Source organism: Protopterus annectens, chromosome 10.part0 (assembly GCF_019279795.1).
Source record: "Protopterus annectens isolate FY-2018-M chromosome 10.part0, PAN1.0, whole genome shotgun sequence".
NCBI classification, from domain to species: domain Eukaryota; kingdom Metazoa; phylum Chordata; order Ceratodontiformes; family Protopteridae; genus Protopterus; species Protopterus annectens.
Genome location: NC_056744.1, coordinates 514,387,223 through 514,459,311, shown reverse-complemented (window position 1 = coordinate 514,459,311; position 72,089 = coordinate 514,387,223).

The following is a 72,089-nucleotide window of genomic DNA, read 5'->3' as shown; positions in this document are numbered from 1 at the left end:
TAATGGTACAAAATATACCGAAACTACAGACAGCCAACATCCTGGCAGACAGATTCAGCACAAACCTCTCCCCCACTTCACCCACAAAGGAACAAATGCCTATCCCAACTGAATGCAACCTCCCTGACATCACAGATGCACAGGTGAAAGCTGCCCTCCCCAAAGCAAGAAACACAGCAGATATGGGACCGGACGGTGTCCCAGGCTGTGTCTTACACAAGCTCCAAGAAGAACTGAATCCTCACATTAAGTCACTGTTCAAACTTAGCCTTACTACAGGATATGTACCCGAATAATGGCGTACAGCTACAGTGGTTCCACTCCACAAAGTTAGTGCCACAACAGACCCTGGGAACTATCACCCCATAAGCCTGACTAGTCTAGTCTGTACAGCTATGGAGCGTATTATCATGGAACTCAAAAACAAAGACATTGGGAGCCTCCAGACACTGGACCCTACCCAATTCGGCTTTGATAAGGGCAGATCTTGCCTCTTAAACCTAGTTGATTTCTTTGAAACAGTTACCAAAGCTATGGATGAGGGCAAGGTAGTCCACACAGCCTACCTGGACCTCGCAAAAATGTTCAACACAATACCCCACTCGGAAATCATAAATAAGCTTAACAGCTTAAATATCAACCCCTATATCACAAGATGGGTTGCAAACTGACTCAGGGATAGAACCCACATGATCAGAATCTCAGGTGCCATGTCCGAATACAAACCAGTTACAAGTGGCATCCCACAGGGCTCAGTTCTGGGACCTCTCTTGTTTGGTATATACTTCTCTAAGGTTCAGGCTAACACGGGGGGATTATGCCTGACAAGGTTCACAGATGACTGCAAACTGGGGGCCAAAATCGACTCTCCAGCTGACACAAGCATCCTCCAGAAGGATCTCACAGAGATGGATGTTTGGTGCCAGAGCCACAAGCTCGAGGTACATGCTAAAAAGTGCATAGTCATCCCCTTTGTGAAAAACAAGGTGAACACAAATTACCACATAGGTGGTAATCCATTAAGTACAGAAGTAGTAATTTGAGATTTGGGGACCAATGTAGATAGTAATCTCTCCTTTGATAATCACATTGCCAAAGTGGTTACAAAGACCTTCTATATATGCCATCTTATCACGAAAGGGTTCGCATCTACATCAAGAGAGGTCATTGTGCCCCTATACTCATCAGTCATCAGCCCCATACTTGAATACAATGGCCCTTTTGGGGTGTACCTTACCCAACACCTGCAGCACCTGGAGATACCCAAAAGTACCTCTCCAAGAGGATCATGGGCTACAAACAGAATTCATATGCAGCTCAACTAAGGAAACTCCAGCTCTACTCAGTTGCTTACCACCTACTCAGAGGCAATCTATGCCTGACATACAAAGCCATGTCAAAGCCAGAATTAATGGACATGCTCCACCTCAAAAATCCAAGTCCCTTAGAGATACACGCTCCAGGGACTTAAACCTCAGCACAAGAATAAAAAGGACATGCTGGAGGAACAGATTCATTTCCCAGAGGCTCCCCTCACTCTGGAATAGAATCCCAATTCATATTTGACATAGCCCCTCGCTGACCCTCTTCAAGCCAAATCTGGACACATGGATGGGAAATCGCAAATTCACCCTGGGATCTCTTCTGTGTCCCTGCTAGACACAGGCACAGCAAACTAATCTTAAAGGGTACCTTCTGTGACCTAATTTACAGAGGTACAGTAGACTAATCTAGTAGGGAGACGGATGCCAAATATACTCTGGCTAGGCTTATAAATGCTCTAGGGCAGATAGCCTAGTATCTACCTATGAACCTATAAGTTCCGCACCAAGCAGATGTAGGGACTCACACAGATGACCTGCACAGTTCAGATGAAGTAACTCCAGCTCTACTCAGTCACTTACGACCTACTCAGATATGATGTGTGCCTGTTGTTTGCAGTAATACCCCACCCAGAATTAATGGACATGCTTCATCCACCTCAGGATATCCAACTCCCTTGTAGCTACACACTCCAGGGATTTATACCTCAGCACAGATGTTAATAGGACATGCTGGAGGGACACATTCTTATCCCAGGGCCTCCACTCACTCCAGATTGTGATCAGTTTCACATAGGCAGAGCTACCCACTAACCACCTACAGGGGACATCTTGACGGCTGTATGGGTTATCGTATGTTTACCCATGGGATATCTTCTGTGTCCCTGCTAGACAGAGGCACACTAGCCCAAACATATATGGGCTATCATATCTGACCTACTATTCACTGGCACAGTGTAGTACTCTGACAGGGCTGCAAAAGCCAAACACACTCTGGATAGGCTTGTACATACCCTAGGGCAGATAGCCTACTATTGACCTCTGAACCTATGCTTCTGCTCGGGATGCACAATATTTATTGCTGATACTGTTTGCAGGTCTTTATCGTCTTTGCTTTCCCAGTTTCTATGAACAACCTAGGTATCTGTGGAACATGTTTGATCATCACAGGGTTCCACTATATTATACGTGTCTGTTGTCATGTAACTGTGTGCACAGGGTGGATTGCTGGATAGTGAGAGGTTCCCGGGTTAACACATGCAACTGCCAGATATGTGTGGTCCACTGCTGTAGTTAGACATGGCCTAAGTGTGTGAGCATGCCCAGTTCAGGCTTTCCATGTTTTGTTGCCTGACATATGTCTCATTTATTCAAGTGTGTGAGCATGCCCAGTGTGACCTTTCAGTATGTTGTGATCTGAAGTCCACTACATTTGCGGATGTGTGTGAACATGACCAATATTAACATTTATACTGTGTGTGTTGTAAGTCAAGTTCTGTTCTTACTGCAGGACTCACCTTTGTGTCATAACTCAACAGGGATTATGCTGTGCCTGCGGGGTTTCCATGAGATACTTTGCATAGACTTATCAACATTCCTTCATAGTGGCTGAACAGTGCAATGCTGTCATGGTTTAGTGGTTCAGTACTTTAACTATGGTGCACAGTATCCTGGGTTTGAGGCCCATCACTACTTTGTATTTCCATACTGAGCAGACCAGACTGCTTAAGGGCCAGTTAAGCAAATATGAGCATGTTGGCTTTTGTTCTGCTATGGCCTACTTAGACCAGGCTTGTCCGACATTGCTGTATATTCACCAACTTTGCTGGACATTGCCCAATATTGCTCAACACTGACCACAGTTGTACTAGTTGGTGTGTGTAAACTGTTTGCATATACGACATGGTGGTAAATGTTGTTTAGCACTACCTTAAATTGCTTGACACATGGCAATCTTGCCTCAGGTGGAGCTGCAGGGCTGCTTATGTCGGATGCACATACTACACTCCCTGTACATGTTTGAAGCAGGTAGTGTCAACTTAGGCATCCCTTTTACTATATGTGCGGGTCTGAGAGAGGTATCATTTCCAGGGTTCCTACTGAGCCAGTGCATGTGCTATGCGTTGCCTCTTTGCCAAGGCCAAAGCATAGTGGACACGCTTCCTTCTGCCTACTGGGGCAGGCTCAGGTTGTTCCTCCTCCAAGTCACGCTCTGGCTGTGATGACCTTTGCAATGGTGGGGGGCTGTTTGGGTCAGGCCTATGCTGGTCCTGCTTCAGCTGTTTTCACAGGATCATATTATGTAGCATAGCACATACCATGACAATTTGGGTACATGTAGTTGGTGTGTACTGCAAGACTCCACCAGATGTGTCCAGGCACCGGATCCGTGACTTGAGCAGCCCAAACACACGCTCGATTACATTTCGTGTTTGTGCGTGTGCCTCATTATGGCGTTCCTGTTCAGGTGTGTGTGCATTTCTGATGGGTGTCATCAGCCACAGCTCCAGTGCATAGCCAGCATCCCCCACTAGGTGACCATGTGGGATGTCTCCATTGGCAAATGTCAGGTACAGCTGCGTCAGATGCCAGATATGGGAATCATGGTAGCTTCCAGGGCAGCCAGCACACACATTCAGTATTATGCCCTGGGCATCACACATGACCTGGCAGTTGATGGAGGGGAAGCTCTTGCAGTTGAAGTAGACCCTACCCCGCTCACCGGCTGGTACTTTGATGCATACGTGCATGCAGTCTATTGCACCCACTAGCTCAGGGTAATCCGCTATTTGCTGGAAGAGACGCATATTGCTGGCCAATACCTCACGGGAATTGGGGAAATATACATGATCACCGACATGTGCTGACATGGCATCCAGAAACTGGTGCAGTACCCTGGATGCTGATGCCTGTGATATCCCCATCATATCACCAGTTGGTCTCTGGAAGGTACCTGTTGCTAGTATTCGTAGGCCAACACATACCTTGGTTTCCACTGGAATGGGTTCCCCTCTGTTGGTTCTGTGTGTGAGGCGTGGCCTGCACAGCTCAACAATTTGCTGCATGAGGTCTCTGTCCACTCTATAGCACTCCACTATCTCCAGCTCATGTAGACCCTGGTAGGTTACCCTGGGCCTGTACACTCTTCTCCGTCTCCTCACTGGGGGTTGGTTGGCAGCATTCCCATTGTCACCACCCTCAGCATGTTGCATATGTTGGTTTATAACAGCAATGGCAGCCCCTAACATTTTTTTGTCTCAGTTAAGCCTTTTCAGTATTCACTTCTCTTAGCTTACTGCAGTGCTGCAGTGTCTCTGAGCAATACATGGTGAAAAGTTGTTTGCAGAGTTTTAAGTGCTGGGCTGGTTTACTGCCTGTGTAATTGCCTGATTCTGATTATTTCCACCTGCTAGCTCTGCTGACTCTCCCTGGTTAACTTCCTACTGTTTGTTGTGCTTCCTTTTCTCTTTCCATTTCCTCAGGGGGGCAGCGCCGTGCACACTAGCGCAGACACGCGTACACGTGATAATAAGCATGCACACAGGCTTAGATGGAGATACACTAGCTAATTCCTGCTTAAACGCATGCACACCAGTGCAAACGCACTCACAATACTGTAAACTGCCTTATACATGCTTACTCCAGCTTAAGCATGCGCACTCACCCTTACACGCACGCTCACTGTCTTACTCGGGTTTACAGGCGCGCACACGCGCGCATACACGGTGCAAGCATTTTTACAAGAAACTTTAGTGATACCCACAGTGTGCACCTTCTATTTCTTGACTTTAGCTAGGATACCTGATGACACACCTCTTCCAGTGATGAGTAACTGACAGCTAACACATGCCACTCTGCTCCGATGAGCTTATCTTCTTTCATACATACCCCCTCCTGATGTCACCTATATCCTACTCTGTTACTCCCCTTATCCTAGTCTTACACTCCACTGACTGTGCTCATTTGCTATGTAGACTTGGGATTCACTATCCTTACATTTGCATAGGATTGCCTACTAATGCTTGGTTACATCTCTTAGACTGGGTTCCCTACTTTGTAACCCCTACTCGGTAGCCATGTTGTCTTCAGCCTGCCATTGCCTTGCATTGTACATTACAAATACCCATAAAATCCACATTTGTGGGTTTTAATTTTTATTTTTTTGTTTTTTTGGAGTGCAGCCCATTTGCGCAGAGCTGCGCTATGCTTAAACATGGAAAATTGGACAAAAAAAAATAAATTCATTTTTTTCATTTTGCACCAGGAAACATTGCCAATGGCTGTATATTTGGCCATTGGCATGCTTCTTCTACTGGATGCAACCTTTATTTGGAGCTGTCACGGCTCCGTTTTGCTATTTGCAGTATGGTACTCAGTTGTCAACTGAGTACATTTCTACAGATAACACTACTCTTACTCGGACAGGTTTGGGTTTCCTGAATCGCAAATCTACCTCATTTGCATGCCTTTCAGCTGCAATTGATGTAATTTGCATGTCCCGGCCCTGTCCATGTAAGAGCCATTTTAGGAGCTCTCTTGCACACTCCTACAGGCTGTTCCTGGATCGCACGTCAGACATGACGGCTGCATGGAGTCTTACTCTACTCTTAGACTCCGTGCAAGCCATCGTGAATCCGGCCCTTAGTGTAGAAAGTCTAATATAGGTTATGTCACAGCATTATAGAATGAGTCACCCAGATTAAGGAGAAACATGTGACACAGGAGACATCTAAAGAAAAAAATTGATCATGTGAAAGAAAGAGATTTATTATGATGCAATATGTATGGAAAGGAAAAATCAAAACTTAACAATACAAAAAAGCAGCACCAAATATATTTAAAGAGAAATACAGGTAAAGGCATCCAAATATGGAAAATTTCACAATACAAAAAAATAAGAAAACAAAGGGGAATAGTAGGACGGATGATTAGTAATTGAGAAGTTGAAGAAATCGAAACTGAAGTTATGGATTTCTTGTGAACTGAATGATTTAGTATATAAAATCCATCTCAGGTAACATCACAGCATGATGGAAAAATGAATCCTCAAATTAAGGAGAAACAGAATGAATGGGAAGCATCCAAACACTTTCCATGTGAAGATGCTGTGGACCCTTCAGCAGAAAGCTAGTACAAAAGTTCAATTGGAGTTGCACAGCATGGAAAGGAGCAGGAAACAGTGACAACTCTGATGCAGTCAATGTTGTGGAGTGATAGGTGAGTGAGTTCCATACGAAAGGACAACAGATGACACAGGATGAAACTGAAGCAAATATGTTACAGGAAGATGTTCTGGAACATTCTATAGAATCCTAAGAGGAAAAGAGAGCAAAGAATGTGCCCTTAGTTTAGAAGAAAATGAATTAAGGGTAGAGTTGCTTGATTTAATAGTGATTGATAAATATAGTAAGATCGATGAAAGAAATAGATTACATAAAGTAAATAAGACACAAAATGTTAGAAGTCTGATAAAACAGATAAACCCAGTAATCAAGACTATTAACAGCAATACATGTAATATAACAGAAGTAAATAAGATATATTACTTTCCAGCTACATTAATTACAGACAAAGTGTTACCACAAAAATGTCGAGCAGTAAAGGAAAGGAAGGGAAGAAGTAAAATGCCACCATGGAAACAGTGAGCAGAGAAAACTTTAATGTAATTAAGACAAGAAGTTTCACTGTTAGAAGAACACAGAAGAGGGAGCAGGTCAAAAATCCAAATCAGGTAACATCGAAATACTTAGAAAAATAGTTGTGATAAAAGTAAATCACAGCATCTCAACAGACCAGGCTCTGTCACACACTATTGCAAATAATCACCTAAATATATTAGCACAGGCAGAAAAACCTAGAAGATATCGAGATAAATATAAAGGAAAAATAATCAATTTGTTGATGATCCCCAAAGGTTTAATAAAGAACTGTGGAATAAAGCAACTTGACAAGACAAATTTTCTACATAAAAGCTGCGTGTACGATCCATTAAGTTGCATGTGGGCTGTCTCTTAAGTAACTTCCACCTCTGCAAAATCATAGAATGTATAAATGAAACTACTGTTTGTGTTTAAATGAAAATAGAAATGTAACTATTCTGTTTAACTGCAACTTAGTATAATGTAAATGTAAATAGAAATGCAACTACCCTGTTTAACTGCAACTTAGTATAATGTAAATGTAAATAGAAATGCAACTACCCTGTTTAACTGCAACTTAGTATAATGTAAATGTAAATAGAAATGTAACTAATTTGTTTAACTGCAACTTAGTATAATGTAAATGTAAATAGAAATGCAACTACCCTGTTTAACTGCAGCTTAGTATAATGTAAATGTAAATAGAAATGTAACTACTCTGTTTAACTGAAACTTAATATAATGTAAATGTAAATATAAATGTAACCACTCTGTTTAACTGAAACTAAGCACAATGTAAATGTAAATAGAAATGTAACTACTCTGTTTAACTGAAACTTAGTATAATGTAAATGTAAATAGAAATGCAACTACCCTGTTTAACTGCAACTTAGCATAATGTAAATGTAAATGGAGATGCAACTACCCTGTTTAACTGCAACTTAGTATAATGTAAATGTAAATAGAAATGTAACTACTCTGTTTAACTGCAACTTAGTATAATGTAAATGTAAACAGAAATGCAACTACCCTGTTTAACTGCAACTTAGTATAATGTAAATGTAAATAGAAATGTAACTACTCTGTTTAACTGCAACTTAGTATAATGTAAATATAAATAGAAACGCAACTACCCTATTTAACTGCAGCTTAGTATAATGTAAATGTAAATAGAAATGTAACTACTCTGTTTAACTGCAACTTGGTATAATGTAAATGTAAATAGAAATGTAACTACTCTCTTTAACTGAAACTAAGTATAATGTAAATGTAAATAGAAATGTAACTACTCTGTTTAACTGAAACTTAGTATAATGTAAATGTAAATAGAAATGCAACTACCCTGTTTAACTGCAACTTAGTATAATGTAAATGTAAATAGAAATGCAACTACCCTGTTTAACTGCAACTTAGTATAATGTAAATGTAAAGAGAAATGTAACTACTCTGTTTAACTGCAACTTAGAATAATGTAAATGCAAATAGAAATGCAACTACTCTGTTTAACTGCAACTTAGTATAATGTAAATGTAAATAGAAATGCAACTACCCTGTTTAACTGCAACTTAGTATAATGTAAATGTAAAGAGAAATGTAACTACTCTGTTTAACTGCAACTTAGAATAATGTAAATGTAAATAGAAATGCAACTACTCTGTTTAACTGCAACTTAGTATAATGTAAATGTAAATAGAAATGTAATTATTCTGTTTAACTGAAACTAAGTATAATGTAAATGTATATAGAAATGTAACTACTCTGTTTAACTGAAACTTAGTATAATGTAAATGTAAATAGAAATGCAACTACCATGTTTAACTGCAACTTGGTATAATGTAAATGTAAATAGGAATGCAACTAGTCTAACTGCAAATTAGTATAATGTAAATGTAAATAGAAATGTAACTACTCTGTTTAACTGCAACTTAGTATAATGTAAATGTAAATAGAAATGTAACTACTCTGTTTAACTGAAACTTAGTATAACATAAATGTAAATAGAAATGCAACTACTCTGTTTAAATGAAACTTAGTATATTGCAAATGTAAATATAAATGTAACTACTCTGTTTAACTGAAACTTAGTATAATGTAAATGTAAATAGAAATATAATTACTCTGTTAAACTGAAACTTAGTACAATGTAAATGTAAATAGAAATGTAACTACTGTTTAACTGCAACTTAGTATAATGTAAATGTAAATAGAAATGCAACTACCCTGTTTAACTGCAGCTTAGTATAATGTAAATGTAAATAGAAATGTAACTACTCTGTTTAACTGCAACTTAGTATAATGTAAATGTAAATAGAAATGTAACTACTCTCTTTAACTGAAACTAAGTATAATGTAAATGTAAATAGAAATGTAACTACTCTGTTTAACTGCAACTTAGTATAATGTAAATGTAAACAGAAATGCAACTACCCTGTTTAACTGCAACTTAGTATAATGTAAATGTAAATAGAAATGTAACTACTCTGTTTAACTGCAACTTAGAATAATGTAAATGTAAATAGAAATGCAACTACTCTGTTTAACTGCAACTTAGTATAATGTAAATCTAAATAGAAATGTAACTATTCTGTTTAACTGAAACTAAGTATAATGTAAATGTATATAGAAATGTAACTACTCTGTTTAACTGAAACTTAGTATAATGTAAATGTAAATAGAAATGCAACTACCCTGTTTAACTGCAACTTGGTATAATGTAAATGTAAATAGAAATGTAACTACTCTGTTTAACTGCAACTTAGTATAATGTAAATGTAAATAGAAATGCAACTACTCTGTTTAAATGAAACTTAGTATATTGCAAATGTAAATAGAAATGTAACTACTCTGTTTAACTGAAACTTAGTATAATGTAAATGTAAATAGAAATATAATTACTCTGTTAAACTGAAACTTAGTACAATGTAAATGTAAATAGAAATGTAACTACTGTTTAACTGCAACTTAGTATAATGTAAATGTAAATAGAAATGTAACTACTCTGTTTAACTGCAACTTAGTATAATGTAAATGTAAATAGAAATGCAACTACCCTGTTTAACTGCAACTTAGTATAATGTAAATGTAAACAGAAATGCAACTACCCTGTTTAACTGCAACTTAGTATAATGTAAATGTAAATAGAAATGTAACTACTCTGTTTAACTGCAACTTAGAATAATGTAAATGTAAATAGAAATGTAACTACTCTGTTTAACTGCAACTTAGAATAATGTAAATGTAAATAGAAATGCAACTACTCTGTTTAACTGCAACTTAGTATAATGTAAATCTAAATAGAAATGTAACTATTCTGTTTAACTGAAACTAAGTATAATGTAAATGTATATAGAAATGTAACTACTCTGTTTAACTGAAACTTAGTATAATGTAAATGTAAATAGAAATGCAACTACCCTGTTTAACTGCAACTTAGTATAATGTAAATGTAAATAGAAATGCAACTACTCTAACTGAAAATTAGTATAATGTAAATGTAAATAGAAATGTAACTACTCTGTTTAACTGAAACTTAGTATAATGTAAATGTAAATAGTAATGTAACTACTCTGTTTAACTGAAACTAAGTATAATGTAAATGTATATAGAAATGTAACTACTCTGTTTAACTGAAACTTAGTATAACGTAAATGTAAATAGAAATGCAACTACTCTGTTTAAATGAAACTTAGTATATTGCAAATGTAAATAGAAATGTAACTACTCTGTTTAACTGAAACTTAGTATAATGTAAATGTAAATAGAAATATAATTACTCTGTTTAACTGAAACTTAGTACAATGTAAATGTAAATAGAAATGTAACTACTGTTTAACTGAAACTTAGCATAATGTGAATGTAAATAGAAATTTAACTACTCTGTTTAACTGAACCTTAGTATAATATAAATATAAATAGAAATGTAACTACTCTGTTTAACTGAAACTTAGTATAATGTAAATGTAAATAGAAATGTAACTATTCTGTTTAACTGCAACTTAGTATAATGTAAATGTAAATAGTAATGTAACTACTCTGTTTAACTGAAACTTAGTATAATGTAAATGTAAATAGAAATGTAACTACACTGTTTAACTGAAACTAAGTATAATGTAAATGTAAATAGAAATATAATTACTCTAACTGAAACTTAGTATAATGTAAATGTAAATAGAAATGCAACTACTCTGTTTAACTGAAACCTGGTATAATATAAATGTAAATAGAAATGTAACTACTCTGTTTAACTGAAACTTAGTATAATGTAAATGTAAATAGAAATGTAACTGCTCTGTTTAACTGAAACTTAGTATAATATAAATGCAAATAGAAATGTAACTACTCTGTTTAACTGTAACTTAGTATAATGTAAATGCAAACAGAAATGTAACTACTCTGTTTAACAGAAACTTAGTATAATGTAAATGTAAGTAGAAATGTAACAACTCTGTTTAACTGAAACTTAGTATAATGTAAATGTAAATAGAAATGTAACTACTCTGTTTAATTGCAACTTATTATAATGTAAATGTAAATAGAAATGCAACTACTCTGTTTAACTGAAACGTAGTATAACGTAAATGTAAATAAAAATGTAACTACTCTAACTGCAACTTAGTATAATGTAAATGTAAATATAAATGTAACTACTGTGTTTAACTGAAACTTAGTATAATGTAAATGTAAATAGAAATGCAACTACTCTGTTTAACTGCAACTTAGTATAATGTAAATGTAAATAGAAATGCAACTACTCTGTTTAACTGAAACTTAGTATAATGTAAATGTAAATAGAAATGTAACTACTGTTTAACTGAAACTTAGTATAATGTGAATGTAAATAGAAATGTAACTATCCTGTTTAACTGAAACTTAGTATAATGTAAATGTAAATAGAAATATAATTACTCTGTTTAAATGAAACTTAGTCCCCGGGATTCATGAAGCTCGGTGCAAGGCTGGTGTAAGGCCTGCGCCGGCGGTGCAGTGAATAGTCGGCGTAGCAGTGCCATATGCATAGTAATGAGTGCGCGCCGCAACCACAGACACGTGCGTAGGGCACGTGAGCGAGCCCAAGTAGGATGCGTCCGGAGGCGTGGCTAATCCGGCAGGCGATGAGCAACCTAAAGTGCTGATTTCCACAGGCCGCCCATAATAGTAACCGCACCAGCCAGGGCCCGTGGAGAATGAAACGCACAGAGTATGCAACATAGTACCCGTACCAACAAAACAGAGAAGCAAACACAACCCACGAAGCCCTAAGTGTACCCATCCAAGGAACAAAGGATACGCGTAATACCGTGTCCGTCCCGCAATGCACTGTCAGTGGGCATACCCAGAGAAGGTGTACCACAGCATGTCAGCGCGCCGCACCGACATAGAAGTAGCGACATGGGCATGGTCACCAGGGTTACCAACTGTCCCACTTTGCTAGGGACAGTCCCTCATTTGACAGTTGTGTCCCGCCAAAAAATCGAAAAATGGCAAATGTCCTGAGATTTCCGGAAAAGAATATTCCCTCAATATACCTTTAATAGTAGCATAAAACAATTATTTTGTATTTGAAACACATACATGGCATAAGAAACAGAATAAGCAACCCAAATGCTATGAGAATAAGCGTTTATTTTGGCAAAAAAGTGAAGTTCTTTCATCTGTACTTGCTGTGGGTATGTGTTGTCCTGCAAAATCCGATGTTTCCACAAAAGATGTCCCACTGTGGGCATTGGAAAAGGTGGCAACCCTAATGGTCACCAGCAGTAGTGAGAGTACACAGCCGGGTAGCCGTGTCGACATAACAACAAGAAGGAAACAAGATACCCTAAACACAGGCAAACATGTGCATAGCAACATGTACCACACCCAGCAACGTGCTCGTCGCATACACAGGACGGCGTATGTCTAAGCGTAATATCCAGAAGCAGAACCCATGCATGCAAATGTAATACACAATAGCCCCATTATAGCATGTAACTTGCACCCATGTACGACCGTGCACCCAACCCAGCTAGCAGCCTTGTGCAGCTACACACCTACACACAATGGGCATACCTGAAATGTGGTAAGAAGTATTGTCTTAGGCAGTGCCACATGGGCAAATATGTACCCCACATGTTAACAACCCACCTCAGGTACAGATATGCAAATGGCTGCATGTGAATGTGTCGGCAGAATGTGTACATCCCGCATGTGGTATGGACCCGTCCAAACCCCATAGGCTTGCACACGCCACGGTGCACATAACTGTACACATGTGGACAAGGCGGGATGTTCAACCACCGTACCGATGATTAGCTATGCAGACATGTCAAACACATATAGTGGAACATCTGCCTACCAAACAGGACGCCCTAACAGGGTGCCACAGGCACAGAAGGGGAAGGTGGGACATCACATGTTGAGAGTAGCGTTGCCGGATGGCCAAACACCCACGGCCAACGCAAAGGACGGAATAACATGCATATGGCCGGATGGATGTTGTTAGAAAAATATATATATAAACACATATGAAGTGCCAGTTTAGAAGCAAATAGTATATAATGCATTTTATTCTACTTTACAATATGGCAGTAGAAATGATCTTGCATGTAATTGGCTGAAGCTTAGCTGCAGTGTGATTGAATTCTGGCCCTGGCAGTAACCAGTTCAGCAGGCTTATGTCTTTCAGCATTAATTATCTGCTGGGTTAGAGAAAAATAAATGTATGTACATGTATATCTTCCTCCCTTCCACTGAGGAGGTTCGCTTTGTGAGCTCTATCGAAGATAGAGTACAACTCCTTACCAGAGAGACAAAGGAACGTATTAAGAAATGAACTGACTATTGTATCCGAACAGTCCAGGGTCCTTGAAAGAGCAACAATTACAGAAGGACACTGTAATTGACCAGGTGCCTTGCAAGGCTGTGTTATTCTCATGGGAAAACATTTTAAAAGCATTACCTCAGCACCTTCGTATGAATAGAATATTGCAGACTATAGTGATGGAAATGCCCTGTGACTGACCACGTCAGTAAGATGGGCAAAAGCTGATTGTAAACACTATATAAACAAATTGCTTCCTGTATAGAGTCAGACAAAACTCTTATACTTGTACTGTATAGTTTTTTGCCTCCTCCTACTAAAACGTTGTGAACCTGAGCTTCCTGTGTTATTGACTGTCATTTAGAAAAGCCTACTGATTTCTACAGTCTGATTTTAACAACTTATTTGACATTGTGGTCCTTCTTAGCCGGAATTCCCTTGGTAAGCTACAGGTCAGAGTGCATGGGTGGTAAGAAATCTGCACAGGAGAAGTTGCCTAAATGGTTCTTCTTGAGTGAAAAGACCTCCGACTGAATTGTTGTGTGTAAAGAGGCTGTCCACTTTCTGATCTGTGGCTGAAAAGCAGAAAACTGGATCCCAAGAAGGAAACGTGCAGTCATAAACGGGAGGCTCAGGTAAGGAGAGTTTCCCTCTTTGTCTCTGTTGTAGATCAGGGACCAGGTTACATTGTGTTTTTGTTAACATTTGTGATAGCAGGTCGAGGACGAATTGAAGTACTTTTACATATGGTCATAGATCAGGGGAACACAGAGCAGAGTAAACAGTCATTCTAGACACTACAGTGGATACAGGGAAGGAGATACCACGTGGTACGAGAGAAGGGTTATGTAACAGTCGTTCTGAAGACATGTGAAATCAGTGCACTAAGAGATCGCGAGATCCGCCCTTGACGGATGATGCGAAGTATATGCAATTGCAGAGAGCAGATAATGTGAGATATTTTGCAAAATGGGTTACTAAATATGACTTTGCTGGTATATTAGACAAAATATCGTTAGTGAAACTTTTGAAACACTTAAAATGTGACGCAGATGGTCAGGCGAAAAAACAGCGACATTTGGGTATCCCTCAAGCACATAGGTGGATTGAGGAAGTGAACCGAAGGGAACAGAAGACTAAAAATGCGAAAGCATCATACTTAGACAAAGAAGATAATAATACAGTAGTAGCGACGGCCCCTCCCCCTCCACCCCCTCCGATACCACATCCAGGATATGAAGCGGGAGGGCAGGCTAGTCCCCCCCTACGTTATCCTGTGGCAACAGAGGTATTACAACAACCATTTGTAAGAGAAGCTATTGAAACTAGATCCCGAACACGTAAAACACCTAGGGACACTCAACTAAGAAGAGAGTCACTAGAACAGAGTGAGGAAATCTGTCAATTAAATGAAGTACCGAACCCTCAGGCAGGACAGGAAGGCCAGGACCCAACTCCCCTAGTGTATAGACCGTGGACACCGGAAGATATCCGGAAAGTTACAGAGGGAATTCCCCATCCACAAAGTAATTATGAAAAGTTTATACAACATTTACAAGGTATGCGAATGAGTTACCACTTAAATGGGGAAGAAGTAGAGAAAGTGATTAGACAAATAATAGGTCCAGACTGGCACATGGTTTGTGGCGTCTGGAATGCCCGTGACGCGCAACTTAAACCACTCCCACATAGTGACGCAGAAGTACACACCACGTTGAAGGGTCTTACGGACCGAATTACTGAAAAATGGAAACCTAGAGCAGATTGGACCTGTATTAATCAGTGCATACAACAAGATAATGAAACTGTAGATGGATACTATGGTAGATTATTGGAATGTTGCAATAACCATAGTGGTATGCCTATTCCTGCAAATCAGAAAAATGATAGTGCATATGAACAACAGTTGAAAAATGCATTTTTGAAAGGTTGCATTGCCCCTATCGGTAGCTATATTACAAAGCATATGATAGATCACCGAACGAGTAGGCTACATGCCTTACTGGAGTATGCTAGGCATGCTGAAAGACATCTTAACATTAAGAAGAAAAGGAAGATGCAGGTCTTCACAGCCGAAGACGGAGCAGAAGTCTTTGTAGTACAGTCAGGTAAAAAGGGTAAGAGAAACACTCAGGGCAATAAACGCTCTGACAGAGACTCGGAGGTGTCTGAGGAAAGAAAGAGAAAAAGTGAGTGCTTTAACTGCGGGAAGAGGGGACATTTAGCAAGGGATTGCAGGTTGAATAAAAAAACGTCTACGGAAGGGAAGGATAGGAGTGATGAGGATTGACTATATGACAGTCATAACGTTCAACAGTCATCAGGAGAGATTAATGGGCAGGGAGAAAATGTAAACGCAGTAGAAGGAATAAAGGAAGTGCAAACAGATGTAGAAAATGAGGAAAACGAAGGTGTAGAATTAGCCTTGTTGAGCTTGGAGATCTATTTGGCGGACACAAAACCGGAAGTTACACGTCTGGTGGAGGGGAAGGATGTGAGATTCCTGTGTGATTCAGGAGCATCATGAACCTTGATACACCCTTCAAAGTTACCGGAACACTCAGAATCACCTGACTACATATTAGTGAAAGCAGCAAACGGGCAGCGATACAGGGAACCACTTTCCCATGATATAGCAATAACTGACCCTGTTTCAGGTATGACCCAGAGAAGTAAAATAGTACTTTCTGCAAAATGTCCAGTAAATATACTGGGGAGAGACATTATGCAGCTCTTTGGCATAGCAGTAGTCCCTACCAAGAAGGGTATGGAGGCACAAAGGCAAATGGATACTTTTGTGGTGCGATCGGAGGGTGAATCCCATTATTGGTACAGCCAGGACCTCGTCACGACTGGTCCAGGGGCAGTAACCGAGGAACTGATGAACGTAGCCATCAGTAAGGTACGCTCCCTTCACATTGATCAGCAGCATTTGTTACATTGTACTCTGTACTATTGTAGCACACCAGGGCCTGATAAGGAATATGAGCAAACATTGTGCAGACATCCTGCCAATAGACTAGTGTTACAAACCTTGTACTGGGATACTGAGGGTAATAGTGTGCTGAGTTGTTCATTACCTCAGGAATTCATGGGACTATATAAGTCCAACAGGCCACCACATGTCAGTGTAACCAAACATAAAAATGTCAGATGGGTGGACCTGGGTGAAAAAGTGACAAGATGGGAAAGGCAAATCGACATAGAATTGTCACAACAGGGAATACAGAAGCAAAACTTAAATTGGCTAACGCAAGCACGTCCAGCTGTACACTTACAGCAGAGTGAGGACAGCTGATTGGTGTTCCTGTTAAAAGAAGAAGAGAGAGCCTTGTGTGACATACCAAGCACTCTTTGGTCAACAGGGAAACCAGATGTAGGGCTTATTCGGACAGCACGTCCAGTAACCATTACACCGAAGTCAGCATTTAGACCGCAAAAGAAATAATACCCTTTGAGGAAGGATGCAGAGCAGGAATCAAGCCTATCATAGCGGCACAACTCAAGAAAGGGATACTGGTAGAATCTTTAGATTCACCATGCAATACCCCTCTATCTCCCGTTAGAAAAGCAAACGGGGAATGGCGGATGGTACAGGATTTATAAGCTGTAAATCATGCAATAATACCCAGGGCACCGATGGTGCCAGACCCACACACTATATTGAATGATATGAAGCCGCAACAGAAGTATTTTACCATGGTAGATATAAGCTATGCTTCCTTTTCAATACCTATACATCCAGATAGTCAGTATTGGTTTGCTTTTACATTCAGGGTAACAGATACACCTATACTCGGCTACCGCAGGGATACTGTGAAAGTCCAACAATATTTGCACAGGAGATGGCTAGCAACCTGGCGGGGTTTACTCCACCCAGGGGCAGTCAAGTTCTACTTTATGTGGATGACATCCTGCTTGCGGCCCCTACCCAGCAGCAATGTAGGGAAGCTACAATAGCATTATCGAAATATATAGCATAACAGGGACATAAAGTAAACAAGCATAAATTGCAACTTTGGAGAATACAGGTCAAGTACCTGGGATATGTGGTATCCAAGGAGGGTAGAACATTAGATGAAGATAGGAAGGCAGCAATTTTACAAGCACCCAAGCCAACTACCAAGAAGGAAATGATGTCCTTCCTGGGGACGACTAACATTTCTCGAAGCTGGATACCAAACTATGCTTTGGAATCGCCTGTATTGGCTACTTTATTCTTTAACTCATTCACCCCGAGTGCCTTCTCATGGCGCCTGTGCCTTTAAGGCCGAGCGCGCCATGAGAAGATACAGTTTTCAAGCCATTCCCCCCGAGTGCTTCCACAAGCGAGAGAAAGTGTACTGCTAATTTTTAGTGCAACCTAATGTAAAACACTCTGAAATCATAACTAAATATGTAATTTATCATATCTAGTTACGATTCAGTGTGTTTTAACATTAAGGTCACATTGAAGTTTTTGCAGAAAAAGCATTTCCAAAAGTTCTTGCTAAGCAAGTGGTGGCAGCCAATCGGATTCTTGCATTCCGAGCCACCACTTGCATAACACCTCCACCCCATACCCAAGCTTCTTTTGTTTGCCCCTAATAAATATAGGGTCCAGCAGCAGGTAATTCCTTCTTTTTGTGAAGAACTGGAGATTTTACCTGCTACTGGATCCTCTATTTTACAGTCAAGGAATTCACAGACCGCCATATAGGCACTACGAGGAGTTCCCGTTCAGCCACTGCAGTTCAAGTTCCCGGTCAGCTAAGCACAGCAACTACCTTCTCTTCCTGCCGTTCCCTACCCAATTGGTGAGGTACTGTACTTGTTTTTTCCTGTACTTGTTTTTTTCCTGTAATACCCAGTGGCAGATTTAGGCAATGGCACGCGCCGGTCCCTTTTTAAACTTGCGTTGTTTTTTTTTTTTTTTAATAAGTTGCCTAAAATTGAATATAGTCTTGTAAAACAACTTGCGGGAATGGGCAATGAGTGGGTAGCTGGGTGTATGTAGGGGGTGCACGTTGTATGCGATAAGGCTGAGAGGGAAGAGGCAATGTCTTGACTTGCTAGGTGTCCCCATGCAGGTGTACTTTGTATCTTGAAGGCTGAATGGTGTTAGCAATGGTGTTAGCAATTAGCGTGAGTAACTGTTTGAAGGAGCCGCTAAGGATCGGTGTATCTCGAAGGCTGAATGGTGTTAGCAATGGTGTTGGCAATTAGCGTTACTAACTGTTTGACGGAGCCGCTAAGGATCGGTGGATTAATCAAGGTAGAATTATGCGGTGTATTTTGTGTGCGTGACGAGGAAACTACGGAATTGGATTTAGCCATTTTTTCGAATGTTTGTAACGAGTTGAAACTTTTTTCGCTGGAGAATTTTGGCTAAAGCCAAAAATTGTTGGAGAGGGGGTAAAGACTGCAAATCTGGATATTGGTTGTTTCAAATGTTTCAAATGTATGTCGTGGGAGGTGGGCTTGAGATGGGGAAATGATCTATTTTATGCAGCTCAGCATATGCATGTTTGCAGCAGCTCAAAGTACTTATTTTGATATGCTCGGAAGCTCAATGTTTTTTTTTTTTCCCTGTGGTTAGTGAGAAGTTGACTGTGATAGTCAGAACCTATGTCCTAAAAATGGAGTACATTTTCAACATAGCAGCACACGTTTGTAAAACGTAGTTTTCTTTTTGTGTGTTTACTGGTTGTGTGACTCAGGAATGTCCCTGTGGTAGCTTATAGCCCTTTTTTTTGGAAAACTCTTTACACTTTATTGGCGGTTTAACTTTCGTTGAAATATTGACACTGTGTACACAGAGATGTCTTTAGTTTAGCTTACTGCATATTATAAGTTTTATGTTTCCAGTTTGCTATATATAGGTGATGCGAACAAGTCATTTGTGAAGAGCTCATTGATAAATTAATGTGAAGTAACTGCCGTGACTTGACTAGACATCGTTCCATATTCTTATCACTCAGTTTTCATTTTGGGTCATCCATTGAGCTTTGTTGCTAAAAATTCCTAGCAAATATGAAATGAACTGTAAATACAAATGGCAATTTAATGAAAGGCATACATAAAATGTGTGACTTTAGAAACTTCTGTACAGTTCTTCCAGTACCAGTTATGAAATATCTGACTCTGTATTTATTTATTTTTGTTTGCCTGTTGATCAGGGTAGTGGGCTAGACCAGAATGGAACAATTTTAGCCACGGCCTGGGGTTGCAGGGATGACTAAGAAGATAAAATTGTGCACAGCTGAGTAAATACAGGCAGAATGAATGTCAGTATATACATAATAAATTAAAAAGAATGTCTCCGTTTACATAGCAAGATATTTACAGATGGAAATATCAAATTTTGTACTAAAGATGCAACTACAAAGTTGACATTTGAGATTTGACCTACTTTGTGATAAAAAAAAGAGGAAGCTATAGATAAGGATACACATATTTTATATACATATTGAGTTACAAAAGTGCAGTGGTCTTAAGTCTTTTCTCCTAATTGTTTCTTTTCAAATATTTGGTTTTTATGGAAGTCTGCCCAGTCGTGGTATGTGCCACACTGTATTGTATGTCCTCAACTGCCATCTGCTCTGCCTTGAGGCTCTGAGCAAAACTTCAGCTGAGGGCTTCAACATCCCCCAACAAAACTTCATGCCACACTGTAAACATGACAAAACCTTCTAAATCATAAGAGGCAAATGCACAGACTGGCTTTGCTGCAGTGTTGTAGCATTTTGAGAAGCATCTGGACTATAAGCATAGCTAGAGCTGGGCAAAGGGGGCAGCTTCCCCCAATGCAGTGTGCTATGGGGCTTGATTGGTAGAGTCTAATGGAATGGTCTGCAGTAGACGCAGAAATAAATGCCGACAGTATTTTGAAATCATAGCTGAAAAGCTTCATATGTGATATTAAAACTTTGACAAGTTGTCTGTTTTATCTGTTGCTTAAGTTTTAGTACAGGTGAGTTTTTTTATCCTCAAGTTAGAGTTGAGGATGGTACAAGATCAGGAAGCTATGGAAGGTGCCTAATTTAATGTAGCTATAGTTCTGCTCTCTACTACAGCCAGTATCAGAGACAGCAATTCAGGTAACAGTATTTGCAGTTACAGTCACATAAGCCACACATCCCAGACATTGATATACATTGCAGCATTAATTATGCCATTGAAGACCCAGTCCCATATAGACTAGGAAAACCTCTGTACTACTGTGTGTGAAATAGTAGACAAGAATTTTGAATTTTTTTTAATGTAGCTTAGTGTGTTTGTATGCCCTCTGTAATTCATGGTTTGCTTTTTACCTAGCAGTTTCATACTAGTTTTCAGAGATTTGCTTCAAACCTTCTGCCCCCTATTATTTTATTTGGCAGGGCGTCAGTGCTCAGGCAGAATGCTCTGCAGAATGTAGTCCTTGGTTATTAGTAGAAGGCTTTTGGACAGAGCTTCATTACCAGCATAACGGACAGGCTTGTTTCATGTGTAGGCTATGATTCAGTTTACTGAAGAGCAGAACTGGCTTGCTATCCAAGTGTGGCAGAGGGCGAATGGGTATCTGTGCTACCTATTTTTCTGCTATGACTGCCAATGTAGAACAAGAGAAAAATTGAAGCTGTACGAAATTCAGAGGGATAGTAATAGAAAAGGTCAATGTGAGTGAAAATGTAGATTGTGGAAGTAGTATAAATGCATGCAGTTTATCTACTTTTATAATGTTAAAGGCATTGTGTGTGTGTTGACGACAGGCTACTGCAAGCATCTCTGTTGATATACACAGCTTTGGCCATTATTGCATACATTTTCATTTGATCAGAATTGCACATTGTGAGATGCACAAAACGAATCTATGGTTGTTACTTACAGAAACAGTTTGGATAAAAGTGAACTCTGCTGTCATTTGCTCACAGTTATTCAGCCATTGATCTGGCCTGGCATTGTTTGTGTGCTTTTATGTCAAGCAAGCTGGAATTTATAACTGTGGTTGTTTCTTTCACAGTCCAGTATCAGAGGTGTGCAGAGAAAGTGTAGTCAGTTTTCTTTTGTGAGAGCTGTGTCAGATTTTAGGGGTGCGCTCATTGAAGTGGTTGGTCATCTGTTTTTACTGAGGTGCTGCATTACTTGACTCTGAGGTAGGCATACAAAGAAGCTTCTTGCCAGAACTGTTACATTACAGCACTTCTAGAAAGTGTGAGTTTGTAAAGTTCAATTTCACTGTTTTGAAACTTGTAAATACTTTCAGAAAAGCACTTTTTGCAATACGAGTACAGCCAAGATTGGGACTCAGCTCTGACACCCCTTCTGCTTACTTACTTTGAATCGCTGTATTTAGAGTACAGAGAACTCCATGCAGTGTCAGGCTTTGTATATGCTTTCACTGGACTAGCAGTTTCAGCCTTGATAGTCTGAGGGATAGTCTATGGGGACCAATGCAAAGCAGATGCATGCTGAATTAATGTGTCCCTTGAAGCCTTGCCAAGTTGTTACCATTTGAAGCATCTCTGATGCTGCTAGAAGCATACTGTATTTTTTCTAATTGGAAAACTAGCTAAAATCACACGATTCATGGTGTTACTGTTTGTAACAATGACTGCAAGCAAGTCATGACATTATATGATTGACTTCAATACTTGGCTTAGTTTCTGGTATGTTTCCAGGGGGATTCAGTATTGGTCAGCATGGGAGTACAAGGCTATCAGACCATATTACTTGGCATATGATGGCCTGCACCTGTGTTGGTGTATTTATTTAATTTATTTAATTTTTATTCCACAGGATTTTCTGATCTACACAAACAATGGTTATATGACTCATTCCTCATTGCTTGGTATGTTGCCAACAAATAGATGGGAGGATGGGCTCAATAATAACTTTTATACTGTTTTTGCTGTGTAAGTGAATGGCAGAAGACAAGCTATCTAGCTTGACATTTCTGTGTGTCTTATTAATATGATTATAGTGCGTATTTGCCTGAGTGAGATAAATGTCATTACAGACTGACTACTGACAGCATGGAGCTGCCATATTTTTATGCATTTCTCCTGGCTTTGTCAGTCGCTTGGAATGTAGGTGGGAGGAAGGGTGCAGCAATATGTAAGTGTTGTACTATTTGACTGACTATGGCCTTATAACAGATAATATATAGCAATATGTAAGTGTTGTACTATTTGACTGACTATGGCCTTATAACAGATTGTGACTGTTGTATAACACTTGCAGAAGGTAATGTAATGAATGTCAGCAATTATCACCTGTCTGGGCATGCATAACTTTGCAAGTCATTAGCACAGTGCACTATGCATAACTTTGCAAGTCATTAGCACAGTGCAGTTACAATATAGCGCTGAGTCATTGTCACTTTTCAGGTAAAACTGTCAGCAGCTGTCACTGTTATTCACATAAGCAGAAGTCGTTATCACATTGATGAATGCACGACTAACATTTGGCTCTTTCTCCACTTGCAGTGATTGCAGTACACCCCCACCCCCTCCACACTACTTTCATATATCATGTATAAAATTTCAAGAAATATCAGCAGTCTAGGAGGAAAATTGTAGACATTACATCTTCAATTGCTGTTTTCTTGAGAAAGTGGCTGGAATAAGAGGATTTGTGGTGTACTTTATGAATAATTTGAGTATATATTATTATTGACTGCCTTGCATCCTCTCATTTGACAGAAAATCATAATTTTATTTTAACTAAGGCAATGACAATATCCAAACTCATGTGTTGTATTTATTTGAGACTATTCTGCACTGCGGTGGTAAATTATTTCCTTTGCTTTTGAACTATGAAGTCATTCTGTTGCGTTATTTGTTATAGTATTTCTCTTTTATTTATCATTAAATATATACCTCCCTTTGTGAGTGAGATCTGTTTGGTGAGCTAAGTAGGGTGTAAAGTAGCTGGGGATATATATATATATATATATATATATATATATATATATATATATATATATATATATATATATATATATATATATATATATATAGACACATTCAGGCAGTTGGGATCGAAATCTTTTTATAGCTAAGTAGTTTGTGTGTGAGGCTGCATTGTTGGTGGATAGCGAGGTTTCTAGACCGAGTCATTTTGCCACCTGTTCACTGTTATTTCAAGGCTGTTAGATGTGTGCATTATTATCATTGGTTTTGTATTATGAATCTTTAATGTTGTTTTATAATGATAATTGATAAGTGACGCAGTTGGGAGCATGCGGTATAGGACATTATTAGTGTTTCTTTTCATTTTAAATGCCCATAATAGACCTCGTGGGAATCTTGTAGAATAGGAGTGGTTTCAAACTTTCTGTGATCTGTTGTGCTTGTTCTGTAATAACCTGTTGGTGGTTTACTTGCAGTTGCAGTGCTTTGTATGGCTAGTTAGGGTGTTCCCTGAAATGTATGTATAGTTTGTTGCTGAAGTAAAGTAAATGCATGCTATTTTTCTTTATTCACTGGGTGGATGGGTGACCCAGCAGTACACCATTTTCTGGCACAACCAGATTAATGCATGAAATGCCAACAGCAAAGTTTAGATCTCCATTACCAACTGTTTGGTCATTTGGAATGTATGTTGTCATCTAGGCTGACTTGATTGGTACATGCCCCAAAGATGTTTTGAAACAAAAAAAAACACTGGTTATTGTAAGCTCTGTGACATCAGAATAAACACAAGAGGATCGGCTCCGAACCAATCCAGCAAGAATGAAGGTGAGATTGACAACTTTACATTTACTGGTTTTCTTATTGTTATTCTTGGTAATGTTCTGTAGTCCCATAATGACATAAAAGTGTGTCATATCATATGGGACTGTAGCTATTGTATACAGGCTTTATTTTTCTTCACATGTGACAAAATTAGCAAATTGAAAGCTACCGTTGTGTAAGTAATGAGGTTTCCTAGTTATTACTGCTACTTATGAGGAGTACACCAGTATATCAGTTGTTGTAGTGGTCTGTTGTAATCACTTTTTGCTTGCTTATAATACTTCCGCAGATTGGTCATTAATTAATAATTTGATTAATGGTGATATGGTGTTATAGGATCTTGAACTGCTTTTATACATGGCCTTCATTGTCTACTTTATATTTTTAGTTAACATAATAGAAATTGTATTTTTTTTTCAGTTTGGGCATGGTATTGGGCATTATATGGTTGTAATAATGTTTGGTGTTTGGCATTAGATAAATTTCAAGTGCCTTTATTGGTCATAATACTAAGTTAGAGACTCTTTCAGTTTGTCATTTTGTAAATTCTGTTAATCAATTATTCCGAATAGACTTTTGTGATGGCTTGCTTTTCTGGGGATACTGTTAAGATTGTTTGAGACTTTGCTGTACACACTGTGATTTTGTTGGATTAGTTATTTCATATAGCTTGCTCGCATAAAGCTGAAGTGTTAAATTGCTATCTACAGTATTTATTTATTCTCTGTAAGCTGCTGTAGGGGAGTTCGAGTCCTGTCAGGCAACTTTTCACTTTCCAGCATTCTGTGCACTAGTATCGAGTCTTCTAGCCCTGCTTCCTTGTGTCTCATATGAGAAGATCTGTAGTTCCTATAGTCTTTGACCATATCCCTTACCTTCCATTGTACAGCACTTTTCTGGTAGCTTTCTTCTGCATTCCTTCAAGGTACCTGATATCTCTTTCTTTATGTTGTCTCAAGAACTGTACGCAGCGAGATGCAGTCCAACCACACGTGTGTAGAATGAAAGCATTATTTTTTGGTTTTGGAATCTTCCCATAATGGTATAAGTCATGAATCTACACCAGTGCCTTTTCTTTACTATTTACTACTTTACTACTACAGTTGCAATTTCAGATTAGTTTTCTTTGCAGAGACTGGTATGTGGAAGTAATCATAATTCGCTCCACCTTGACTAAACCCCCAATTCCAGTGAAAAGCAACCCCAAAGCATGATACTGCCATGACCATGCTTCACCGTGAGAATGTTCTTTTGGTGATGAGAAAGTGGTGTTTTTGTGCCAAACGTAACTTCTTGAATGTGCCCACAAAATTAAAACCTGCTCTCACCAGACCACAACACACTTTCCCACATGCTTCTGGGAGACTTGATATCTTGTTTCACGAATTGTAGCCTGGCCTGGATGTTTTTCTGTTAGAAAAGGCTTCTGTCCAACCCTACCAACCTAGAGTCCAGACATATGGAGAATATGGGATATTGGTGTCACAAGTAGTACACAACCAGTACTTTTTCAGAAATTCCTGCAGCTCCTTCACTGTTGTTGTAGGTCGCTTGCCAGCCTCCTTGACAGTGATCGTGTTGTCTTTTCATTTTGTAGGGACATCCAGTACTTTGTAACATCACTTGGTAATTGCTATGTCTTATTACACCTGCACCCGGAATATAATGAATGGCTACTCAACAGAGAATCTGATGCAATTTATAATCTGATGCAATTTCCCACCTGCACGTAAGGTGTTTGTTTATGAATTTTTCCTGTTGGAACCAGGAAATGTTACTAAATGGCATCTGGACTATTACAGAGGAAGCTCAACTGGCATGGATTTGACATGTACTAGATACTGTGACATGGTTTTGATGTTTACAGTGCAACTTTTTAAGTAATTGTTAATGCTTTGTGCCATGCTACTACTGCTTGAGTAATCATGTTATAGTAACTGTATAGATGTTGTGTGCACACAGAAGTGCCCAGGAAATCCTGGATTTACACTGTTGAACTTGTCTATGATGCCCGAGTGGGGTATTGTGACGAAAGCTTTAGCCAAGTCCAGGTATGCTGTATGGACTGCTTTGGCCTCTTCAATGGCTCTAGTGGCTGTTTCAAAAAAGTCAACCAGGTTCAAAAGGCCGGATCTGCCCTTTACAAAGCTGAACTGGGGGGGATCAAGTGTCTAAGTCCTCAATGTCTCTGAGTTCCATAATGATTCTTTCCATAGCTTTGCAGACCAGGCTGGTTAAGGTTATGGGGAGGTAGTTACCAGGGTCTGTAGAGGTGCCTCCTTTGTGGAGTGGAACTACTGCTGCTGTACGCCAGTGTTAAGGTACATATCCTGTAGTAAGGCAAAGGTTAAATAGCATTTTTATGTGCGGGTTTAGCTCCTCTTGGAGTTCACGTAGCACGCAACCTGGCATATCGTCAGGTCCCATTGATGCTGTCTTTTTAGCTTTACTGAGGGCGGTTCTCACCTAGACATCTGAGATGACAGGGAGGTTACATTCATCTGGGATAAGTATTTCTTCTTTTGGCAGGTGAGGGAGGTGAGAAATTTGCACTGAACCGGTGTGCCAGAATGTTGGCAATATCTGTGGGATCAGGGTATTTTTTGTCATTGTGAACTACCGCTGAGCATATCTGAGGGTTTCCGCCCAGGTTTCTAACATAGCTGAAGAAGGCCTTGTGGTTATCTTTAGTGTCCATAGCGATTTTCTCTCAGTTGGCCTTGGGTGTTTTTTAAGAGAGAGCATAGCTTTCTACTACTGCTGATCAGAGATGCCTTCTCTTTATGGGATTTTGCTCTGTCATGCAGTAGTTTCCTTTTGTTGTACAATTTGTTTATGGCTGGGGTCCACCAGTCAGGACGCCTTCCCTTGGTGGAGAGGGTCTTGGTTTTATTTGGGATTGCATGATCCATGCATTCTTGGAGATGTAGGTAGAAAGCATTTGTGAAGGATTCTGCATTGTGGGATGTGGTTTCCACTGGCCCAGTCGGATTAAAGGATACCATCTCAGTTATAAGAAGTGTGAAGTCGGCTTTTGAGAAGTTTTTCACTAGTCTTGTGTTGTGGGTGGAGGTGGGATCTGTATATCCAGGGATCTGTATATCCCGGGTGATTAGTTTGTGGTCAGATCTCACTAGTGAGGGGTATACTTCCAGTGTGGAGCACTTTGTCCCCATGTTTGTGATTATCAGGTCTAGTACAATATCTCACCTTTGTTGTAGAGGTGACTAGCTGTTCCATTGCATTTGAATTTATGAATTCCAGGAACCTTTGGCCTAGGGTGTTAGTAAGTTCGTGATTAACTGTACTACTTAGACCGATTGCTTCATGTCATGATTGAAAACAATTATGCATTTATACTGGGCATGAGTCTACTCTGTGCTGCATGAGAAACACACTCATTTCTAGACTCCCTGAAATGTGAATAAAGTCAGAGCATTCTGGTTGCTGGTTAGTATCTTACCAGGGCATCTTTTTTAATCTTTTTTTAATACATTTTTTTACCTGAATTTAGAGAGCCAGCTCACCTAAAAGTATTGTCACTTCTATTGTGACTTCTAGTGTTGCTGATCTGAGTGAGCAGAACAGTGCGGTTATAATACATTTATCATTTGTTTAGATACGAAGATCAGAAGTAAAGCTTAGATGCATGTAGTGCAGACATTTTTTAGATTCAATTAAATTACTAAAGGCTATACTGATCTGTTATTTTTTTTCTTAATTTAATGTCTGTGAAAGAGTATTTAGCTATGCTAGTAAGTAAAAGTGCAGAAAAAAATATTTCTGATAGCATTATAGCATGGCCTAGTTTGATTTTTTTAGAGGAGGACAGGAAGGATTTAATTTTGCAACAAAGCCCTAGTCTTGAATGCATGGATGAAGATGGGCAGATAGTGGGTTTATTCTTTTGCAGGTTACTGTAATTTTATCAGGCCAGTTGCTTCACTATAAATGTATTTGATTTGACTGTATTTCTCCCCTTTTGTTTGTTCTTGGAGAAAGAAGTATTGTGAGAGGGAGGCATAGGAAGCGGAAGGGAGATAAATGTACATCGGTGATGCAGTCTTAGGTAGTACTCAAAACAACATGCATTTATCTTATTTCATTTGCAACCACCCCCAAACATTTGTGTATATATATATATATATAGAAATATAATGATAGGTGCATTGATTTTCACGTGCCTCTGCAGGTATATTACATCAGAATGTTGTATTGCATTGTGTTTTTCAGGTGTGATTTCAAGTGTAAAGCAACACAGCCACCACCAAAGATGCCATCTGTTGAGGAGAAAGCAAGCAGCATTTACCTGTTAGGTGAGGAAACTGACTGTGATGGTTGTAGCAGTGGTTCAGACGATGGTATGCACCTTGATGTACCACATAATGCCAACCAGAGTGAGGATGATGATTATGACTCGGATGATGACATTCCACTCGCACATCTGCGTGAAAAGGCCATTGCCTGTGATAAGGATGATGCTCCTGTACCCGCCGTTCCTGAAAGACCACTACCAGTTGCCAAAGCAGACCTGACCAGTAATTATGACAGTGACCAAGACAGTGAGGATGAGGTGCCACTTGCACAACTAAGGAAGGTGCCCACACACAAGTTGGCCACACACTATGGCCACCAAGGGCATTCAGAGTATGATGCAGACGATGACATGCCTTTATCTGTGTTCACGAAAGCACCTGGTCTAAATGACACAGCTATGCAGTCCTCCACAGTGCATGGCACTGCAACTGCTGATAAGGGTGTGGATGTGCCTTCGCCTGTGCATGATGTGGGAAGTAGTCCACAGTTTGGTGATTGTGATGGAGATAATCCTCTAGATATGAGTCCAAGTAGCTCCTTGTCAGAGACTGATATGGGTGTGCCTCAGCAGGGAACATGTGTCAACAGTTCACTACCAACTGCAAGCAGTACAGTTGCTACTGGCCTTCAGAGAGCATCATCTCTCAACCCTTCAGCCTTTCCCATTTCCAACTGTTCCTTGCGACCCAGTCAGGTACGCCGAGCATGCCCACCACGTAAAATCACGTGGGAAAAACATCTTCAAACTTTACACATTGAGGAATTTGTGGGGCCAGTAGGACCAATAGATCACTTGGGCTCAGATAGCACAGAGATGGACTTCCTGAATTTGATGTTCCCAGAGGAGCTATACACCTGTATTGCTAATGAAACAAATCGCTATGCTGCACAGAGGCAGGCTGCAGCAGGCAAGGTTGATACGCGGTGGAGTCCTGTGTGCCCAGGAGACATACGCACAGTTTTAGGTGTCAGAATATACATGTCTATTGTACATGTTCCTGAATTGAGGCAGCACTGGGAAATGCACCATGTATATGGTCGCTTCCCAATAGCAGAGTACATGACCAGAGATAGGTTTGAAAAAATTCAGCAGTACTTCCACTGCAATGATAACAGCCTGAGCCTACCACATGGTGCTGTGGGTCATGACAAGCTACATCACGTACGGCCAATACTGGATGCAGTGCTTCATACATGCAGGACACGTTGTGCTGTGGGTCATGACAAGCTACATCACGTACGGCCAATACTGGATGCAGTGCTTCATGCATGCAGGACACGTTACAATGTGCATCGTGAGGTGGCTGTAGACGAAGCCATGGTTGGCTTCCGTGGACGCTTGACATTTAGACAGTTTATGCCTGGTAAGCCTGAGAGGTATGGCATTAAGGTGTGGGTGTTGGCAGACTCAACCAATGGGTATGTACGTGAATTCCAGGTATACACTGGAAAAACGGAGCAGAATACAGAGGTTGGGCTGGCACACAGAGTTGTAGTTGACTTAACTAGGGGACTGATTGGCAAGAAGCATCACATTTACTTTGATAACTTCTTTACCTCTGTTCCACTAGCACAGCAATTGCTGAAAGATGATCTATACTGTTGTGGAACCATGCGCACCAATAGGTCAGGATGGCCTCTTACATTCAACAGACAGGCCATTGGAAAAGCAGCTCGTGGCTACTACAAACAATTGCAGAGTGGACCACTGCTAGCTACTGAATGGAAGGATAGCAAACCAGTATTCCTCCTGTCAGCTAACTGTAACCCAACCTTGCCAGTCTCCAGCACATACAGAAGAAAGCGTGATGGAAGAAAGACATCAGTGCCATGTCCACCAGTTGTAAACATGTACAACAGTTACATGAATGGGGTGGACAGAGCAGATCAGCTGAGGACACAGTATCCCAGTGCCAGAAAGGCCCGCAAATGGTGGCTGTACTTGTTCTGGTTCTTATGGGATGTGGCCATTGTCAATGCTTTCATTATATTCCGTGAAAGTATCAGACATCAGCAACTATCACGTTCTGGACGTATTATTCCGGCAACACAGTTACAGTTCCGAAGGAACCTAGGCTTGCATCTACTTGCCAGTTACACAAAGAGGAAAAGATGCACTGAGATTACTGTCCCAGAGGCTGTGAGCCGATTTGAGCATGGCTCTCACTTTCCAGTGAAATGGCATAAATCAAGATGCAAAAACTGTGCCAGCAAGGGTAAACGTGCTGAGCCATCATGGGGGTGCCCAACTTGCAAGGTCAACCTGTGTGTTGAATGCTTTCGAGAGTACCATGGCCATAAATTTCTCCCATAGTGCTGTGGGCCTTGGGTGTGCCACTGTGATGTAATGGTTCCCTCCGGCAAAGGACACATGCAAAAAAACACAGCCTGGGTCAGTCTAAGCCTTTTGACATGTTGTCTTGATGTAGCTCTCCACTCAGTCTCCCTCCCTTCAGGTGTAGTCAGTGTATGTAGGTCAGGGCAACAGGGTTTACATTAGCTCCTCCCTTCTGCCCATTGCAGAAAGGACACATGTAAATAGAACAGGCAGAGGTAAAGCAGAGTGCTTCATCTGCTTTTTCAGTGTACATGTGCTCTTTCTGTGCCCCCATGTCAGTTAGCAGCCAAGCCCTTCAGCACGAATGCCAGGAAGGTCCCTCTTCACTTTTGTTTTGCCAACTGCTCTTAGGTTGCTGGGTGCATCACAGGGGCATCCCCAGCCAGCATGGATCTTGTGATCCACCGGGATCGCACTTGGGAACCTGGAGACTCTACAGCACAGTCCCATAGTGCTGCTGTCCTCGGTAAGCATGGGCTTGGGTGTGCCACTGTGATGTACTGCAAACATGCAAAAGGACACAGCCTGGGTCAGTCTTGGTCTTTTGACATGTTGCCTTGATGTAGCTCTCCCCTCAGTCTCCCTCCCTTCCGGTGTAGTCAGCATATGTAGGTGAGAGTAGTAAATGTATGAAGGTCAGGACAGCAATTAGTGAGTTACTTCAGTCCCTCATCCCTTAGGTCCATTGCTGAATGGGCACATGTAAAGAGAAAAGGCAGAGGTAAGGCAGACTGCTGCCACTGAAGGAGGTCATGAGACCATAGTGGTATCAGCAGTCTGAGTGGGCAGCCGGCACAGCTATGGGACACTACAGATAACCAACATCTGGAGCCCCATGCCTGTCCTTGGCATATTAGTGGAGCGGCGGTCCTTACCCTGCTTGTACCTCACTACAAGTGCCCTGACTGTGCACCCTTGTCAGTGTCCACCCATGCTTTATTTCAGATAAGGTAAGACTGTCTTCTGCTGTTCTGGGAGTCACTGGAAAGGAGCAGCCAAAAACCTTACGCTGTCCCATCGCCGAATATTGTGTTGCTGGGTGCATCACAGGGGCATACCCAGCCAGCATGGATCTTGTGATCCACCCGGATCGCACTTGGGAACCTGGAGACTCTACAGCACAGTCCCATAGTGCTGCTGTCCTCGGTAAGCATGGGCTTGGGTGTGCCACTGTGATGTACTGCAAAAACATGCAAAAGACACAGCCTGGGTCAGTCTTGGTCTTTTGACATGTTGCCTTGATGTAGCTCTCCCTCAGTCTCCCTCCCTTCCGGTAGGTCAGGACAGCAATTAGTGAGTTACTTCAGTCCCTCATCCCTTAGGTCCATTGCTGAATGGGCACATGTAAAGAGAAAAGGCAGAGGTAAGGCAGACTGCTGCCACTGAAGGAGGTCATGAGACCATAGTGGTATCAGCAGTCTGAGTGGGCAGCCGGCACAGCTATGGGACACTACAGATAACCAACATCTGGAGCCCCATGCCTGTCCTTGGCATATTAGTGGAGCAGCGGTCCTTACCCTGCTTTTTCTCTTTACATGTGCCCTGGCTGTGCACCCTTGTCAGTGTCCACCCATGCTTTATTTCAGATAAGGTAAGACTGTCTTCTGCTGTTCTGGGAGTCACTGGAAAGGGAGCAGCCAAAAACCTTACACTGTCCCATCGCCGAATATTGTGTTGCTGGGTGCATCACAGGGGGCATACCCAGTCAGCATGGATCTTGTGATCCACCCGGATCGCACTTGGGAACCTGGAGACTCTACAGCACAGTCCCATAGTGCTGCTGTCCTCAGTAAGCATGGGCTTGGGTGTGCCACTGTGATGTACTGCAAAAACATGCAAAAAGACACAGCCTGGGTCAGTCTTGGTCTTTTGACATGTTGCCTTGATGTAGCTCTCCCCTCAGTCTCCCTCCCTTCCGGTAGGTCAGGACAGCAATTAGTGAGTTACTTCAGTCCCTCATCCCTTAGGTCCATTGCTGAATGGGCACATGTAAAGAGAAAAGGCAGAGGTAAGGCAGACTGCTGCCACTGAAGGAGGTCATGAGACCATAGTGGTATCAGCAGTCTGAGTGGGCAGCCGGCATAGCTATGGGACACTACAGATAACCAACATCTGGAGCCCCATGCCTGTCCTTGGCATATTAGTGGAGCGGCGGTCCTTACCCTGCTTTTTCTCTTTACATGTGCCCTGGCTGTGCACCCTTGTCAGTGTCCACCCATGCTTTATTTCAGATGAGGTAAGACTGGAAGGGAAGATGTTCACTGGTTCAGAAGGGATGGCATTCACCTAACTGAGGAGGGCATTGCATTCTTCTTGACCAACCTCCACAATGGTGTGAGGAGAGCCCTGCATGATTGTGAGAAGAATGGAAAACACCCATGACCAAGCTGGACCAGTATAGTAAGTAAAACACTATTATGAAATGTGTTATGTAAAATTTATTTCTCTGAGCTTGGCAAATAACTGTTATGGAAATTATGATTTTTTTTTTCATATTTTGGTAAATAACTTTGCAAGGGAGCATCTGAATGTGCCAAGTAATATCTCATTTTGAAGACAGTATTGCTGGTTCTAATATGGCAAAAGAATTGTGCCAGTATGTTTGACACATGTGCAGATATCAAAGTTTGTTTGAGACTTATGGTTATGGAAATTATAATTTTTTTCATATTTTGGTAAATAACTTTGCAAGAGAGCATATGAATGTGCTAAGTAATACCTCATTTTGAAAAGATTATTTATAGTTCTAACATGGTAAAAGAATGGTACCTGTATGTTGTACTCATAGGCAGATATCAGAGTTTGTTTCTGACTTAGGTTATGGAAATTATGATTTTTTTCCATATTTTGGTAAATAACTTTGCAAGGGAGCATCTGAATGTGCCAAGTAATATCTCATTTTGAAGACAGTATTGCTGGTTCTAATATGGTAAAAGAATTCTGCCAGTATGTTTGACACATGTGCAGATATCAAAGTTTGTTTGAGACTTATGGTTATGGAAATTATGATTTTTTTTCATATTTTGGTAAATAACTTTGCAAGGGAGCATCTGAATGTGCCAAGTAATATCTCATTTTGAAGACAGTATTGCTGGTTCTAATATGGTAAAAGAATTGTGCCAGTATGTTTGACACATGTGCAGATATCAAAGTTTGTTTGAGACTTATGGTTATGGAAATTATATTTTTTTTCATATTTTGGTAAATAACTTTGCAAGGGAGCATCTGAATGTGCTAAGTAATACCTCATTTTGAAAAGATTATTTATAGTTCTAACATGGTAAAAGAATGGTACCTGTATGTTGTACTCATAGGCAGATATCAAAGTTTGTTTCTGACTTAGGTTATGGAAATTATGATTTTTTTCATATTTTGGTAAATAACTTTGCAAGGGAGCACCACATTGTGTGAAGCAATGCATCATTTTGAAGACAGTGTTACTCCTTACAACATGGTAAAAGAACTGTGTCTAGGCACTGTACACACGTACAGATATCACAGTTTGTTTAGTCTTGTACAAATATGAAAATTATACATTTACAATACTTCTCATTATTATGCCCATATCTTTGCGAGGGAGCATGGTAATCACACAAATGATCGTCATTTTGAAGCTGACATTCAGATGCACAACTTCTACACTGATATGTAGGCTCTGTCTGTTACAGGTGATGAGATATTATGCTTTGTTTATTTATCAATTATGAGAAATAATATACTAATCATATTTCTGTGAATATCTCATGAAAGGAGTGTCACACAGTTATGGTTAAAGTATCATTTTAAAGCTGACGTTCATACTAACAAATTAAATTCAAATTGTATGGGTCTGCATGGTACATAGACCAAGATATTGTGCTTTGCTTTTCCAAAAAATTAAAAAAATTGCACAATATCAGCATTCCTTGCCAAATATTTCATTATGACTTTGATATGCACTATCAACATTTACACTGTTGGAAAGGTCAGTGTCTGCTGAACAACTTTCGCGTTTACACTTTTAGTGTAGCTCTTATAGTTAAAGAGTTATGAGCATTTGTTTTCTGTATAGTATTACAAATGGATTTTCTGAAAATGAGCTCAGGCTGCTCTGTTGTTCCTATGGTGGAATTCAGCAGGCAGCTTTTCCTGAGCTGCTCTGGAGTGAATGAGTTAATACACCTATGGCAGCACATGATATACTACATTGGACTCCAGTAGCAGAAACAGCTTTCTGCAGAGTAAAACGATTGATAGCTTCATCATCAGTTGTAGGGCTCCCGAATAATCATAAGAGATGTCTTCAGACTGTAGATTGTAAGCAGGGATATATGACGTCAGTCTTGAAGCAACAGCATGGAAGTAAGACACGCCCCATAGCTTACTACTCATCGCAGTTGGACCCAGTGGCACGGTCATTGCCACAGTGTGTACAGGCAGTTGTTGCAGCTGCTATGGCAGTACAGGTGTCGGCATCAATGGTATTATTCCACACTCTCACTTTGAGAGTGCCTCATGCAGTTGCGATAATTTAGCTGCAAGAGGAAATAGCATTCCTGTCACATGCTAGACATCTGTCTTGTATGACCATACTCCTGAGTCAACCTCATATGGTGATTGAACGTTGTACAACATTAAATCCATCAACGTTACTTCCGACTCCTGTGGATGGCACACCACACAGTTGCCTACAGGACATGGAGCAAATAATTTTACCCAGACAGGATCTTACTGATATACCCTTAGATGATGCAGAGGTGACATTTTATGTGGATGGATCATGTAGAAAGGGTCCTACAGGAAAGAATCTAGTAGGTTATGCAGTAGTTACTGATATTGAGATTGTAGAAGCCCAACCCCTGCAGCATAACTTGCCTGCCCACGCAGCAGAATTGATAGCTTTAACACGTGCTTGCACTCTAGTGGAAAAAAGATGTGTGGACATATATACTGATAGTCAGTATGCTTTCTCTACAGTGCATGTTTTTGAGCAGCAGTGGAAGAATAGGGTAATGATAACATCCACTGGTAAACCGATTAATCATGCGCAACTCATGTTGAATTTATTAGATTCCATTCAGTTACCTACTAAAGTAGCTATTTGTAAATGTGCAGCTCATACAAAGCAACAGGATAAGATTCCGAAAGGTAATGCACGAGCTGATGCAGCTGCAAAACAAGCAGCCTCACACTCAGAAACTGTCTTTTTGAATGAGGAATTACAACCCTCAGAGATGTTAGATTTAGAAATGTTTACAACAATGCAAACATTTACTACGAAAGCAGAAAAACAGAAGTGGGTAAGACGAGGAGCAATCCTTGAAGACGGACTGTACATCTCCAAAGAGAAAAAGCCAATATTACCGTCTAATTTAATTAGATATGCGGCTGTGTTGAGCCATGGGCAGAGCCATGTCTCAACAGGGGGGATGGTACAGTAAGTTAACAGAATATTCCCACCATACGGAATTACGAACTACACACAAACAGTTTGTGCAGCATGTCATATTTGCAGTAAACATCATGCACAGGGAGCATTCCAACCGAAGCGAGGGGGTTTCCCTACACCACCATAGCCGTTCCATACTATTTGTCTGGATTTTATAGAGCTGAATAAATGTGAAGGGAAGAAATACTGTTTAGTGATTATAGATATGTTTCAAAATGGGTAGAAGCTTCCCCAACCAGGAATCCGGATGCAGCAACAGCGGCAAAGGCCCTAGTAAAAGAAATAATCCCTAGATCTGGCATACCGGAAAGAATCTATAGTGGTAATGGAACGCAGTTTGTGAACCAGACAATCCAGCAATCTGGGAGATTCTTTGGGATTTCCAGGAATAATCAATGCGCATACCACCCACAGTCAGCAGGACTGGTGGAGAGGTATAATGGGATTTAGAAAATAAGTTGAGGAAGTTGATGAGTGAGGCTCAGAAGAATTGGATTTGCTGTCTACCTCTAGCATTGCTGAGCATGAGAACAGTTCCAAATGTAAAGGGTTTGACCCCCTTTGAAGTAGTATTTGGAAGGGCATATTATGTGCCACAGTGGAAAGCTCTCATGCCTGCAAAGCTGGAGGTCGATGGCTCATTAGCCAGTTATATGAAAGGATTGTTAACCAATAATATTTGTTTTCAGTTAAACTCTTTTTCAGATAAAGAACAAATGAAGCCGGACGCAGTGCTGACTCCAGGATCCTGGGTGTGGTTGAAAGTTATCCAAAGAAACAACTGGACGAGTCCAACGTGGGAAGGTCCGTACCAGGTACTGTTGGCAACGCCCACTGCAGTAAAGGTTGCGGAGAGGTCGTCCTGGGTTCACCTGACCCATTTCAAACCGGTGAAGAATATTCAGTTTAAGAAACATTTCGTAGCCGATATACCACAGAGACAGAATGACCAGGGCCAGAGTGTATGAAAATACAAAGCAACCCCAAAGACATTGGTTTACTGTCCTACTGATCATACACCTATCAACCATGTTTGTGGTGACTTTTCTTTTGCTGGGATCTTTCCTGCATATAACTACACAGATATAAATGATGAAACGTGATGAACTGGCCACAGATTGGCATCCCAACTTTAACACATACCTAGCCATGAAGCGTGTGTATGTAGAGACTATGAACATTTCAAATTGCTGGGTTTGTACTGCCATACCTACAGCATATGGAGGACATTTGATGTCTGCTGTCCCCTTGGGGATAAATGAGACCTGTGAAAAGCTACTTTGTGATACAGGTTCTGTGAGATCACAGGACAAAGTGGCACTGTACTTACCTGTTACACAAAAAGGAATTGTTTGTCTCTGTAAAAATGATACACTCCAAGTTGGTTGGAGTGATTGTAATATAACTGTGTCTTACAAATGTTATCTAAAAGCCAAAGATGAGAGTACTAGTTGTAGCATGATATAGGAGTCGTATGTAAGCTTAATGAGAACAACGTTGAAAGATGTGCAGACAAATCCTGCATTGTATAAACAGTTGTCTGTTATAGACAGGAAAATGTTTCATTCAGAGTTAACCCACATCAGTACTAAAGTAGAATATTGTTATTTTGTTTGTGGGAAAAAAGCATATCAATGGTTACCTGAGAATTGGTCCGGCAGTTGTTTTTTGGGTTATCTGGTTCCAGCCATAAGACATACTGCAGAATTGCCTCTGGGTAAGATACGACATGTAAGAGATATAGCTCGAAGAACTGGGAACTCAGTCGAGAAACCCACTAATCCAGTGGGTAAAATCGAAGCTGGTTGGAAAGATCATTCATCCGTAAGAGATAAAGGAAAGTTGACTCATATGGACTTGAGTGACAGTGTCATATCCTGGGCTGGAATAATCACAGCCTATGGAGCAGTCAAATCAATCTGGGAACTGAGGAAGTTGTCAAAACCTCCCGAAGTAATGAGCAATGCGACCTTTCCGCTCACGAACTTGTGACTGATGAACTGAATGCAATGAGAACTGTTGTGCTGCAAACTCGAATGGCTCTTGACTGCACCCTGGCGGCGAGAGGTGGTACGCGCGTGCTTATCAAAGAAGAATGCTGTGCGTAAATACCAGATAAGAAGCACGACATCAACGACCACCTAGAGGTAATACAGCAGGTATCAGCCATGGCGGAACCAGGCCCAAACCCACTGATGAACCTTTTCCAGAATCCATTTTGTGGATGGGGTTCAATCCTAATGAATATCTTGATTGCCATTTGTGTTGTTTTGCTCATATTGGGAGCATGTGTCTGTTGCGGGATACCCTGTATGAAAGGATTAGTTAGGGACTTTGTTGACATATCTGTAACCGAGTCTAGGTATCATGACCTGGATATGAATCTGTCAATACCAAATGAAATTCTTTCTGAAATGTAAAACAAATGACTTGCCTAGTTAAAAGTTCCAGAAAGGAAGAGGCTAGGGAATGAAATAATGTTGTTTATGTTTCTGGATAGAATAAAAAGCATTAAAAGGAGGGAGAATGTTAGAAAAATATATATATCTAAACATATATGAAGTGCTAGTTTAGAAGCAAATAGTATATAATGCATGTTATCCTATTTTACAATATGGCAGTAGAAATGATCTTGCATGTAATTGCCTGAAGCATAGCTGCAGTGTGATTGAACTCTGACCCTGGCAGTAACCAGTTCAGCAGGCGTATGTCATTCAGCATTAATTATCCGCTGGGTGAGAGAATAATAAATGTATGTACATGTATATCTTTCTTCCTTCCACTGAGGAGGATGGCCTTGTGAGCTCTATCGAAGATAGAGTACAGCTGCTCACCAGAGAGACAAAGGAACGATTAGGAAATGAACTGACTATTGTATCCGAACAGGCTTGGAACCTTGAAAGAGCAACATTTACAGAAGGACATTGTAATTGACCAGGTGCCTTGCAAGGCTGTGCTATTCTCATGGGAAAACATTTAATAAGCATTACCTTAGCACCGTCGTATGAATAGAATATTGTGGACTATAGTGATGTAAATGCCCTGTGACTGACCACGTCATTAAGGTGGGCAAAATCTGATTGTAAACACAATATAAATCAAGCTGCTTCCTGTATAGAGTCAGACAAAACTCTATACATGTACTGCATAGTTATTTGCCTCCTGGTGTACACTATTAAAACGTTGTGAAACTGAGCTTCCTGTGTTATTGACTGTCATTTTGAAAAGCCTAATGAGTGTTACAGTCTGATTTTAACAACTTAATTGACAGATGTGTATGTCATAGCATGGGAATAGGCCAAGCCAACCACCACAATCGCCATGTGTACCACATACAAACAGCCAGTAACACGCAGTAGTAATGCATGAAGGCATACACGACTGTGGGAATAGCACAGGACATATGGCACGTGCCAAGTGTAGATGCATGACACAAAACTCCAGGATGGGGCTCCCTGCAAAGAGGAACATGTGCCAACCACACCTCCCACAGATGTACCGGCAGTGAAAACACATGCCAAACACACACCAACACTACCGTCCATCCCACGACCGCAACGGAGGCTGGTCAAAGACCACCATGACGCACGCACAAACAGGGACACATGTAACCGTTGCCTTAACCCCCCCCCATAGGCCAAAGAATAATAGAATGGACATATGCATGTAATGCTGTGAAGGATGTGTGGTAGTCCTCAGTATCACAGTGGTAGGGACACAGATACACTGTAATCAACCGTGACGTATGTGCACTGTAGACAGCATACCTGCAGGTAATACAGAGGTCAATCACGTGCCACAGAAATATACACATGAGAAAGAGGATAGGGGATAGACAAGTGTAAATGGGACAAACTATGAACATAGGTTCATAGGTCCATAGGTACAGGGTAGGCTATCTACCCAAGGTCAGCCATAACCCTAGGCCATAGTTAGGATTCCTTTGCCAACCTTCCGGTCCGGAGATAAAATGCCTATGATATTGCTGTACCTCTGTCAAGCAGTGACAATGATGTAATCCCTGGGGTATATCTGCAATCCCCATCCAACGGACAAGATCCCGCTCGAACAAGGCTAGCAAGGATCTCTGCCTCACATGTACTGTGATGTAGATCCACAGCATAGTGAGTGTCTGGGTGACGTATGTGTCACTCCAACACATCCTATTAATGACCGTCAAGGTTCACGTCACCTGCCCTTGTGGTTCCGAGGGATGTAGATACAGTAGGTGAAGCATAGTCATCAAATATGGGTCGACATGGCCTCGTATGTCAGGCACAGGTCAACACCGAACAAGAGGTATGTGACTGAATGGAGCAGGAGTCCTAACAGTGGGGCAGCATTACACAAATCCCTGACACCCTGCATCTGTATGACAATTAACCTATGGGGCCTTCCCAGCTGCTGTAGGTGTCGGGTCAGATACCCTCCGAATGGGGCAATGTACTCAATCATAGGTGTAACACGTAATGAGTACAAGGAGACAATGACCTACCCTGATCTAGATCTGAATCCCTGCACGAACAGGTGGGCAATGTAGAAGTCCTACCGAACCACGATAGCAACGTGTGTGTTGAATGAATGGTGACCGACAACCTGTGTCCCCAGATCCCTGGTAATTACCCCCGTGCTCAGTGGACTGCCACCCATATGCCGGACAGGGGTGACCGCGTTCTCCTTGACGGGTATGACTTTGCATTACCTGGCATTTAGCTGTAGGCCATGTCCCTGACAGCAGATATGCATATCTGGGAGGCCCCTTTGAAGGATATCTGTGTCAGATGTCCGTCCCACTATGGCACCCGGTTCGCAGTCATCTACAAACAATGTCGCCCATAACACCCATGTGTGTGCCTGTACTGTGGAAATGTAGATGTAGAAAAAGAGTGGACCCAGGGCAGAGCCCCGCGGGACACCGCCTGCGACAGGCAGTAGGTCCGACATGCTGCCAGCAACTATGACCGCATGGGTCGTGTCACATAGCCAGTTTGCAACCCATCCTGCGATGTACGTGTTCACATCCAAGCCGATGGGTTTATCAATGATACCCGAGGGGGGTATTGTGTTGAAGGCCTTTGCCAGGTCGAGGTAGGCTGTATGGACTGCAAGACCCCCATCAATGGCCTCGGTGACTGTCCCTAAAACGTCAACCATGATTTAAACGCATGAACTGCCCCTGACCAAGCCAAACCGGGTCGGATGCAAAGTATGCAGGTCCCCTATGTCGTCATCTACGAGCCGCAGTATGATCCCTTCCCATGTCTTTGCAGATAGGTCTCCCCATGGTAATGGGACAGTAATAACCAGGGTCAGTGGAGGCATTGGCCCTGTGAAGTGGGACTACAGTCGCCGTGCGACACAACCTGGGTACGTTACCCGAGGTGAGGCTAAGAATAACCAGCTGACCTAACTGTGGGTCTAATTCCTCAATGAGATCGCGGAGTACACAGTCGGGACACCAGCTGGTCCCATGGATGCTATGTTCACTACTCTCCAGAGAGCATGTCCCACCCGTGCATCACAGAACATTCGGGGACCACAAACCGCTGGTACAGACATCTCTCCATGTGGGGGGGAGGGTGTGGAGATGTCTTCACCGAACCTGTCAGCCCGTATGTTGGCAATGTGTGTATGTTGAGTAAACTCCACATCATCGTGAACCCAGTCAGAGCATATGTGGGAGTTACCTCCCAGGTGTCCAGCATAGCAAATGAAGGCTGTATGATTGTCAGCCAGGTCCATGGAGATATATCTGTGGAACCTGCCCCGGACCATGTCATGACAGCCTGTAGCTCTACACATATAATGAGCAAGGGTGTCATACCTCACAAGGTGTCTGCTCTGCCTTGTAGTAGCCACCTCCTCTCGTTGTACAGCTTGTGTATGGCTGGGGTACACCACACTGGATGCTTGGCATTGGTACAATGAACCACAGTTGGGTAAGGGAATGCCTGATCCATGCAGTCCTGTAGGTACCGGTAGACGGCATATGTAAGTGATGCAGTGGCTGCAGTACTGTTGACCACTGGCTCAGGGTCCTTAAAGGAGACCACAGTAGTGTTCAGAATTGTGAATTCGGCCTTTGAGAAAGCCATGTGTATGGTAACCGGCAACACCCACAGCAACGGATGTCAATAGCAGAAGCCATTGTCCAAATAACATAGATTAACTTCGGCATGACAATATGTATTATTATACATGTATTGACACGTGTCTGCTAATTACATTTGCAAATGGCCGGTAAGACCGTGCCAAAGTGCCCGTGATTTACCTAGTATGGAGGTGTAGTTCCGACAATAAAGTGGCGATACTTCCCAAACGGGACCCCTGGGGATTAATTAAAGCGGTTGTTAACCTGCAACATTGGATGTACACCATTTGGTTCCGGTTTCAGAAAACATGGTTTTCGTAGCACTACACACTATGGGTAGTCAAGCAGACATCCGCGATTGGTGAACACACAGCAGCAGTCAAACCCACTGGCCACACGGACACAGTCTGACAAGCTCTACACTTTACATATGCACATTGGTGTCCATTGTAGGACCCAAAAATTTTCCCGTACGGAATGCGTGCCAGCCTTCATCGCCACTCACGTGAACCGATAGTCGTGACCACGGCACAGCTAGACATATGCACCGCAAGCATGTTCAATGTTGATGATAGCTGTCCATGAAATGCAGCACATATGCACAGAAATCCCCAGAGTTCCGAGTCCATAGAAGTGCGTCCACATCCCAGTCCCGCACACATGAAGGATGTGTAATGGGTACTGTCGACTGTTGCAGCCAAGGGATCCTGGGTATGTACAAACAGGGCTCGGTGTCGTTTGGCAGGTAATGCTTTGTCCTGTCCCGTGGGAGGGATGTGGGCGTAGCACCTGCCTTACTCCCCACTAATAATGCAAAGCATCCACCGGAGAATGCTAAATGCAGGTGTGAAATGTGTACAGCCCTATACCAGTGTCCAGTAGGCAATTCTCATGGATGGACAACCGTACGACCAAGATGGCACCCATAACTGCAAACCCGGTGGAATTACACAGCCGCAGTAAGGCATAACACAGGAAATACACATAGGGACTACACTTGACATTCCCCATACAAAGTCGGACCGCCGTGCGAACACCGGCGTACACAGCACTCAATCTGCCAGCAACAAAATGGGGAGCACTCGCTACCATACAGCGGAACAGATGGGCGACCTGTGGAACACATACTAATGGCACACCAACAACGTCAACTAGGATATGTAAACTATGGCGTCCCCACCTATAAAGAAAACATGCTTCAATGACTACATAGGGGATCAACATGTTCCGGTGGTGTTATGTTGAAAATACAGTGACGGATATGTCCTATTGGGACGTCTGAGGTTTATTTAAAGCAGTTGCTAACCTGCATCTTTGGATATACACCATTTATTCACAGTTCTAAAACACCTGGTTTACGTAGCACCACGTAGAATGGGTAATCAAACAGACATCCGCGATTGGGGAACATACAGCAGCTGTCAAAACCACTGGCCAGTTGGACACAGTCCAGCAACATCTAACTTTACATCTGCACAATTGTGTCCATTGTAGGACCCAAAAATACCTTCTAACAGAACTCCATCCAGCCGTTTCCGACCACCAGATGATGCGATAGCCGTGACTATGGCACAGTTAGACATATGCACCACCAGCGTGTTTAAGGTTGATGACAGGTGTCCATGAAATGCAGGACATATGAACAGAAATCCCCAGATCGCCGTGTCCATACATGTGCGTCCACATCCCAGTCCCGCATGCATGAAGGATGTGTAATGGGTACTGTCGAGGGTTGCAGCCATGGGATCTTGGGTATGCAGAAATGGGGCTCGGTGTTGTTTGGCAGATAATCCGTTGTCCCGCCCCGTGGGAGGGATGTGGGTGTAGCACATGACCTACTCCCCACTAATAATGCAAAGCATCCACCGGATAATGCTAAATGCAGGTGTGGAATGTGTACAGGCCATAACAGTGTCCATTAGGCAATCCCCATGGATGGACAGGCCTACGACCAGGATGGCACCCATACCTGCAAGCCCGGTGGAATTACACAGCTGCAGTAAGGCATAACACAGGAAATGCAGATGGAAACTACAGTAGACACTCCCCATAGAAATCCAGACCGCCGTGCGAATACCGGCGTACACAGCACTCAATCTGCCAGCAACAACATGGGGATTACTCGCTGCCATACTGCGGAACAAATGGGCGACCAGTGGAACACATACCAATGGCAAACCAACAACGTCAACTAGGAAGGTCATAGGATATTTAAACACTGGCGTTCACGCTTATAAAGAACATCCTTCAATGAATCAATAGGGTCTACATGTTCTGGCTGTGTTATATTGACAATACAGTGGCGTATATGTCCTACTGGGCCTTCTGAGGATTACTTAAAGTAGTTGCCAACCTGCAGCATTACATTAATACCATTTGGGTTAATCGTAGTAGAACATGGGTTTCGTAGCACAACATAATATGTGTAGTCAAACACACATCCGCAATTGCGCAATTGAGGAACATACAGCAGCGGTCACAACCACTGGCCAGATGGACACAGTCCAACATGTTCTACATTTTACATATGCACATTTGTGTCCATTGTAGGACCCAAAAATTTATCCATACGCAATGTCAACCGGCTGCGATCGGGAGACCCAGATGAAGTGACAGCCGTGACTACGGCACAGCTACATATATGCACCACCAGCGTGTTCAAGGTTGATGACAACTGTCCATGAAATGCAGGACATATGCACCGAAATCCCCAGATTGTCGAGTCCATAGATGTGCGTCCACATCCCATTCCCGCACACATGGAGGATTTGCAATGGGTACTGTCGAGGGTTGCAGCCATGGGATCGTGGGTATGCAGAAATGGGTGTCGGAGTTGATTGGCAGATGATCCGTTGTCCCGCCCCGTGTGAGGGATGTGGGTATGGCATATGCGTTACTCCGCACTAATAATGCAAATCATCCACCGGAGAATGCTAAATGCAGCTGTGAAATGTGTACAGCCCTATACCAGTGTCCATTAGGCAGTTCCCATGGATGGACAAACGTACGGCCAAGATGGCACCCATAACTGCAAACCTGGTGGAATCACACAGCTGTAGTCAGGCAAAACACAGGGAATACACATAGGGACTACAGTAGAGACTCCACATACAAAGTCAGACCGCGAATACCGGCGCACAGCACTCAATCTGCCAGCAAGTGAATGGGGATCACTCGCTTCCATACCGCGGAACAAATGGGCGACCTGCGGAACACATACTAATGGCACACCAACAACGTCAACTAGGAAGGTTATAGGATGGTTAAGCTATGGCGTACCCACATATAAAGAACATCCTTCAATGAATTAATAGGATCTACATGTTTCGTTCATGTTAATTTGATAATACAGAGGCGGGAATGTCCCAATGGGATATCTGCAGATTAGTTAAAGCAATTGTTAGCCTGCATCATTGGAATTACAACATTTGGGTTCAGTGGCGGAAAACCCGGTTTACGTAGCACTACATAATATGGGTACTCAAACAGACATCCGTGATTGCTGAACATAGAGCAGCTGTCAGACCCACTGGCCAGATGGACACAGTCCAATAAGTTCTACACTTTACATATGCACATTGGTGTCCATTGTAGGACCAAAAAATTTATCCGTATGCAATGTCAACCAGCAGCGATCTAGAGACCCAGAAGAACTGATAGCCGTGACTACGGCACAGCTAGATATGTGCACCACCAGCGTGTTCAAGGTTGATGACAAGTGTCCATGAAATGCAGGACATATGAATAGGACACCCCAGGTTGCCGAGTCCATAGAGGTGCGTCCACATCCCATTCCCGCACACATGAAGGATGTGTAATGGGTACCGTCGAGGGTTGCAGCCATGGGATCCTGGGTATGCAGAAATGGGGCTCGGTGTTGTTTGGCAGATAATACGTTGTCCCGCACCGTGGGAGGGATGTGGGTATAGCACGTGCCTTACTCCCCACTGATAGTGCAAAGCATCCACCGGCTAATGCTAAATGCAGGTGTGAAATGTGTACTGCTCCATACCAGTGTCCAGTAGACAATCGCTAGGGATGGACAAGCGTAGGACCAAGATGGCACCCATAACTGCAAACCTGGTGTAATTCCACAGCTGCAGTGAGGCATAACACAGGAAATACAGATAGGGACAACAGTAGACACTCCCCATACAAAGCCAGACCGGCGTGCGAATACCGCGTACAGCACTCAATCTGCCAGCACCGAAATGGGGATCACACCTCCATACCGCGGAACAAATGGGTGACCTGTGGAACACATACCAATGGCACAATATCAACGTCAGCTAGGAAAGCCATACGATGGTCAAACTATGGCGTTCCCACCAATGAAGAACATCCTTCAGTGAATTAATAGGATTAATGTCAATTGACCATGGAATACACCTAATCAACAGCAAAGACCCGCTGGCACCTTATGGCACACAAACCAAGTCACACATAGGTAGATGAAACAGTCAACGTAGACATTTTGTCCACGACAGGTCACATATGGTATCCAAAGGTTACTCCATAGACATGTAAGCGCTATCACCCGTAGGCTCCGTGAGACTTACACATAACATAGAAGCATCCAGGCTTTAAATATCGCCCTTACACTTCCATTTGTTACTTTCTATGCAAACAATGAACATGTAACCACAGCATAGAAAGCACAGACGCAATGTTAACCACACACACATATGTTAACATCTCAGAAAGCATCCTATTAACACATGTATTATATGATATTGCACTATGCCTAATACTCATCATTCAAAGGTTTAACAATGTATATGGAAGATATGCATAGCATATCACTGTAATACAGCGGTACAGAACTGAAAGAGTGGACAAATGTGTGTCAACTCTACATCGGTACCTAAACTACATTCCCGTTACCGGGGTTTGCCCCACCTGCTTCTCAAAAGAGGCCTCATCAGTGTTCCATCGGTCAGCCCTGGTGTGTGGCCAACCCTCCACCTACTAATCCATCTAAATCCGCATTCTATAGCATAGCTGATGAGGTCCCGCCTCTGGTATTATAACCTGGACATCGTAAAACACAGAATGTAGACGTATGCCTTGTGATGTGCCCATATCTGGCCGTATGCATACGCCAATCCTCCGGCTGCCCAGGGCGCCGCACTAGTAGGGCCACCTGTCTAGTAGGTGTGTCATGTAGGTATACCAAGATGGGGGCACCATGTGCTGTGGTGGTGGGCGCTATGGAGCCCTACAGCGTAGGGCAGCAGTCGATCTAAGGCCGCTGCCGTAGGAGGTGTAGTACGGTCTGCAGGTATGTGCAGATGTGCACATGAAACAGCGGTCCACAAGGATTACCCATAGTGGCGACACCTGCACAGATGGCTGTGGCGGGACACACACACGGCCATGCATACAGCACAGGTAGACATACACACACCATAAATAGGCAAGTACACACAAGGTGTATGCCGTGTACGGGTACAGTGTCAGGACAGCAAGGATAGCTGTCTGCCACGATACCCAGCAGATGTCATTAGGGTGTTCTGGAATACGGACGGTGCATGGACAATGAGTGGATATGCAACGTACCACAGTTATATGTGTCAGCCGTGCAAATATGCGATACATGGGAAAGACAGCTGTCCATGCTAGAGCAGCAGTACAGGCACAACATAGGTATAGATATACAATGACAGAGATACAGACGGACACATGTGGCAGGCCCGTGAGTGTAATGTACACAGCACCACCCCACCACACCATAGCAGGGTGCACGTGGAGAACACGTGACGGCGGTCGCCGACCACAACAGGCACACAAGCAGTACACGAGCTGCATCCCACCATCCAAAAACACAGGGATGGCGGCAGGATATGAGTGTTCTGCGTAAACCTCAAGGCCATACCCTATGAACCCATGCAGCTGGGAGCATGGACACACACACACATGTGGCAGGCATGGTGATTGACCACACCCACATACCCAACCGCAAACGTTTGACACAGGTATGGAATGCGCTACGTGGACCACCGAACACACCACCATCAGAGGCACATGTACAGGTGGGTGACAACATCCGTAAAGGAATGGCTGATAGCCAAGGTATGTGTTGCGGGCGTCTAAAGCATGTTCATCTGCAGAGGCAGCTGGAAACACACACACACACACACACAGGGAAGGGCCGAGAGTTGAACCTACGCCTATCTACATGAACTCACTACAGCATGAAGCATTTACAGAACGCGCTACCGAGATTACTGAGCACAGCGCTGTCAGAGGCATACTTCTAGGCGGGTGACATCACCCGTAAGAGAATAGCTGGCAATAGCCAAGGTATGTGTTGCAAAGCGTCTAAAAGCATGTTCATCTGCAGAGGCAGCTGGAAACACACACACACACACACACACACGGAAGGGCCGAGAGTCGAACCTACGCCTATCTACATGAACTCACTACAGCATGAAGCATTTACAGAACGCGCTACCGAGATTACTGAGCACAGCGCTGTCAGAGGCATACTTCTAGGCGGGTGACATCACCCGTAAGAGAATAGCTGGCAATAGCCAAGGTATGTGTTGCGAAGCATCTAAAAGCATGTTCATCTGCAGAGGCAGCTGGAAACACACACACACACACACACACACACACACACACACACACACACAGGGAAGGGCTGAGAGTCGAACCTACGCCTATCTACATGAACTCACTACAGCATGAAGCATTTACAGAACGCGCTACCGAGTTTACTGAGCACAGCGCTGTCAGAGGCATACTTCTAGGCGGGTGACATCACCCGTAAGAGAATAGCTGGCAATAGCCAAGGTATGTGTTGCGAAGCGTCTAAAAGCATGTTCATCTGCAGAGGCAGCTGGAAACACACACACACACACACACAGGGAAGGGCCGAGAGTCGAACCTACGCCTATCTACATGAACTCACTACAGCATGACGCATTTACAGAACGCGCTACCGAGATTACTGAGCACAGCGCTGTCAGAGGCATACTTCTAGGCGGGTGACATCACCCGTAAGAGAATAGCTGGCAATAGCCAAGGTATGTGTTGCGAAGCGTCTAAAAGCATGTTCATCTGCAGAGGCAGCTGGAAACACACACACACACACACACACAGAAGGGCCAAGAGTCGAACCTACGCCTACCTACATGAACTCACTACAGCATGAAGCATTTACAGAACGTGCTACCAAGTTTACTGAGCACAACGCTGTCAGAGGCATACTTCTAGGCGGGTGACATCACCCGTAAGAGAATAGCTGGCAATAGCCAAGGTATGTGTTGCGAAGCGTCTAAAAGCATGTTCATCTGCAGAGGCAGCTGGAAACACACACACACACACACACACACAGGGAAGGACCGAGTCGAACCTACGCCTACCTACATGAACTCACTACAGCATGAAGCATTTACAGAACGCGCTACCGGGATTACTGAGCACAGCACTGTCAGGAGGCATACCCCTAGGTGGGTGGTATCATCTGCAGAGGCAATGCGTCCGATAGGGAATGAAGACAGAGTGCGCAGTCACGCAGCCTGTTACCATCCCAAGGTGGCCGTACAGTAACACGGTAGTGCTGCAGTCGGGAATACCAAATAACTACTGATCAGTACATCATGACATGAATACGGGATGCACCACATGACAGTATACCCTATAAGAGGGCATCCGGCGTGCAGGATGTAGGCAGCCAATGTGGCATGACAGCCACATATGAGTCACCTGGATGGTCACCATGGCTATGCAGGATGTCATTGGCCATGGCTACACGCCTAGTAGCAGACATCGGTGCCGACTGTCGTGTGTACCCCCAGCGGGTGTACTGGCCATGCCTCTCACACCTAGCGGTTGCAAAGGGGAGACAGACATGCTCACGGGGTATTAACGCAGTCGGGCGGTGTGCACTGTACTGTGTGTCTATCTACACAGCTGCTTACTGGGCATGCTCAGACACTTAGACTCGGCACAGAGCAGACATGCATACACATGGTGCGACGGCATGGGTGGCAGACTGTGGACCGTCGTGTGTGTCCAGCCACACAACAGCAACCCGGCCATGCCACAGACGTGGCAGTTGCGAAGGGGAAACAGGCATGCACCCGGGGTATTACTGCAGTTGGTTGCGGTGTGCACTGTACTGTGTGTCCATCTACACAGCTGCTTACTGGGCATGCTCAGACACTTAGACTCGGCACAGAGCAGACATGCATACACATGGTGCGACGGCATGGGTGGCAGACTGTGGACCGTCGTGTGTGTCCAGCCACACAACAGCAACCCGGCCATGCCACAGACGTGGCCGTTGCAGCGGGGAATATCCAGGTGCAATTAACCATGGGTAGGACTGCCCTACAGTTTGTTGCATGCTACAGACCACCCTCCCAAACCCAGGATACCTGCACAGCCGTCCTGAGGACACTGGTGAGTGTGCATGCTCTCACAACACCGCCGTATTGGGTGACATCAACCACCCATACATAGACCGAGAACATTACCCAAGACACAACACCCTATGCCACAGGTCCCAGGTGTTCATACACCTGACTGCTGTGAAACAGCCATGCACCATACCCACTAGGGGGGACGTATACCAGTTCTGATCATCACACATGGGGAGGATATGCTCCACACAGGATGTACATCCCTCAATGGTGATGTCAGACCGTATAGTGGATCCACTGGTAATCCACATCCTGCACCCAACACCGGCATGGGAGACCTAAGTGACGACCTCTCCACAGCAAACCACACACATCATACGACCGGTGTGGTACCCTACAAGGCCTCCATGCCAGTGGTAAACACAGGCCGCACTGCGAACCCTTTAATGCCTTCTCTGAGCACCCCCAGGGATGTCTGCACCAAGCGATCATGATAACATCAGGACCTTGTCCACCAAAGGCAGGCACATGGTCTGGTGGACCCCAGCCACTGACAAAGTGTACAACAACAGTTGGAGCTAATACATGACAGAGCAATATCAGTACCAGGGAAGGCATCACTCATTAATACCGGCGTTAACATACGGCCACACATACAATCATCCAAGGCCGCTTGTGGGAGTGGTACTGCAGAGGGCACATGAGACAACCATAGGGCCTTCCTTAGCTGTGGTAGGGACATGGGTGGGAGCGCACAGTCATGCCCAGAATTAATCCAGAATGGTACAACGGTCACTGAACCCACAGACATTGTCAACAAACCAGCGGACATGTTCCATGCATACATCCACCCCCCCCAAGAGGGGACGTATCCATCCCACCAGAGTCTAGCCTCCCAAACATCTCGTATGCCCTGGAGTGATCTGATATCTGTTAGGCGGTGAACACAGCACCAATGGGCCCAGATGGTGTCCCTGGCTGTGTGCTACCCAACCTCATTGAGGCCCTCGCCCCACACATAAGGCCGCTGTGTCATGTTAGCCTTACTACGGGCTAGGTCCCCGCTGGATGGCATACGGCAGCTGTGGTCCCACTACACCAGGGTAGTGCTCTTATGGACTGTAGACATTCCTGCCCTATCAGCTTGACAAGCCTTGTCTGCAAAGCTGCGGGAGGTCCATACTGGGGCCCATGAATACAGACAGTGGTGTACAGCCAATACCGGAACATACCCACAACGACTTAGTCAAGGGCAGATCCTGCCTCCCAAACCTGCTCGGCCTGTCTGGAGGGGTCACTAAGGCCATTGATGGGGGTACGTCGGTTTGCACAGACTACCATGACCTGGCGGAAGCGTTCAAACCACACTCCACGTGGGACTCATGGAAAGGCTCGCCAGCGTACATGTGGGGACATATGTCACACGATGGTTTTCAGAATGGATGGAGGTCACACCACACAGGGTTTGTGTTCCTGGTGCCGTGTCAGACTCCAAGCTGGTCTCGAGTGGAGGCCCACAGGGCTCAGTCCTGGGCCCCTGCCGTTCAGCATTCAACCTTCCAATGTGCATGCAAACATAGGGAGATTGTGGCAGACAAGGTATGCAGATGACTGCACACTGGCCACCATACCCAACACCCCATCTGACACGGACATCCACCTGGGGCCTCATAGACATGGATAACTGGTGCCAGAGCCATGGCCTGCTGCTACATGCCAGGGAAGGTGCAGACCTACCCAGTGGGAAGGACATGTTCGCCCTGACGTAACATGTAGGTGGTAATCCATTCAACATGGTGGACGTGTTCAGGGACATGGGTACCACACCTGTCGGTAACCTCTGTCAACACACACAATGCCAATGTGGTTGGGAAGACATTCCACTGTGGCCACCTGGTCAGGAAGGAATCACATCCACATCAGGGGAGTTCATTGTACCCCTGTACACTTCACACATCAGACCAATGATTGCGTACAATGGCACATCTGGGCTGTACCTAACCTGACACCTGCAGCACTCGGAAGGACCACAAACGTTCCACACGGGATAAAGGTGCTGGGACATGTGTCACACACTGCCCGACCAAGGGGACTCCGGCTGTATACCTTCCCAGCACGTCTGCTCTGTGGTGATCTGTGCCTGACATACACGGCCATGTCCGACCTGGGTGACATGGACATGTTCCACCTCCTAGGCTCCAGGCAAACACGGGCACAGAAGCGACTGTCAGAAACCTCACCACGAAGATGACTAGGACGTGCTGGGGGAACACGGTCAACGCCCAGAGACCCCCTACAACATGGAGAGGATTGCCAGCCCATGTGAAGCAGAGGCCCTGACTGACTTTGTCCAGGAGTAATCATGACGTGTGATCATAGGTATGCGCCAGGCATCATCTCTGTGTCAGTGCTGGACAGGGGGACAGCAGACTGATGGATGTGGTATCCTCACCCTAAGGGGTGTTAGCAGCCACACACACTCTGGCTAGGATTACACATGCCGTAGGGCACATAGCCTGGTATGTACATGTGCGCCTATGTACCTATGTAGGGGTCCATGCAGGTTGCAGGTACCTGTGGTATGCTGATATTGCCAGATGTGCCTGTGGGTACCCCACAGCTACACATGGGGGACTGATAACAGTGCTCCCAGTAGGCACATGCAAGTACACCATAATTGCCATACGGGTTAACTGAACCAACATGGTGCTACACATGTAACCGCCACGCATACCGTGTACACAAAACAATGAATGCTGCACCTGCACTACATGGTATGTCTGCTGCATGATGTCAGTGCATGACCCACGTCACATACGCACCTGTCACCTGCCATACACAACCACCGCAACATACACATCGCATACTATGCGGACACAGGTATCACATACACCTCTCACTATCTTGTCCACCCTGTGCATCAGAATATGTTTGCATAACCGTGCACCGATGGTGTAGATCACGGTTCTGCGGCAGAGGCTTCATCATATGCACAGGGTGATATGTGTGCCACGGGCATAGGCTGTACCAATGGATGACATCATGTGTGTGTGTAAGGGCCTGTGCATTTACTGGGCATGACTGTGCAGAATGCATGTGGATGTGGTGGAGCCCTACAGTTGTGTCTGCTGTGTGTGGGTATGTGTGTACACAGTTCAGTCATCTGTGATGCCTACATGGGGTATACTTGGCAGCCCCAGACTGTACAGTGCAGGTGGTACGGCTCACTGTGTCCGCCTGCAGCCACGTGACCCGTGCCTGCCTGGGGTCGCACGGGCACTACCGGGTGGAGGTATAGAGTGGCCACTCTCCGATGACACATGTCCGCTGGAACCGTGTCCACGCTGGGACCGTCCAGGGCCACGTCCACGTGGCCTGCTGTGTCCTGGTGTGGTTGGTGTAGCAGCAGCTGCACTGCTGCTGCTACCAGCACTGTGTGAGTGGGCATGGGAGGTGGCACGCACACGTCGACCTGCACTAGGTGGTGTTGCTGGCCTATGCCCACGTGCCCTACGCCTCACCCCTACCAGGTGTTCCAGCATGGACAGCTCACGCTCGCGGATGGCCATGCCTCGGTCGAGGATCCCAACCATCTCACCTAATCTCCTATCCAGAACATCGGCAAGCTGCTGTTGAGCATTCGCCAATGACTGGATGTTCTCATTTAAGGAACGGATTGCGGCCCTCTGCAGCCTCTGCCCTTCCTGGTTCTGCCGTTCGGCACGTGCCTGCGCCGCCATTACAGTCTGAAACATGCATCTGGTTATACCAGCTGCTGCACCCTGTACGGCAGGTGAATGTCTAGCAGTGCTCCTTCTACGAGCAGCACCTGCCACATGCCTGTGTGGCACTTCACCAGTCATTACACTGGCAACATGGTGTGTACCCGCACCTTCTGCAGCCACCACACATTCCTGCTCGGTGCCAACAGATGCTGACTGTCCTTCATCTATGGGCAACGGTGATGTGGTATGTGTCGGCATCTGAACCGTGTGCGGGGATGAGGGGGACATAAGTGGGATGTTCTCCAATGGCACAGCTTCTGCCCGTGATGACCCTGCCTGTGCCTCATGCACATGGTCATCACCGCTAGTATCTGTGGGGACACTAGCATCAGATGGACCGCAGGAGGGGAACGCACCTACAGCACCTGTGAATACAAAGACATACCCTAAGTTACATTACACACACGCAGACACACACACACAGACACACACACAGACACACACACACACACACACACACACGCAGACACACACACATGCAGACACATCATGCATGTGATATTGCAGGTGGCATGCAGCATTCCCACACCACAGCCCAGTGAATGCAGCCCAGACATTAATAGTGGCAGTATGCATACTGCCCTGGAGTGCACACTACATCAGGCAGGTGTCTTTTAGTAGGCTTGCAGTACACACATTCATGGTAGTTTGCATGCATCACCGTGATACACCGTGTGGCCTCAGGCGGGTTAACAGTACACATGGCTGGCGTCACTATGTCATGTACACCGCAAACATGTGCGGTATCATGTGGACATGTGACAATGGTGTCCCACCACATGCACCACATCACAACGGATGTCACAGTGCAGTGTTATGTGTACAGTCTACAGATAGAATGCATGTGTAACAAGGATGTCTGTGCAGGTGTGGTTGGTGTGAGCTGTGTACATAGCTGTACAGTGGGGAGTACGGGCACTGTGCCACTGCACGGCAGCAGGACACAGGTATGTTTCTGTGTGATGCGTAACCTGGACGCATTGCATTGCCATGTCTGCAAGTCAGTTCTGCTGTTCAACAGCACGTATATGGTAGACATTGGTGGCACCTCTAGTGGCTGCCGACAGGCATTCCATTTGTCTGGTGTACCACATCGGATGTCCAGGGGGTCCACTACAGTGATGACCCCACTATGTGTGGACAGGGTGCAATGGTGACTACCCACTGCAGATGTACTGTGTGGCAACATGCCTGTAGGTATCACCCATGGCCATGTATGTCTGGTTCATGGACAATTGTGTGTGATGGGCATCGTGTACACAGCCCTGTGGTGACCCATGTGACATACAACCGTACTAGTCTGAGGTGTCACATTCCCGAAGGCTATGCAGACATTGTGGATGTCTGCTATGTCATGCATAGGTCATGTCATGGTGTGACAATGTTGCGGACAGACCTCCACGTGCATGGGATGTGCCATGTCACAACGTGTGCACCCAATGTAGGGGCATAGGTCACAGTGGTCACACCTGTGTTCTGGCCAGATCACAGCTCACTATGTGGTACTGTGTGCATACCGCAAAGGCATACCGATGCATACTACACATGCAGCCATTGTTGAACACCTCCACCATTGTATGCATAGCTGACTGCACATATCACACCGATGGGTTATGTGGTGTCATGCCGGTCTATACTAACAGTTGTATCTACTGTACATGGGTGGTGTGTGTGTCGGGTGGTGCAACCTGTATACCGTGACTGGGGCACTCCCAGGTGTGCATGTCATACCTGGACACATGGGGAATATCTATACACCGTATCATGCCTATTACTAGCAACAGTCTTACCTGCGACAGACCCATGTCTGTGCGACACACCAGGCGTACCTGTATAGGGACGACACAAAAGTATACACATTATCCATTACTATCGCCACGGTAAGCACTGTGCATGTCACATCATGCACCTGTGTGTTAGCATGTGCTATGCACATGTCTGCAAACACAACGTAGCATACTGTAGTATGCAGCTTGTGTGGCCATATACCTGGCATGTGTTGCTACATTATGTGTTGGACTATGACACCCACTCCTACATCACTTATCATACAAACATGCAACACTGACTTACCAGGCAGCTCCAAGCTCGTTGTTTGGGAGACACCCACCTCCACGATAGAAGCGAGGGTTTCAGCATGTTGTTCCTTGGGTGTCCCCAGACTGGCCAGGAGCTCCTCCATGGGTGTGAATGGGGGCTGGGTTTTTGGCCCACCACCTGTCCCACCTTGTTGTCTGGCGATTGCAGCGGCACGCTGTTTCGCATGCCAAATTAGGTATGTGCAGTGCCTGCGGATCTGTTGATATGTGCGGTTTTGGCCGCCCAGGGTGTTCACCCTCCTGCGCATATCCTGCCACATGTCTTCACGTTGTTGTGCCTGTAGTGGCACGTGGCTGAACAGTATGTCATAGTTATCGTGGAGCAACGGTATTATCACCTCATCTTCCTGTCGGCTGAAGGCAGGCAGCCAGGAACGTGGCATTATCTGTAAGACATAATGATGTTGACAGGTCACATTTACACTGCTGTGCTGGCATACTGCTGGGCATACATTGCTATGACATGTACAACATCTGCACAGTAATCTCTGCGATGCATCATGGCAGTGACACAGCCGACGTGTTGCCGTCACACCATTGAGCAGTGGGTGTCATATCATATCTGTGTGTCACCTCATCACACTGTACATGCAGCATGTTGATGTTAGCCTGCTGTGGACATGTGTACCTGCCTGCACCTGTGTCCATATCAGTTGGCACAGGTCCCCATGTGACAACAGTTCTACTGTTCACCTGGATGCTGTGTATATGTCACTAGACATCACGTACGTGGCCATTATGAACATCAGCGGTGGCACTGCACACATACACATGGACACCTGTACATGCATGTGTTGTGCCATGTACATCCACACAGCACTGTATGGGTGTTGGGCAACCTGCCACGGCTCACCTATGTTGCACATGTGATACACATGGGACAATGTGTAACCATGTCACATTAGTAGGAAAGGTTATGCATAGCATGTGCACACGCACGTTGTCCACAGCAACACACAGCACCTGTAACACCACAGGGTGCATCACCGCCACATTACTGCTGTGGACGGTTGATAGTGACAGTGCCTTTTGTCCATCGCACCATGTAGGACTGTGATAGCACGTGCAGCCTTGCTGGGCAGGGCTGCATGGTATGGCAGGGTATGCCACATACATGGCACTGGGATGTGATCCACCTGGGGGGTAATGATATTGGCAGGGTGGCTGTCCATTCCATATGTCATTGATATGTGTATATGGACATTACACATGTCTATCATCATGGTGTGGACACTGGCCTTATGCAAGGTAGGCTACACGCTGCTTGGTGGGGGTGTGTCTGGTGCATGCAGGTATCGCACATCCATGCATACACTTTAACCCTGACAGGTGCTATGTGCTGCGATATTGTTCAACACAGTGCTGTATGTGCCCACACACTGCTATCCCGCACATGGATGGTTGCCTGGACTGACATGGGTACCACATATGTCTACATCCAGTGCCTGCTGCCACCCCCATGTCTGCTGGTGCACTGCACACCGCCATCCCTCCCACGGGGAATGTGGTGTTGGGCACAGCATAGGTATCCATGTATGGGGACAGGGATGTTCACATAGCAGGGGCACTGATGGTATCGTCGATCTGACCATACACGTATGACGCACCCCTCACACATACAGCCCATTCATTATGTTGTTCGCAACACTGACACAGCTATACTGCTATGCCGGAGACATTCACAGACGTACATACACAGATGCGTGCACATCCGTCTTTGGCATGGGCTGGACTATTGGTGTGGTTCGGCACATAACGTGTTTGAGTGCGGCTGGCGCAGACCTACTGTGCACATGTCTACACAGTAAGCCTGTTCTACAGTAGGCATCGGTGATGTGCTGTGCACATATCATATCTGCACATTGTGTTGGTGTCTGTCTGTCCACGGGCCAGTGGTGGGACACACAGGGATATTGTTGAACATATATGCATGCAACCCTGTACTGCTGTACCGCTAGCTTCTCGGGTGCTAATGTGTCATAGACATGCACACCGTACCCGAACAGGTGGTAGTGGGTTGCCACCCGTACCCATCTCCTCTTGTGGGTTGCTATCATCCAACACCCTCTTTGTATTGTATGTTCAGGCTATGCACCTGTGTGGGGCATGTGGGCATGCAATGCAGTACTACATGCCTTTGCACCCATCGCAGAACAAGTCACACAGGTACACTGGCAGCCGTACACTTCACAGCTTGATGACGGCACAACACATGTTGTACACACGTAACACATGTCCTGTGGGACATGGTCAAATGTACAGGCATGTCCAACAGTCACATGCCACTGCTACCCCTACATGACGGCTATGCAGGACATGTGGCGGTACAGCAACTGTCACATGTACACATGCAATGCCCCCCTACCTACATCGTGTGGTACTGCCTGTGGGGCATGTGCGTCTGCATCCATGCTATGGCCATAGATGACAGTTGTACATCGATATGTGCAACATACCTCATTGGGTGTTCTCATGTGTGCATGTTCAACATGTCTACGCATTGTTTGTGTCTGTCACACAGTCATTGTTGTGCATGGTTTACATGGCAGCCATGGCGTACTGTGTGTGATTCCAAGTACTTCATTGGGCTACCAGCATTGTACATTATCACGGCGTATTCCAGCCATCACGTAGCCATCCTAGCTGACACTGTTATCCAGCCAGTGGGAGGTGTTCTGCCATGTGCACATATGTCACACAGTACGAGGGTGGCTGACACCCATTCTCGGGACAGGGTTCTGACCGCTGTGGATGTGTGTGATGCTGTCGACGACCATGACTGCACCAGATGGTGACATCTGGATGTGTAACATTCACAACACACACCTACCTTCACGTAGCAACACATCATCCACAACAATGGACATCCCTGCCAGAACACTGTGTGCAGTATGTCTGTATAACCACTGCAGGCACCACTGGTGGCCACCAGCATGGCTGCCAACAGCAGCAGTGTGTATCCTGTGTGACCATGGGTTACACCATTCACAACACACCTGTCTCAGATGGCCCTGTTGTGGGTCACAGTGCAGTTCCACACATCATGTAACAGTATACATCATGCACCGATATGTTGCGGACATGTGAACGGCTGTGCAACCCAACATATGCACACATGACACATCACCTGGTACAACGTGTCTGTCTTACCACACGTTATTGTGACCACCCTGTGATGACATTGTACAGGCTACGTGGACTGGGACATGTGATGGCTCAAGGTATATTCACCCTCCGGTGTGTGTCTAGCCAGGTGTACAGTAGGCAGTGGTCTGCACACAGGGATACTGTACATTGGCCTACTCTGTCACTGCGACTGTTGACTATGCTCATACTGTACTTATACAGGCATGTGGTATCTGTCCAGTATGACAGTCGTGGTCAACCACACTACTGTGGCACACATGACCTGCGGACATCTGCCTAGGGTGTGGGGCCCACATGTACATCTTCACATGCTATGCTGCCTCTGCGGCGGTGTCACATGTCTGTCTCCAGCAGGGCTGTAACAGGCAGGCACGGCATGCAGTAATGTGTGACAATGCTTGCACCCTCCACTGTGCTGCACACAAGCACTGCACGCACAGTACGGCATGCCTGACATTTATCTGCGGTGCCTGGGACCTGCCTCCATGCTCTGCACAGCACACCTGCCAGTCCAGATTGTACACAGATCATACCTCCCAGGCACATACCTGGACTGCAACACACACAGGTGAGGGGATCCCACATCACACAATGTTTTACACACATACTGTATATTTTCCGAACACAATGCATCATAGGTACTCCATGTTCAGATACCCATGTTTGTGACCGCTAGACACATTGTAACACGCAACACAGAGTACACTGTACACCACAGGTTACATGCTGGCTGTGTTGTCATACTGTACATTGCACCTCGGACAGTTGCTATTGCCATGTGCTGACAGCAACCCACACTTCCCTAGTATGGACTCCCATGTACCCACACATGCTTGGCCATGCACTACACATAGCTGGGTGACACATTACACAACACATACCATACCTACACTACCCTCGGCATGCACCATACCTCCATGTGTCTGTGTGTTAAACCTAGGGATATCCCCCCTCTGGTAGATGAACATATATGCTTCGTGGCCCTGCTAGCCACACCCTGGACACACACCCATCGCAGCATACATGGTACATGTGCTCAACGGCCAGTACTACTGACGTCTGCTGACGGGGTTGGTTACTGGCATGGCACCCCGGCAGCTGGACAGTATACGTGACTATGCTGACACATATCACAGTGCACTTCCGCAACATGTACGCAATGGTAGGGACCATGCTATTCCACACAGAGACATGGCGGTACTGGCCTTTTCACAGACGCCACGGTGGTAGTCAGGTTCCATGCACATCTGCTGTATGGGCACATGTGCAGGCTGTTGCACGGTGGGTATATTCACATGTGTAGGGTGCATCACTTGACAGTCATGGTGGGTCCTCGTGGTCCATCACATGCTCCACAGCTAGCTACCTACACATGACTGCCGTACATTGCAGTGTGGGCCCTCAGGCAGTGTGGTGGTATGTCTGTGTTGTTTGGCTACATCCACATTCGATGTAGCATACAACAGTCACCCAGGCATTGCCGACTGAGATGTTGTTGGCAACATGCCAGCCAATGGGGTACCTACCAACAATACACACTCTCACTCACTAAAGGGTTCCAATCCATACATGGACATCGCAGTGTCCCTGTGGACACATACATGGTACTGCCATGCACACGTTATGTCCTAGGACACTGTCCTAATGTCACCTCCAATCTCCCTAGCTGTTATGTCCCGCCAACCTGTTTGGTATGTGTCTCCGCAGCAGCCCACTGAATTAACTGCTAGCCTGTTCATGGACGTTGTGTACCTTCACCACCACACTACCACATCTATCACACTACACATGGGTGGTACTGCATTGCACATGTGGGACTGCATTCATACACTCATGACTGGACCATTCAGTATGGCACTGGGGCACATCCTCACATCCGTGCTTCACACACTCATTGATGACCTCCATGCCTTTACTGGCACCCTTGTTGGGCCTCTGTGTGCCACAGCATGCCACATCCACATGCTGGCCACCTGTCATACCATTGCATGGGTGGTTGGTGTGGTACGGAGGGTAACAGATCAGACATTGTCCCCACATTGCCCTTCAGCAACATTCCACATTCTGGTATTGGCAATGTACACATCCACCATCACATCATACCCTGTGTCTCAGGATGTTAGGCTATATGACTCCTGGACAGGACACACAGTGGTGCAAGCATATCATGCTACCTACTACATGTCAGGTACATGTGGCATTACACAGTCCTCAGTCATGTGGCCCCTCATGTTCACTATTTGCTTACATACACAACATGCTGTCACAGAGTACTGTCCATGCCTAGATATCCCACATCTACATACCTGGCAGCATTGTAGCTCCACTAGCTCATACTGCTAACAACCATACATGTGTCGGTGTGGCAGATATATTGTGTAGATGTCATTGCATCAGGATACATCACACATGGTGCGTACACATCACCTTTGCATAGCAACAGTCATCCACTGGGTATCACATGGATACTGTCCCCATACATGCATATCACATTGTACATGGTTGCTGTACACACACATGCCCCACATGGTGCTGTGATTGCCATATTCCACTGTGGCGTGGGTACACATCTGCAGGGCCACACATATCTGTACTGTGTGTGTTGCTGGTACATTGGTAGCCTTTGTACCTGTGCCATACGCACATCTACAGACGGGCGGGGTTACAATAACACATTCGTGGTGTACCTTCCACAACGGCTACGACTTTACATGGCACGATATAGTCATGCCATGATGTATACCAGGCTCAGACAGTTTACATATGCAGATGACAGACGGGGAACACATCTGTACTCATCTGCGTACCACTTACACAGGGGTGTCATCTACTCTGACATGGGCCATGTCCTCCGCATTAGTGATGCATGTAGTACTCCTACATGGCAATTGCAGTGGGCGGGGTGAATGAAGCACTCCTGCATATGTGCACACATGCCACGTTGCTTAGCCTGGGCTTCTGTGTTACTTCCGCAGACACGACACACACCATGCTGTGGAACATAGGTCCTGTGCACATCCCACAGGGACACACTTTGGCACTGGTCATGTGATAGCTCCCTTGCTGATGGGGTGACACATAGACATGGTACCACCACAGTGGCAGTACTGTGTAGACATGCAGTTGACATCCACCTCTGCTGTTCAGTGGACACTACCATGGGGAGGTGACACTACTGTGTACACTGCACATGTGTTTACACATGGACCTGCCGGACGTCATTGTTGCACACATTGCACCTGCTACAGATCGTTTGTACATGGTTACTTGGTGTTCCTTCCATTTCGGGTGGCTATTCTGCTACTACTCTGTCCCATATGTACAGGCCATACATATCCTGTTAGTGTAGATTACACTAGGCCATACCTCCATTATGCACGCTATGCCTGTGATACTGTGTATGATGTCTGTCATATCCACCATGACAGCTTTACATTACACATACTTGACATAGTAACCCTACTGCGAGGCATACGTGCACGTCGTGCGCACATTACGTATGACATCGACGGTATATGCCCATACACATGTGTGCTGTGACAGTATACATACATGTCCTATCCCCTGCTGTGGCACTTCCTTGTTGGACATCCACTGCCAGCATCGGCGTGGGTGGTGGCATTGTTCTGTGTTTTGCCCCCCTATGGCAGCCCTTGGGTTATCCCGGCTGTGTACATGATGTCCCACTGCTGTGCACACGGTGTCCACAGTCGTTGGTATGCTCAGCGGGTTAGCACTACATAACCACCTTTCACCACTCTCTGCTTTATGGACAGGTATCTTTACTTACAAACACCGTTCACATACAGTGCAGCTTCATCATACATATCATGCATTACACACCAGTACATCTCGTGGGTTCTACATACCTTTCCTGTGTTTACTTCCGTATTCCGTTTGAGTCTCGCTATAACCTTTAGTCTCAGTCGAGCCATTTTGTAGTATTGGTTCGGTATGAACATACAGTTTGAATATCCTAGGAGTCTTCCTTATATCCGTCGTCACCTGCGACATGTGGGTTCATCACACCAATAGCTGTTCCTCGGTTTGTACTTATGTGCATATCACCTATGCATCTACTCCATTCGTACAGTACGCGTCGGAACTAGGGCATGGTTCATTCCTCGCCTGGGCATTGGTTATTTGCACTACCTTCGTGGGGATGGTATGTATTGTGTTATGTTATGTGTGACTGCAGCCGCTATGTGTGGCATCAGGTACATTTCGCAGTGGTGTTAGCCGTGGATTGTGTGTGTTGGGTATGGTATTATGTTCGACATGTGGGTGTCCCTGTCCTGGTGGCGTCTGTCGATGGTGTTTTGCATTCGGATGTGTAACATAGCTCTTGTATTCCTTTACACAACGGATGCAGGTATGCATCCGCTGATGATAGTTTTTCCCACGCGAGATGTTGCGGTTATGCCGCTGTCATTGACTGCCTGTATGTTTTTGCTGCTATTGCGGTTTGTATCCCTTTGATATGTGCGATGGGGTATATCAGCGGTTGTGGGTGACGGGTACGGGTTGTGGGCCTTGCATTTCTACATACACGGTATGCTTGTGTGTGTGCTCCATCCCTGCCTGGGGAGCTGCAAGTTACCTGTCTGTTGTTCTAGGAGTGTAGGTTTTGTTGATGTCGTCTGGTGTCGGTATCGCCTGCATGTGTGCTTCCTGCATGTATTCCTCCGTCACATCGGTAGTATATCTGCAGCTGTTCGTATGTGCCGACTATCCCTTGGCATTTTGTCCCAGATATTTACGGTCATTGTGGTCCTGTACTTGGGACGGCCTGTATGCTACCGGTTGCCACCTATTCGGGTGGCGATTGCTTGTTTAACACTCGTAGAACACACAGCGGTGTTTACGGGCGATGTAACGATCGGTGCCGGGGTAGCACATGCGTATTTCCGCGGTACATGACTATTGCTGTGTAATGTTGCCGACGTATCGTTTTGAAATTAACATATCGGTGCCATACATACGGTCATGCTTTGTACATACGTCCTTTGCATTTCATGTTGGCTATACTCCTGTGGTACATTCTGGGACATTTTCGCTTTGCATCATTTTACGTCGCCACGCGCCTAGCCAGGGAGGGGCTCTCAGTACTACTTTGGGGGTACTGCTGTACATACGCCTGTGGTTCCTATACTGTATGCCTACACATGTTATTCCACTCCGCCTGTCACATGTCACCTACATACACATTTTACAGTGGCACACACATTACACTCGCACAGCGGAACACACGACACCCTCACCGCACACATACACATACTGCCGCTGTCACAGGGACGGTTGCACACAGTACCTACATTGCCCGCATCACCGGCGGTGTCTACCTCCGCCCTCATATCCTAATAATATTACCCGCACATGTCCTGTTACTGTACCGTGGCCTGGCGATCATCCCGACTCGGGACTATGCATTTAGGTAGGTTGACCTTTCCATGGGTGCCGTTCCCTGGTCTGTCAACCCTCCCGGATACTCGGGTTGTCGTTCACTGTGTTTACTATGTAGAGATATCGCGTCTTACTTCTCTGTCACCTTGCATCCCTCTGATTCCCTGTCTTACCTGTTGTACTTTATATCTGTGTATGTGTACATATATTTCTACGTGTGTAATGATATCTATCTCCATATCTGTGTATGCACATATATACATATGTATACACCTTGCGGCGAATGTGGCAACATACGGCTATGCCGTCTGCTGTAGGACCCGCGTACGGTTGAGGTGTTGGCGTTCCATGCTCCACTGGCTGTTGGGTGTGCAGTGTTTGGGTGCTACCTATGTTGGAGTCACACATGGGACCGCCCATACGGTACACATTACGGGCGGCCATGTTTGTGTGCCGTCCATTTCACTGTGTGTGCAGGTAGGGAGGTGTCAGTCCATGGGGCCTACGCTGTGAGAGTATGTGCTATACGTTCCCTCTTTGCCAAGGCATAGGCATATTGGGTACGCCTCCGTCTGCCTACTGGGGCTGGCACAGTGTGTTCATGGCACTGAACGCTCTGTGCCTGTGCTTGCCTTCGCAGTTGTGGCAGGCTTGGTGGCCCTCCACCATTATGTCCCTGCAGCAGCTGTTTCCGCAGGATCTTATTATGTAGCATGGCACATACTATGAATATATGGGCACATGTGCCTGGAGAGTACTGCAGGGCTCCACCGGATGTATCCAAGCACCGGAACCGTGATTTCAGCATCCCAAACACACGCTCTATGATTATTCTGGTTTGTGCGTGTGCCTCATTATGGCGTTCTTGCATGTGTGTGTGTGCATTTCTGATGAGTGTCATCATCCACGGCTCCAGTGCATAGCCAGCATCCCCCACAAGGTGACCTTGTGTGATGTCCCCCCTGGCGAATACCTGATACAGCTGTGAGGCATGCCAGATATGGGAGTCGTGGTAGCTTCCAGGGCTGCCAGCACACACATCCATGATAATGCCCTGCACATTGCACACGACCTGGCAATTGATGGAGGGAATCCCTTGCGGTTTATGTAGTGTCTACCCTGCTCCCGGGTGGTGACTTGATTTCTATGTGCGTACAGTCTATCGCACCCAGTACCTCCGGGTATTGTGCCACACGGTGGAAGTGGCGCATATTGCTAGCCAACTCCTCCTGAGATCTGGGGAAGTATATATACTCATGGGCATGTCGTAACATGGCATCCAGAAACTGGTGTAGTACCCTGGATGCTGATACCTGTGAGATGCCCATTATATCCCCGGTTGGCCTTTGAAAGGTACCTGTAGCCAGTATTCGCAAGCTTACACATACCTTTGTGTCCACTGGGATGGGCTCCCCTCTGTTGTTTCTTGTTCTCAGGCGTGGCCGGCACAGCTCCACTATTTGCTGTATCGTGTCCCTGTCCACCCTGTAACGCTCTACTATCTCCAGGTCTTGAAGCCCCTGGTAGGTTACCCTTGGTCTGAACACTCTCCTTCTCCTCTGAGGCCTACGGTAGTTGTCGGCACCCTCCTCCGCAACTCCGTCTGTCTCTGACACATGCCGATGTATCACGGCCACGGCGGCACCCAACATATACATTTTAAAAGTTCCCCATGTGTTTACACCCTAAAGTGCAGCGTTTGGGAATACGCGCTGTGTGTTGTGTGCATTCACACTTTATACTGTTGTGCTGTACACCCGGTGATGTCATTGGGTGTGTCTGTGCGGCCGTATCTGTGGATTATCTTCCGTGTTTTACCATTGGCACTGCAACACTGTTGCCTTTGGTGTTACATTACACTTGCCTGCATTGGTTTAGCTTTACACCTTACCTTACTGTTTCTGCACATTGCACCTATCCTGCAGGCACATGGCATATCATGCATTTTGTCTGCCGTCGCCATTATGCTACCTCTCTACTTGGCTGTGCTGTATCGGTTCTTCGCTCTTTGCAATTCTGCTACATCCCCTACTTTCTTTGCATTCATATGCCTCCCCTTTCCCGTTTTGCAGGATTCTGCATGCAAAGTTGTCAGCTGCCGCCAATTGCCCTTCGTGGGTTGATTGGTGTTGATTGCTCATTACGACTCCAATTACACTGCTTCCGCATTTCCTCATATTCTCCGCATCACCTTCCTGTATCCGTGGTTGTTGACGGGGCGGCCGTCACATGACTGGGTTGGGGAACGTAGTCATCCTCGTGCACATGCATCTGTGCGCATTGTGTACTCTCAGCGCATCTATTTCCTCACCGCCGGTCCTGCTGCTGTGATGTGCATTGTACAGCCCATGTTTGCTGGGCTCCAATGTGCTTCCTCCTACAGTGGCACACCCCTCTGCGGTTGACATGTATTCCCTCTAGGCCACTCCTCGGTGTATTACCGCTCGCCGTTTGGTGCAGCCTTACGCCGCGGGGTTTGCGATTCAGTATTATCTGCCTCATTTGCATGGCATTGACTACTAATACATGGTTACGGTGCCGGACACTGCCGCCACTCCTTGGCAACCCTTGAGCTGTGGTTGTGGCTTTCCATGCATACTATGGTGTATTGTGGCTGTGAAGCTGATGTGTATTATACTGCTCTTTTATGACATTGTCATATTATTTCATTGTTTCGCACCTTCCGCGGACATGTCCTGGGGTTCTGCTGTGGTTTCTGCGTACATACCATTTATGTCATTATTTACATTTTCTGCATGTTTTCTTTTGACATTCTCGGTGTCTTTCGCCATTGGCATATTGCACCAGTATGATACCTGACTTTGACAGCCTTCCATTACTCGTATGTCATGTTTGGATATATGTAAACCGTTTTTTTGGTTTACATTGACGTGCCCTTATGCTACGCCTGCGCTACTTCGTGGATCGCTATATGCCTTCATTTGCATGGTGCAACACCGCACATGGGGTGTTTAACATACCTACGCCGGAGGCGGCGCAACTCAGGCGCACGCCGGTAGTGCACGTGGAATTGGATCGTACCTGAATCGCTCGGCGGCCATGTCTGGCGTTGTGGTGCCTACGCCATGCGTGCGCCTGGCGCAAGGTTCATGAATCCCGGGGATGATATGTTACAGGGACAGGTATATGTCTCAAAGATTACCTCTTTCTCTGGAAAAGGCTTCCCACTTATGTGAAGCAAAGCTCATCCCTAACCCTATTCAAATGTAAATTGGATCAATGGACAGTAGATTGCAAATGTACCCCTGTTTTGGTAGCTTTGGGCATAATGGACAGGGACAACCTATGAACACTTGATGCGTGTAAGCCAATATCATAACCATAAAATTCCTTGAGGTATTGGTCCATCAGCAATATTTTGGTAAATGTAGGGTAAGCCTGCCTAGGCATAAAAATGTATCTTGTGCTAATAGACTAGTTACCATTTAATGAGCCTATGAATCTTTGAACCACTGCATCTGTGTCTCTTTTTCTTTGGGCTGCATCAGAAGGTCTTAATGTTTTGGACTTTTCTATTTGTTATACATAACCATTTTTGAGGAATCACTGTTTTTAACTATAGCCATATATAGCACTACTATTACATGGCAACACCAAATACAGCTCAGTGGAGTAATCTTTGAATGTCTGAATGGAGAGATGGAAGCAGGAAGAAAAGGAGAGTAGAATTCTGGGAACTGAATTCTTCCTCAAATCTGGCAAATACCTTCACATAGCTGACTCTGTTTTTTACACAGTCTCCTAGATGGCAAAACAAATAAATAAATAAATAAGAAGACTTGTTGCACAGGTCTCAGGATCAATATCTACTCCTGGTTTATGTACTGGTGCCAGGACTGGAGACAATAGGCAGCGGGGAACAGAACATTTAAACATGCCTACCACAGGGTTAGACTAGATTTAGTGGGAAGGTCACCTCCCCCACACCATGGTCAAAGGAAAAATGAAAGGCACAAAAAAAGCCAAGCAAGAAGCACACAACTAATAAAGTGGACTGTTGAGGATGAGGAAAATTCATGTATTGTTATTATTACACAAAACAGAATTTTCAAACAGAAGATATGTAACAAGAACAAGAAAAGTAAGAGAAAAAAATACTTGCACAAGAAAAATTATTAAACCCTACAAACAATGACTGGATTCCAAAAGAATGTTATGGACAGCGCAGCATGTTGAAGGAAGATTTCAGCACACCAGCTGTGGGCATGATTAAATATAAAACACTAAAACAAGAGCAAATAATTACCTATTCAGAGCAGGATAATTACAGATTCTGTGCACACCTGTCGGATTCCAGTACACAGTGGGCACATCAAATGCAACTTAAATGTGACAGATACTTTGCCGGCAACTTTATGAAAACACTTGGCGAAGGCAATATGGGTTTTTTATCTTAATACCACTATATTCCACAGATTCATAGGGAAGCCTGCTGAACCTGGAAACTTAAGAAAATGTAACTGATATTTATTGCAGTATATCATGCTGAGGTACTGCAAGCCATTCTATAGAGTGATCTACAAATGAGTTCCAGATAGCTTCCAGCTAGGTGCTGAGCTATGCTACAGTTTAGCCATCTCTCTGACCTGGACATAATAGATACAGATTAGTCAGAGCTTGTGCTGGCTGTGTGTAGGACATGTGCACCATACATGTATGCTTATAGTCTGTAGGGTAACCCAATACCAAAAGAAACAAAAAGTGCGTCGGAGTCTAGATAAACTGGCCTCTGTAACATGTCAGCAGCATATGATATATGCCATTGGAGTGTCCCAGACAGTTTCCAGTCACATCCATTTGCATTTGCTGGCAACAATGTACACCATTGTAGATGATTAAATCCACTTCCTAACAACAGTCATGGAGCACAGACCTGCAATGCAACATCTCTATGCCCTAGCATACAATTAAAACCTGAGCTGTACATGATGCTTATAACCCCATCAACAGAAAGGGGTGGCCATTGCTCTTTTGTTAGATGGTGTGCTCAGCAGATGGCCTGATTACCAACATCATGGCAAATCACCACAGTAGTGTGCATGATGCTGTATTATAGTGGAAAAGTAGTCTGCATAACACTTTCCAACACAGTGAAATACCTGAGGAATTAGTACTCCTTAAGTACAGGACAACAGCTATGATATAAGCACAATCTAGACTTCCCAACATTAAGCATGAGGACAATAAATGTGTTATCTCCTACCTGCAAACAGGTGACTGTGGTTATCCACTGGAACCTTGGATAATGACACCCTACAGAACCCCAATGATCCTTGCTGAGAATGCGTACAACAGATCACACACTACAACATGAAACACCATCAAGCATGTATTTGGCGTGCTGAAAGTAAGATTCAGATGTCTGGACATATCCGGGTGTGCACTACAATACACACCAGAACAGCCATCAGGATGGTTAATGTGTGTGCCATGCTACACAACATGATAACAGCAAAACATGGTGACTTGCCATTTGCAGGTGTGGCTAACCTATCTTAAGAATCTCAAATGTCTGATGATGACATATCAGTGCTGTTGAATGATGATCAGAAGGATACAGGGGTGAGAAGAAATAGGCTTGGGTGACAGCATGCGGTCATATGTCTTAACTCGGGTAACACAGCAGTACCTGACACACACCATTGACTCATGACAAGCCATATATACAAATGTACACATACTAAACAAATATGTTCGCATGTCACACCACAGCAGCAATACAGACCATGATTAATGAAAGGAAGCCATTAGGTGTGAACAATGAACATCATATGTAACAGAAGCATAAGGTATACCATTAAACATATACACAACACTCAGAGGAAACATCGACACAGGAAGTCTCTCTGTACTGTACATCACCAAAGAGGATGATAAAAGCAAATGTGTGGGATGCAGGAGGTGTGCACAACAGAAGTGTCATTGAATAGGTAGGATATCATCATGCAGATAACTAGCATGGAATATTGCATGTTAAGCAACCAATAACACAAGAAAGCTATGCCCATGAAGGGTATGGGAATGTATCAGCATAAACATACCCAAAAACATGGGCTGTACCTTAAAAAATTGATGCATCACACATAGCATTGTGTGATTTGTAACAGTGTGTTACAACACAGTAAAACTCTTAGAGTAGCATGACTAATTACAGACATTTGGATAACCAGACAAAACAAAAGCATCACATCCCATGCCTGATATGAAATGTCACACACAAAGCAATGCTGCATTGTTCAGTTTATTGCTAGAGCATGACAGAGTTTCAAGTAATAATATGTGGCAAACATGCACAGCATCAGTGAAAATGACTACACAACAGACATGGAACATGCATCAATGTTTGGGATGCACTAACATATGTATATATATATATATATATATATATATATGTAGGTTTACTATTGAAATGTCGATCCAGACATGTGTGACTCATCTTGCACGAACGCGGAACTGCGATCGCCACTACACCGACTCCCAGATGTGCGAATGGCAAAACCTCGCCCCTATCCGACCCATGGTAGCATGGGTGTGGAGGTGTTACGAGGCCGGTAATGTCGATCGTCGAAGTTTTCACGGTTTCGGTTCGCTAGCGAACAGTTTTCGCAGTTTCGGTTCGCGCAAACACGTC